Raw genomic sequence first — 72,089 nt, 5'->3', positions numbered from 1 at the left:
AAATTTAAAAATTTTCAACTTTCAAATTTGAAAATTCAAATTTCAATTTTCAAAATTCAAAATTCAAATTTCAAATTTCAAATTTCAAAATTTAATTTTCAAATTCAAAAATTTAAATTTCAATAACCTTTTAGTTTAAATTATTTTTATTTTTGTTTTTAATTTTTATTTGCTACTATGAACTCTCACCCCTTTGGCTATGAGTCTGGTTACAATTATATTGTAGGAAGAGGAAATTACAATAAGAACAGGCTCAAGGTTGGAACAATCAAAGATGGGAGGAGTCACAAGGATTTGATCAACCCTCATGGCAACAACCACCTCCAATGGACTATCAACAACCACCACCATATGCCTATAAATCCTCTCCTCAACATGACTTTGGACTACCATACTCACAAGCCCCTTTTCACCATTCACCTCCATATGACCGTAACCCGTATCCACGATACCAACCACCTTATAAGCCAAATGAACCCTCCTATCCACCCCAAACCTCCATGGAGAAAGCACTTACTGATCTAAACTCTACTATACAAGCTCTCGTCGCCCAAATCAAACCACCAAATACCTTCAACAATCAACCCTCAAGCTCTAGTGCACTTCCTTTTCAACCACAGAGTGATCTCTCCATCCCATCACCACCATCCATGGAAGAGCACCCACATCCATCAATCCAGGAGCAACATGATCCCAATGATGCTATTGACATGGAACAAGAGAGAAGGGATCATCTTCGTGAATCCATACTTCATAAGGAGCTAGAGGAGGCCCTAAAGGTGAAGGTAGTAAAAACCCTTGAAGTCGAAGGAGTGGTTGAAGAATTAGTAAAGGAAGAATCAAGGGATCATCTCAAGGAAGCAGCGGATCGATTTTATGCAACCCTATATCAACTAAATCAAGCGATAAGTCAATTAGGTTCCTAACGCTCGGACACTCAAGGAACCCCATGGATTAATATGGACAATCTAATGAAGAACGTAGCATGAAGGAGATACTAGAAACTCCAGTGAACAGTACAGAACATGACTTTGTACTGGAACAAGTGGAGGAAGCCGGAATTATTGAAGAAAAAGAAGTGGTTGAAGACTTAGGAAATGCAGAACCTCCATGGGAAAGTCCAGTCATAGAACCCCCTTTCAAGATGTTTGAAATTGATGCTGAAGAGCGTGTACAACCTCCAAGGCATATCACAGTTGAAGACTTGGAAGAGGTTGATCAAGAGATGAAGATTCAAGAAGAAGAAGCACGACCTCCCATGCCCTTGGAAAGCAATGAAGAGGAGATTGAATTGGAAGAAAGCTACCAAGAGGAAGAGGTTGAAATTGAAGAAGCTTGCAAAGAGGTGGTAATTATCAGAGAAGAGCACAAGGGAGTGGAGCTTGCAATTTCATTAAAAATACCTCCCCCTAAGTTGCCATCATCCTTCACAACATTCAAGTGGGTAAAATTCATATCCCTTCTAATTCCACTTGAATATGGGCTACTGGAGACGGATGGTCAACTTGGAGCTCTTTGTAACATTAAGAGTAAGAGGAAGATGGCCGGTGGTAAGAATTATCCTGCAAGGTTCATCATGGTTGGAAGCTTTAAGTTTAAACGCAAAGGTTGGTGTAAAGCTCAACTGAATGGGTCTAGGAAGTTGTTTGGCCGCTCTAGTGAGAATTCAGATTGATTGCTACCCGGATGGAATCATAATGATCAACAAGAAGACGGGTGCAAAAGTAAGATTTGGGACCCCGGAATTCATCCCAGAAATCAACACTCTTTGGGTCTTGTCACTTGCTTTAACTTACTTGAAGGCCTTCTGCGCCTAGTTTGGGACCCCGGAGGATATTGGAAGTACAAACATTGGTGGGGATTCCTGGATCAGTAGAAGCATAAACCACCATAACAGGGAGCTCATCAAATGTCCAACTTAAGGACTTTAACTAAAAGTGCTAGGTGGGAGATAACCCACCATGGTATGATCGTTTCTTTTTCAATTTTATTTCATGTTGTTTGTTTTTATTTTATTTTAATTTTCATTGAACCTGGAAGTTTTCATAGCATTCACATTAAGCATTGCATTCTGTATATTGCATTAAAAAAAAAAGGAAGTACGCACGCGACGCGGCAGCGTCGCTGACGCGTCCGCATCACCAGTGCAATGGGAAGAAAAGAAAACGAACAAAAAGTCACGCGAGAGCGTGGCTGGAGGCGTGCCAATGGCACAAATCGTCCCACGTGACCGCATCGCTGATGCGACCGCGTCATATGGGAATAATGGCCTCCCACGCGACCACGTGCCCCACGCGGCCGCGTGACCAAGATTTCTACGTCAAAGTGGTGCACACCCAAAAGTTGTGCGAGAGTGGTGCTGGATTGGTGCTGAATGCATAATCCTTCCCGCGCGGCCGCGTGACCCACGCGACCGCGTCATATTCCTTTAAAGCCCACTCACGCGATCGCATGCCCCATGCGATCGCGTCACTTAAAATTTGGCACTAATATGATTTTGAACAGAGAATTGTGCGAGCGCGAGGCTGCCCTCGCACCAGTAGCATAAACTGTGTCACGCGACCGCGTGACCGACGCGACCGCGTCAATCCTTATAAGTGCAAGTCACGCGACCGCGTGCCCCACACGTCCGCATCGATTGCGCCGCACAACTTATCCTAATTTTCCAAATATCTTATCTTTTCTTCCCCAATCCTAATTTCTTCCATCTTTTCTTCTTTCTTCTTTCTTTCTTACTTTATCTTTTTAACTTCTCATCTTTTTTCACTTCCATTCTATTTTACCTAATTTATTTACATATTTTCATTCATTGCATTTTACTATTGTGCATATTTTTCTTTTCTTTTCTAAAGTTATTATTTTACCATTGGTGTCACTTGTTCATATTCAACTGTTGTGTCTTTTCTGGTATTATTTGGTGCTTAGTGACTTGTTTTATTCTGGATAGGTAATATTATTTATATCAATGCCAATCTTTTATACCTGTATTAGTTTTACATTGACATGAATTTTTATTATCTATCCTTACCCACACTCTCTTCCCTATTTTTGCAAATTTTTGCTTTCCTGATTTGTCATGTACTTCTACTGTTTTCTCATTTGCATGTTGTAGCTACCATGTAATTGAGACCCTTATTATCAGGCATTAACACCCATATTTTATTTATTTTCTATCTTTATTTTTGGGTTACTTTTTCTTTTCCCTCATCTTTCAGGATGGCCACCACGAAGGGAGCGGAAAAACTTCTTAAGGGGAGACAAGACAAGTTCATCTACACAATCCTCGAAGAAGAGCACCAGTTGGAACAGCCCGTCCACCTGCACATCTTAGCATGCACAGAGGACGGTGCAATCTTTAAGTGTGGGGAGGTCGATACCGATCTCCGTGGGTTAGTACTTTCTTGTCTCAACACCAATGTTTAAATTTTCTTTGTAAATTAGTTGTTGCATTTGCACGTTTCTTTGATTTTTTTGCATATTTTACCACTTGGTTGAAGTAATATTTTCTTTTTCAAGAAACCTTTTTAAGAGCATTTCACTAATAAAATTTTTTTGTTACACTTGTTTGAAGAAATATTATATTGGAACATGGTCTAGAGCTCGAACACACGAAATCCGTGAGATTTTTGAGCCTAATTGATTGGTTACATTTTATCAACTAATAATTTATTTTTGATGTGTGTTTTTTTCTCTCTAAAATTGTGATCTTTGTCTTGCTTAATTCTATATTTCCATTGTTTGATGTATGCATGCACTTACATGATTGAGGCCTTTGTTTCACTGAGCTTACATACCCATATGGCCTTACCTTTCATTATCCCTTGCAAACCAATTTTGAGACTATTTTACCCCTTTGTTCTTTTTATTTAGCGCATCATTAACTCTAAGCGAAAAACAATAATGTCCTTAATTTGAATCCTTGGTTAGCTTAGACTAGTGAGAGTGCTTATGATTTAAGTGTGGGAAAATTGGGTTTGGAACCATTTGGTTTGAGAATTGAGTATGTTAGAATTTTCTGAAAATGTGAAAGAAATGTTTAGGACATGATTCACGCATCCAATAATTTAATCATATGCATTGAGAAAAATAAAGGAAAAAATTATATATATATATATATATATATATATATATATATATATATATAAAGAAAAAAAAAGAGCAATTAAGCAAAAAGGGGACAAAATGCCCCAAAGTAAATGGTGAAAGCAATGCATATGTACTGTACTTGAAATTAGAATGTATGAATATGTGGAAAACATGGTTAATGGATAGTTAGATGTGGTATTATGATTACATGGATTGTCTAAAGTTAGGTGGAAAGTTTAAGTTAATTAAGGATTCAGATTTTAGTCCACTTAACCAAATACAAATCCTACTTTGACCCTAACCCCATTACAACCCTTAAAAGACCTCTTGATATGTGTATCTGTGCATTAAATTTATGTTGATTGTTAGATGAAGAACAAGCTTTAGAAAGCAAGGTTAGTGGAGAATTGAGAGAATCGAACCTAAAACACTTGAGCGATTAGAGTGTATACACTACCAGTGAGGGTTCGATGCTCAATTCCTTGTTCCCTGCTTTCATGAGCTATTTTCTTCTTGCAAGTCTTTTTGTACCTCATTTTCATGATTTGAATTAGTGAAATCTAGTTCATACTTCTTCTTGAAGGATTTGTTTACTTTTAACTAAGTAGGTAGAATCATTTTGCATGTAGTTGCATTCATATAGATAGGTTGCATTCCATACTTTCTTACATTCCTCTTCATCTTTATAGCTTCTCTTGAGCTTAGCATGAGGACATGCTATTGTTTAAGTGTGGGGAGGTTGATAAACCACTATTTTATGGTTTATCTTGTGCTCAATTGAGTGGTTTTTATCAACTCTTTACCCACTTATTCATACTATTTGCATGGTTTTACATTTGCCTTCCTACTTATGTGCCTTGATTGAAAACATGCTTCTTTGGCCTTATATTTGCTAATATTAATCCTCTCTTATCACCATTAGATGCCTTGATATGTGTGTTAAGTGATTTTCAGAGATTATAGGGCAGGAATGGCTCAGAGGATGGAAAGAAAGCATGCAAAAGTGGAAGGAATACAAGAAGCTAAAGGAATTGCAAAGCTGTCAACCTGACCCTTCCGCACTAAAACGGCTATAACTTGAGCTACAGAGGTCCAAATGACATGGTTCTAGTTGCGTTGGAAAGCTAACATCCTGAGCTTCGATTTGATATATAATATGCTATAGTTGCCCTGACGCTAAGTGACGCGATCGCGTCATCCATGCGGCCGCGTCGCAGTGACAAAAAACCAGCATGGCAGATTTCTTCTCCGGCGATTTCTGGGCTATTTTTGACCCAGTCCTCGGCCCAGAAAACACAGATTAGAGGCTATAAAGTGGGGGAATACATCCATTCAAAAATAGAGTGTTAGTAATACATGTGGTTTAGGCAAGCAAAAATTAAGGATACAATAAAGGCACAAGAAGTAAAAACAGAGACAATGTGATTGCATTAATAAGTGGTGTATGCATGGTACTTTGAATGAAAAATAAGTGACAACACCAAACTTAGTGTGTCACCCTCATTTTAGAAAATTGCAAGTACCCAGTGAAGATTCAAACTCAAATTGTTGCATGGCAACACCAAACTTAGAATGTAATCATATGTCAAATTATTGAAAATAAACAAAGCAAATACTGAAAATGTTACCTATGGTTGAGTTGCCTCCCAACAAGCGCTCTTTTAGTGTCATTAGCTTGGCATGTTGTTCTCAACTTTCTTCCTCTTCTTCCAGTTTGTTATGAAGAAGGAACTCAAGGGGAAAGAAGAGTAAGTTGAGGTCCCCTGTGTTGGCCTCTTCCCAACAAGCTCTCTTTTGTTGTTAGCTTGAGTGAACTTGCTTGTTGGGGTAGGGGTGGGATGGCTTTTGGTTGACCTCTTCTTCATGGATATTATCCTTCTTTTCTTGGTCACCATCATCTCTTTGGTGCTTTTGTTGATTGCCTTCACTTCTTTGTTTTCAGAACTTGGGTGTTGTGAGATGGTTGGAGTATCCTCTTTATCAAGAACATCTTGGAATGGTGGCTCACTTGGTACAAGGATCTCTTTTTCTTGCTCTACCAATTCTTTATTTTCACCCTCATTATGCACTTTTCCACTCCTTAGAATGATGGCATGATATTCTTCCCGTGGCCAAGGGAAGACATTGGTTGGTTCATCAACAAAATATTGTGCCAATTGTCTCATTTGTTCTTCTTGATTTCTCCTTGAGATTTCCATATCTTCAATCACCTCTTTTACATTTTGCCTAAAAAACTCACTGAGTTGGAAAATGAAGAGATATCTCTTGGAGAGTTCTTCTATTGTAAATTTTAGAAGATTTTGTGGAGGTGCATAGGTTGGACAATTACGGGATGATAGTCCTTATTGAATGAGGTATGCGGCATTAAAATCCCAGCCAAAACTTCGGAAGTTATCATAACAATATGAACTATTTTGTGGCTCTGGAAGGTATTCTATTTCATTTGATTGCTCATACTCTATCATTCTTTGGTGATATTCCCAGCCACCATTAGAAAAATGACTAGAATCATTTTGTGGTGGTGGGCAATATCCCATATGACATGATTGATCAAAAGATGAGGTAGACTCCATTCTTACTTGCAAAATGCTCTGTCTCAAACAATAATCACCAAAAGAAATTGGAATTCCCATTGTCACAGATGAGGGATTCTTAGTGAGGCAATAACACAAACACCTTACTAGCAAGAGAAAATTAAAAGAAATTAAATGACAAAAATAAAAAATAAAGGAAAAAATGTCCAATCTAGGTAATCAACCAACCGGTAGTTTGTTAATCACAATTAATCCCCGGCGACGGCGCCATAAAACTTGAGGACCGGAATTCACACCCCATTATATAATGAATGATGAATCCGTTCTTTTGGCAAGCGCACCAAAGTATCGTCAAGTAATAACCCACAATGGAGTGGGATCGTATCCACAGAGATTATCGGACTAAGGCAAACAATAGTTGATTAATTAGCCTAGTTAGATGGTTCATATTGAAGTGATAATCAACAAGGAAATGTAAATTGCATAAAAGTAAAGGAAAGCAATAAAGTGCAAGAAAGTAAATGGCAAGGAAAGTAAAGTACAAGAAAGTAAAGTGCTAGAAATGTAAAATGCAGAAAATGTAAATAACCATAAAGTAAATAAAAGAAAGAAAGATAAAATAAGCATTGGGATCAAGAGATATTGCATTCTCCGGATTAATTGATTTCATCTCATCTTCAATCATACAACTCATTGACCTCTTGGCAATCATGATTGATTGAGCCCCAATCCCTTGGTGACTCAATCTCTCAAATCTTGATCAATAGCCAATTCCTTGGTCTAATTGCTCATGAGAAGAGATGAAGCTTGTTCTCTGATTATACCACACACTTTCCTAGGTTCAAGTAGAGGGAGGATTATATGTCACTATATCCAAACACCAAAACCCAAATCCTACTCAAGCGTGAGAAAGAATTTCAAGCATGGTTTTATGTTTCCTCTTCCAAGGTTCCCATAAAATCCAATTACATTCAATCTCTTTTCCAAGATAATTGAATGCTAGAATGAAGAACAAAATTCTTTCTAGTAAATCAAAGAGAGATAAAGAGAAGAAAAAGAATAAAAATAATCAATCCATTGAAAAACAATAAAGCTCTCTTTCCCAATGGAAAGAGTTAGTAATTCATTACTAAATTATTTACAAAGTAAGAAAGAAAAGAGAAGAAATTGATGGTGAATAGAGAGGGTCCGAAGACTTCCCCCAATCCAGCCATGAGTAATTCTATGAAACTAATGCCTTTATATAGGCTTTCCTAAATTACAAACTTAAATGAAATTAAAAGCAAATTACAATGAAATGAAAATAAACCATTCTAGATGCTTCTTGTGGCCTTGATTGATTGATGAGTGTGACTTGAATGAGAGTTGGAGTGGGCTTGATTGAAGGTTGGGGGCTGCAGGGAGAAGTTGGCGTGTGGTTCCAAGTGCAACTCCCACTTGATTTTGCCCTTTGGAGTATGACCCACTTTGCAACGCTGAATTGATGGAGTTGTTTGGGTCTCAAATTGAATTTCCACCATGAAGTATTATATATTGTTGGAAATTCCTAGATGTTAGCTTTCTAACACCTTTAAAATCAACTCATTTGGACCTCTGTAGCTCAAGTTATGACCATTTGAAGGTGGATAGGTCAGTCTGTCAGGTACCCCGGCGTGCCACACCCACTTCTGGCGTGCCACGCCCCATATGTTGTGAAGCTGGCGTGCCACGCCCAAAATTGGAGTGCCATGCCTTAATGATGCGCCAAAATCTCCTCTCTAGCCAATTGAACTGGCGTGCCACGCCCAGAATTCCAAGTGGCACGCCCATTATGAAAACAGAGCTGGCGTGCCACACCTTCGATATCAAGTGGCACGCCCAGGTTTTGCAACGCTAATATAATGGCCTTTTTCACCTCCAGTTTTAATGTCCACTGGTGCACGAATTGTGAATCACACTTTTCACAACGCGTACCACTAACCAGCAAGTGCACTGGGTCGTCCAAGTAATACCTCACGTGAGTAAGGGTCGAATCCCACGGAGATTGTTGGTTTGAAGCAATCTATGGTTATCTTGTAAATCTTAGTCAGGAAGTCAATTATGTTTATCAGTTGAATTGTGAATAACCAAGAGAGCATAAATTAAAGATTACTTGTTGTGCAGTAATGGAGAATATGTTGGGGTTTTGGAGATGCTTTGTCTTCTGAATCTCTGCTTTCTTCTGTCTTCTGATTCACGCACGCACGCCCTCCTATGGCAAGCTGTGTGTTGGTGGATCACCGTTGTCAATGGCTACCTTCCGTCCTCCCAGTGAAAACTACGCTCACGCGCTCTGTCACAGCACGGCTAATCACCGGTTGGTTCTCGATCCGGTTGGAATAGGATTTACTATCCTTTTGCGTCTGTCACTAACGCCCAGCCTTCAAGAGTTTGAAGCCCGTCACAGTCATTCAATCCTTGAATCCTACTCGGAATACCACAGACAAGGTTTAGACTTTCCGGATTCTCATGAATGCTGCCATCAGTTCTAGCTTATACCACGGAGATTCTGATTAAGGAATCTAAGAGATACTCATTCAATCGTATATAGAACGGAGGTGGTTGTCAGGCACACGTTCATGATTTGAGGAAGGTGATGAGTGTCACAGCTCATCACCTCCATCACAGTTAAGCGCAAATGAACATCTTAGATAGGAACAAGCGTGTTTGAATGGAAAACAGAAATACTTGCATTAATTCATCGAGACACAGCAGAGCTCCTCACCCCCAACAATGGGGTTTAGAGACTCATGCCGTTAGAGAATACAAAGTTTAGATCTGAAATTTCATGAGATACAAAATAAGTCTCTAAAAGTTGTTTAAATACTAAACTAGTAGCCTAGGTTTACAAAAATTGGATAAACTATGATGGATGATGCAGAAATTCACTTCTGGGGCCTACTTCTGTGTGCTGGGGCCCACTTGGTGTGTGCTGGGGCTGAGACTTAAGCAGTTCACGTGCAGAGGCCATTTGTGGAGTTGAACGCCAGTTTTTGTGCCAGTTTGGGCGTTCAACTCCAGTTTTTGATCCTTTTCTGGCGCTGGACGCCAGAATTGGGCAGAGGACTGGCGTTGAACGCCAGTTTACGTCGTCTATTCTTGTGCAAAGTATAGACTATTATATATTGCTGGAAAGCCCTGGATGTCTACTTTCCAACGCAATTGGAAGCACGCCATTTTGAGTTCGGTAGCTCCAGAAAATCCACTTTGAGTGCAGGGAGGTCAGATTCCAACAGCATCAGCAGTCCTTTTTCAGCCTGAATCAGATTTTTGCTCAGCTCCTTCAATTTCAGCCAGAAAATTACCTGAAATTACAGAAAAACACACAACTCATAGTAAAGTCCAGAAATATGAATTTTTCCTAAAAACTAATAAAAATAGACTAAAAACTAACTAAAACATACTCAAAACTATATGAAATTATCCCCAAAAAGCGTATAAAATATCCGCTCATCACAACACCAAACTTAAACTGTTGCTTGTCCTCAAGCAACTAGACAAATAAAATAGAAGACTAATAGGTTGAGAAGCAATAATATCTCAGAGTTTTTGATTGAAGCTCAGATCCTAATTAGATGAGCGGGACTAGTAACTTTTTGCTTCTGAACAGTTTTGGCATCTCACTTTATCCATTGAAGCTCAGAGTGATTGGCATCTATAGGAACTCAGAATTCAGATAGTGTTATTGATTCTCTTAGTTCAGTGTGATGATTCTTGAACACAGCTTCTTTATGAGTCTTGGCCGTGGCCCTAAGCACTTTGTTTTCCAGTATTACTACCGGATACATAAATGCCACAGACACATAACTGGGTGAACCTTTTCAGATTGTGACTCAGCTTTGCTAAAGTCCCCAATTAGAGGTGTCCAGAGTTCTTAAGCACACTCTTCTTTTTGCTTTGGACCTTGACTTTAACCGCTCAGTCTCAAATTTTCACTTGACACCTGCACGCCACAAGCACATGGTTAGGGACAGCTTGGTTTAGCCGCTTAGACCAGGATTTTAGTCCTTTAGGCCCTCCTATCCACTGATGCTCAAAGCCTTGGGATCCTTTTTATTTGCCCTTGCCTTTTGGTTTTAAGAGCTTCTGGCTTTTTCTGCTTGCTTTTTTTTTTTTTTTTTTTTTTTTGCAAGCTTTGTTCTTTGCTGCTTTTTCTTGCTTCAAGAATCATTTTTATGATTTTCAGATTATCAATAACATGTCTCATGTTCATCATTCTTTCAAGAGCCAACATATTTAACAGTCTTAAACAACAAATTCAAAAGTCATATGCACTGTTCAAGCATTCATTCAGAAGACAGAAAGCATTGCCACCACATTTAACCAATTAGAATTTCTTTTATTAAACTCGAAATTTTATTGCTTCTTATTCAAAAGATCTACTATTTTATTCATGTTTAATGATGATGAGAAAAATAAACTATAGCTTAATTGGAGATAAAATCAAATAGATACTAATAACTATTATATGACTTCTAAGGTAAACTTTTTATAAGGACACTGTCACAGAGTTAAGGCAGAAATTGGAAATTAACAACCTTTATTCTGGGGGTATGGGGGTTCCTCTGATCCTTGGGATGCTTGGTATTACAGAAGACTTTTGGCGCTTCAGTTCCCTTAAGTCACGTCCCTGCTCCTCTTGTTCTTTAAACATATGGGTCAGCATTTGACTGTGTTCCTTCTGTTGTTTTATTATTTGCTCCATAGCTTCCTGTATCTTGGTGACAGACGTCTCAAGTTATTCCTAATATTCCGCTTGAGGAATCTCTGGGAGGAATTCCTGTGCTCTCTTCTTGATAAGATCCTCCTGTGCTTGTTGTCTCTCCATTGATGCTTTGGTGATTGACTTTTCAATTAGGATATATTCAGTTATTCCCATCTTGACTCCAGCGTCCTTGCAGAGCAGAGAAATCACGCTTGGATAAGCCAACCTGGCCTCTTTTGAATTTTTGTTAGCAATCTTATAGAGCTCAGTTGAAATCAGCTGATGAACCTCCACTTCCTTTCCCATCATGATGCAATGAATCATCACTGCTCTTTTAACTGTGACTTCAGAACGGTTGCTAGTGGGCAACAGAGAATGCCCAATGAAGTCCAGCCATCCTCTGGCAACTGGTTTGAGATCCTCCCTCTTGAGTTGATTTGGGACGCCCTTTGTGTTGGTGGTCCACTTGGCTCCAGGGATACATATGTCCTCTAGAATCTTATCCAGGCCAATGTCTGCTCTCATCATCCTCCTGTTGAAGGAGTCTGGATCATCCTTTAGCTGAGGTAGCTTTAATATCTCTCTGATCTTGTCAGGGGTGGTATGAACAATCTTTTCCCTGACCATGGTCCGAAATTCATAGCAGGCAGTTCCAGATAGTCTTTGCTTGTCAGTCTGCCACATATTAGCATAGAACTCCTGGACCATGTTCCTTCCTATTTTTGTTTCAGGATTAGCTAGGACTTCCCAGTTCCTGATTCGAATTTGCTCCTGGATCTCCGGATATTCGTCTTCTTTCAAATCGAATCTAACTTCCGGGATCACTGATCTCAGACCCATTACTTTAAGATAATGGTCTGAATGTTCTTTAGATAAGAACTTCCCTTGATTCCAAAGTGGTTTTGGAACGCTCTCTTTCTTGCCTCTTGGAGTGGATTGTTTTCCTTTGGGAGCCATGATCTTAGTGATCTCGGAAAAACACACCAAACTTAGAGGTTTGCTTGTCCCCAAGCAAAAGAAAAGAAAGGATTTTTAGAAATTAAGGATTTTAGAAATCAGGGTTCTTGATATGTTTATGTAAGAATCATGCATTGAAGCATAAAATTTGAAATTAGAATGGAAATACGTGTGGGATAAATGGATTTGGCTCCTCCCTGTCTTCCTGGCGTTTGAACGCCCAAACACTGCTTGTTTTGGGCGTTCAGCGCCCAAATGCTGATCTCCTGGGCGTTCAGCGCCCAGTTGCTGCCATTACTGGCGTTCAACGCCCAGTGGGTGGCCATTTCTGGCGTTGAACGCCCATATTGCTACCATTACTGGCGTTCAGCTCCCAGTGGATGCCCATTTTGGGCGCTGAACGCCCAAAATGCCCCTTTATTGGCGTTTTCTTGCCATTGAGCTCTTTTACTCTGTTTTGTGTGCTGATTCCTTCTGTAACCCTGTAAACTTATACAAATGATTCTGTACCTTAGTGTCAGTGAACTTTATATAAACAAATAAAAATAAAAATAGGGCAAAAATGCTTAGAGGATTGATGCCCCATGGCTGGGTTGCCTCCCAGCAAGCGCTTCTTTATTGTCTTTAGCTGGACCTTGCTGAGCTTTTAATCTAGCTTCAGCCTTGAGCATTCTTGCTCAATGTTGCCTTCAAGATAATGCTTGATTCTCTGTCCATTGACAATGAACTTCTTATCAGAATCAATATCTTGAAGCTCCACATAACCATATGGTGACACACTTGTAATCACGTATGGTCCCCTCCACCGGGATTTCAGTTTCCCGGGGAATAGCCTGAGTCTAGAGTTAAACAACAGGACCTTCTGTCCTGGTTCAAAGATTCTAGATGACAGCTTTCTGTCATGCCATTTTTTTGATTTTTCTTTATAAAGCTTGGCATTTTCGAAAGCTGTGAATCTGAATTCCTCTAGCTCATTTAGCTGGAGCAATCGTTTTTCTCCTGCTAATTTGGCATCAAAGTTTAGGAATCTGGTTGCCCAGTAGGCCTTATGTTCCAGTTCCACGGGCAAGTGGCATGCCTTACCATACACGAGTTGGTATGGAGAGGTCCCTATAGGGGTCTTGAATGCTGTTCTGTAAGCCCACAGAGCATCATCCAAGCTCCTTGCCCAATCCTTTCTACGGGTATTTACTGTCCGTTCCAGGATTCTCTTTAATTCTCTGTTAGAGACTTCAGCTTGCCCATTGGTTTGTGGATGATATGGTGTGGCCACTTTGTGGCGAATTCCATACCGAACCATGGCAGAGTAAAGCTGTTTATTGCAGAAGTGAGTGCCCCCATCACTGATTAACACTCTAGGGACACCAAACCTGCTAAAGATATGTTTCTGGAGGAACTTCAGCACTGCTTTAGTATCATTGGTGGGTGTGGCAATAGCCTCAACCCATTTTGATACATAGTCAACTGCCACCAGAATATAAGTGTTTGAATATGATGGTGGAAAAGGTCCCATGAAGTCAATTCCCCATACGTCAAACAACTCAATTTCCAAGATTTCTTGTTGAGGCATGGCGTAACCATGAGGCAGATTACCAGCTCTTTGGCAACTGTCACAATTACGTACAAACTCTCGGGAATCTTTATAGAGTGTGGGCCAATAGAAGCCACATTGGAGGACCTTGGTGGCTGTTCGCTCACCTCCGAAATGGCCTCCATATTGAGATCCGTGGCAATGCCATAGGATTCTCTGTGCTTCCTCTCTGGGGACACACCTACGGATAATTCCGTCTGCACATCTCTTAAAGAGATAGGGTTCATCCCACAAGTAGTACTTTGCATCAGTAACTAATTTCTTCTTTTGTATTCTATTGTACTCCTTGGGTATGAACCTTGCAGCTTTATAGTTTGCAATATCGGCAAACCATGGTGTTTCCTGAATGGCAAATAGATGCTCATCAGGGAACGTCTCAGAGATCTCAAGAAAGGGGAGGGACGTCCCTTCCACTGGCTCTATCCGGGACAGATGATCAGCCACTTGGTTCTCTGTCCCTTTTCTTTCTCTTATTTCTATATCAAACTCTTGCAGAAGCAATACCCATCTGATGAGCCTGGGTTTTGAATCCTGCTTTGTGAGTAGATATTTAAGAGCAGCATGGTCAGTATACACAATCACTTTTGATCCTACTAAGTATGATCTGAACTTGTCAATGGCGTAAACCACTGCAAGTAGTTCTTTTTCTGTGGTTGTGTAATTTTTCTGGGCATCATTTAGAACGCGACTGGCATAATAAATGACATGCAGAAGCTTGTCATGCCTCTGTCCCAATACTGCACCAATGGCATGATCACTGGCATCACACATTAACTCAAATGGCAATGTCCAGTCTGGTGCAGAAATGACTGGTGCTGTGACCAGCTTAGCTTTCAGCGTTTCAAACGCCTGCAGGCATGCTGTGTCAAACACAAATGGTGTGTCAGCAGCTAGCAGATTGCTTAGAGGTTTTGCGATTTTTGAAAAATCCTTTATAAACCTCCTATAGAATCCTGCATGCCCCAGAAAGCTTCTGATTACCTTAACATTGGCAGGTGGTGGTAATTTTTCAATTACCTCTATTTTTGCTTGATCCACCTCTATTCCCTTGTTTGAGATTTTATGCCCAAGAACAATTCCTTCAGTCACCATAAAGTGACACTTTTCCCAGTTTAAAACTAGGTTGGTCTCTTGGCATCTTTTCAGAACAAGTTTCAGGTGATCAAGACAGGAGCTGAATGAGTCTCCATATACTGAGAAGTCATCCATGAAGACTTCCAGAAATTTTTCCACCATGTCAGAGAAAATAGAGAGCATGCATCTCTGGAAGGTTGCAGGCGCATTACATAGCCCAAATGGCATCCTTCTATAAGCAAACACTCCAGAAGGACATGTGAATGCTGTTTTCTCTTGATCCTGGGGATCCACTGCAATCTGGTTATAGCCTGAATAGCCATCCAAAAAGCAGTAATAATCATGACCTGCTAGTCTCTCTAGCATCTGGTCTATGAATGGTAAAGGAAAATGATCCTTTCTGGTGGCTGTATTGAGCCTTCTGTAGTCAATACATATGCGCCACCCTGTAACTGTTCTTGTAGGAACCAGTTCATTTTTTTCATTATGAATCACTGTCATGCCTTCCTTTTTTGGGACGACTTGAACAGGGCTCACCCAGGGGCTATCAGAAATGGGATAAATAATCCCAGCCTCTAGTGATTTGGTGACCTCTTTCTGCACCACTTCCTTCATGGCTGGATTTAGCCGCCTCTGTGGTTGAACCACTGGTTTGGCATTATCCTCCAATAGGATTTTGTGCATGCATCTAGCTGGGCTTATGCCCTTAAGGTCACCTATAGACCACCCAAGAGCTGTCTTGTGTGTTCTTAGCACTTGAATAAGTGCTTCCTCTTCCTGTGAACTTAAAGCAGAGCTTATGATCACTGGAAAAGTGTCACCTTCTCCCAGAAATGCATATTTCAAGGATGGTGGTAGTGGCTTGAGCTCGGGTTTAGGAGGTTTTTCCTCTTTCAGAAGAAAGTTCAGAGGCTCTTTCATGTCCTTTGAATCCTCCAAATCAGGCTGAACATCTTTAAAGATGTCTTCCAACTCTGATTCGAGACTCTCAGCCATGTTGATCTCTTCTACCAAAGAGTCAATGAGATCAACTTTCATGCAGTTTGTTGATGTGTCTGGATGCTGCATGGCTTTGACAGCGTTCAACTTAAACTCATCATCATTGACTCTCAGGGTTATTTCCCCCTATTGGACGTCAATGAGGGATCGTCCAGTTGCTAGGAAGGGTCTTCCTAGAATGAAAGTAGCACTCTTGTGCTCCTCCATTTCCAGCACAACAAAGTCAGTGGGAAAGGCGAATGGCCCAACTCTGACAATCATGTCCTCAATCACGCCTGACGGGTATTTAGTGGAACCATCAGCAAGTTGGAGACATATCCGGGTTGGTTTAACTTCTTCAGTTAAGCCAAGCTTCCTGATAGTGGATGCAGGTATCAGGTTGATGCTTGCCCCAAGATCGCATAAAGCTGTCTTGGTGCAATCACCTTCTAATATGCATGGTATCAGAAAACTCCCAGGGTCTTTAAGCTTTTCAGGAAAGCTTTTCAGAATGACTGCACTGCATTCTTCAGTGAGGAGAACTCTTTCTGTTTCTCTCCACTCCTTTTTATGACTCAAGATCTCTTTCATGAACTTGGCATAAGAAGGTATTTGCTCAAGTGCCTCTGCAAATGGAATCTTTATTTCAAGAGTCCTTAGATAATCTGCAAAGCGAGCAAATTGCTTATCCTGCTCCTCTTTCCGGAGTTTTTGAGGATAAGGTATCTTGGCTTTATATTCCTCAACCTTAGTGGTTAAAGAAGCCTTTTTAGAGGGGTTGCTATCAGCACTTGTGTGTGTCTGATCTTTCACTGGCAATTGAGTGCCAGAGTCAGAAGCTGGAGTGACGTTAGACGCCAACTCACTGTCTGTTCCTGGTGCCTGAACGCCAGAAATGTGCCCATGTTGGGCATTCAACGCTGGATTCTGCCCCATTTGGGCGTTCAATGCCAGATTCTTGCCCATTTCTGGCGTTGAACGCCAATCCTGCCTTGTTTCTGGCGCTAAACGCCAGTTTTGGGCATGGTCTGGGCGTTCAGCGCCAGCCTTCCACCCATTTTCTGGCGTTTTAGTGCCAGAATTATTTTTCCCTGGGCTCTTACTGTCCTCAGGTGAATCTTTGGTGGGTCGCTCATTTCTTGAATTTTTGATTCCTTGAGGTGGGGTATTTAATGTTTTCCCACTTCTTAATTGAACTGCTTGGCATTCTTCTGCTATTTGCCTTGATAGCTGCTGCTTTGTTTGCTTAAACTGTTCGTCCATATGTATATTAGTTATCCTTGTCTCCTGTAGCCTGTCTTTGAATTCAGCTAGCTGCTTTGTTAGAAAACCCAATTGCTGATTGAATTCAGCAGCTTGTTTTACAGTACTGAATTTAGCAGTTACTGTTTTAACCTCTTCATTCATGGAAGGGTTGCTGTTTAGATACAGATGCTGATTCCTGGCAACTGTATCAATGAGCTCTTGAGCCTCTTCAATTGTCTTTCTCATATGGATAGATCCACCAACTGAGTAATCTAGAGACATCTGAGCTCCTTCTGCAAGCCCATAGTAGAAGATGTCTAACTGAACCCACTCTGAAAACATTTTAGAGGGGCATTTTCGTAGCATCTCTCTGTATCTCTCCCAGGCATCATAAAGAGATTCATTATCTCCTTGTTTAAAGCCTTGGATGTCCAGCCTTAGCTGTGTCATCTTTTTTGGAGGAAAATACTGATTCAGGAATTTTTCTGTCAGCTGTTTCCATGTTCTTATGCTGGCCTTAGGTTGGTTATTTAACCACCTCTTAGCTTGATCTTTTACAGCAAATGGAAACAGTAATAGTCTGTAGACATCCTGATCTATTTCCTTATCATGTACTGTGTCAGTAATTTGTAGAAATTGTGCCAGAAACTCCATAGGTTCTTCCTGTGGAAGACCGGAATACTGGCAACTTTGCTGCACCATGATAATGAGCTGAGGATTCAACTCAAAGCTACTAACTCCAATGGAGGGTATGCATATGCTACTCCCATATGAAGCAGTAGAGGGGTTAGAATATGACCCCAGAGTCCTCCTGGACTGTTCATTTCCACTTATGTCCATGATGGATATATGGATATAACTTGGACTGATTTACCTTTTTATTTATTTTATTTTATAAGAAGTAAATACTTAAATAAAATAAAATAACTAAAAAGAATTCGAATTTTGAAATTAAATATTTTTTTTATAAAAAAAAATAAAAATAATTAGTTAAATAAAAACGAAATTTTGGAAAAAGAGGGAAGATATTTTCGAAAATTAGAGAGAGAGAGAGTTAGTTAGGTAGTTTTGAAAAAGTTAAGAAACAAACAAAAAGTTAGTTAGTTAGTTGAAACAAATTTTGAAAAGATAAGAAGTTAGGAAGTTAGAAAAGATATTTTGAAAAGATATTTTTGAATTTAGTCAGGAGAGAGAAAAACAATAAGATAGTACAAGATTTAAAATTTTTAGATCTAATGCTCCTTGTTTTTGAAAATTTTGGAGGGAAAACACCAAGGAACACCAAACTTAAAAATTTTAAGATCAAGACACAAGGAAAACTCAAGAACACTTTGAAGACTTACAAGAACACAGGAACATGAAGAAAGAACACCAAACTTAAAATTTTTAGAAAACCAAACCAAAATTTTCGAAAACCAAAGGAAAATCAACAAGAAAACACCAAACTTAAGGTTTGGCACAGGATTTAATAGAAAAATTATTTTTGAAAAAGGTTTAAAAAATATGATAGCCAATTACCATGAACATAAACACCACGTTCTAACTAACTGAGTTATAAATTTAATGTGTTTTAACAAGGGATAAATAATAAAAGACTCTAAACCAAAAAAAGAGAAATTTTTCCTAATCTAAGCAACAAAATAAACCGTTAGTTGTCCAAACACGAACAATCCCTGGCAACGGCGCCAAAAACTTGGTGCACGAATTGTGAATCACACTTTTCACAACGCGTACCACTAACCAGCAAGTGCACTGGGTCGTCCAAGTAATACCTCACGTGAGTAAGGGTCGAATCCCACGGAGATTGTTGGTTTGAAGCAATCTATGGTTATCTTGTAAATCTTAGTCAGGAAGTCAATTATGTTTATCAGTTGAATTGTGAATAACCAAGAGAGCATAAATTAAAGATTACTTGTTGTGCAGTAATGGAGAATATGTTGGGGTTTTGGAGATGCTTTGTCTTCTGAATCTCTGCTTTCCTCTGTCTTCTGATTCACGCACGCACGCCCTCCTATGGCAAGCTGTGTGTTGGTGGATCACCGTTGTCAATGGCTACCTTCCGTCCTCCCAGTGAAAACTACGCTCATGCGCTCTGTCACAGCACGGCTAATCACCGGTTGGTTCTCGATCCGGTTGGAATAGGATTTACTATCCTTTTGCGTCTGTCACTAACGCCCAGCCTTCAAGAGTTTGAAGCCTGTCACAGTCATTCAATCCTTGAATCCTACTCGGAATACCACAGACAAAGTTTAGACTTTCCGGATTCTCATGAATGCTGCCATCAGTTCTAGCTTATACCACGGAGATTCTGATTAAGGAATCTAAGAGATACTCATTCAATCGTATATAGAACGGAGGTGGTTGTCAGGCACACGTTCATGATTTGAGGAAGGTGATGAGTGTCACAGCTCATCACCTCCATCACAGTTAAGCGCGAATGAACATCTTAGATAGGAACAAGCGTGTTTGAATGGAAAACAGAAATACTTGCATTAATTCATCGAGACACAGCAGAGCTCCTCACCCCCAACAATGGGGTTTAGAGACTCATGCCGTTAGAGAATACAAAGTTTAGATCTGAAATGTCATGAGATACAAAATAAGTCTCTAAAAGTTGTTTAAATACTAAACTAGTAGCCTAGGTTTACAAAAATTGGATAAACTATGATGGATGATGCAGAAATTCACTTCTGGGGCCCACTTCTGTGTGCTGGGGCCCACTTGGTGTGTGCTGGGGCTGAGACTTAAGCAGTTCACGTGCAGAGGCTATTTGTGGAGTTGAACGCCAGTTTTTGTGCCAGTTTGGGCGTTCAACTCCAGTTTTTGATCCTTTTCTGGCGCTGGACGCCAGAATTGGGCAGAGGACTGGCGTTGAACGCCAGTTTACGTCGTCTATTCTTGTGCAAAGTATGAACTATTATATATTTCTGGAAAGCCCTGGATGTCTACTTTCCAACGCAATTGGAAGCACGCCATTTCGAGTTCTGTAGCTCCAGAAAATCCACTTTGAGTGCAGGGAGGTCAGATTCCAACAGCATCAGCAGTCCTTTTTCAGCCTGAATCAGATTTTTGCTCAGCTCCTTCAATTTCAGCCAGAAAATTACCTGAAATTACAGAAAAACACACAACTTATAGTAAAGTCCAGAAATATGAATTTTTCCTAAAAACTAATAAAAATAGACTAAAAACTAACTAAAACATACTCAAAACTATATGAAATTATCCCCAAAAAGCGTATAAAATATCCGCTCATCATCCACCCTAGAGTGTTAAATATCGTTGGAAAGCTCTTGATGCCAGTTTTCCAACGCCACCAAGATCACATCATTTGGACCTCTACAACTCAAGTTATGTTCCTTTGAAGATGAAGAGGTCAGGCTGGTAACTCTGCAGTGACATATTTTTCTCCATGTGTTTTCGGGGTCAATACCTTCCTCCATTCCAGTGTCAATTATAAAGTGTTATATATGGTTGGAAAGCCCTGGATGTCTACGTTATAATGGAACTAGAATCATCTCATATGGAGTTGTGTAGCTCAAGATATCTTCATTTGAATGAGAGGAGGTCAGGCTGGCATATGCCCCGGTGTGCCACGCCCAATGCTTGGCGTGCCACGCCCATAGTGGGGCTCAAAATCACTCCTTTGGAACTTAAGCCTGGCGTGCCACGCCTAAAATACTAAGTGGCACGCCCTCTTTAACATCTTGGCTTCACAAACTTGGCGTGCCACGCCTATAGCACCAAGTGGCATGCCCATGTAAAATTCTTCAACCTTCTTTGCTGGAATGTTGGCTTGGCATGCCACGCCCATAGCTTCAAGTGGCACGCCCATTGTTGAAAGTTGGTTCAAAAGCTTGGCGTGCCACGCCCAGAGCTTCAAGTGGCACGCCCAGCTTCACACGCCCATCCTTATTTGTTGTTTTTCTTCCCCTTTTGTTGCTCTTATCACCTGAAATTCAGCACAACCTATTTCAAAGCACTGTACCATAATATATATCATTTGGTTCATGAAATTGCATTGATAAATGAGATTATGCTCTTTTTATGGTTCTTTTAGATAAGAAAAAGGGTACATGATGCGCAGTTATCACACCTCAACTCTCAGCCTATTGATTCTTTGTGGAGGGTAAAATCTTGCAAGGAATCTGTTCACGACCTCCTCCCATGTAGTTAAGCTATCCTTGGGGATTGATTCCAACCACTTTGCTCCCTTATCTCTGAGTGAGAAAGGGAACAAGAGTAGTTTATAGATGTCAGGGTGTACCCCGTTGGACTTTACAGTATCACATATCCTCAAGAATGTGCTGAGATGTTGATTAGGGTCTTCTTGGGCACTTCCTCCATATGAGCAATTATTCTGAACAAGTGTGATGAGCTGAGGCTTCAGCTCAAAATTATTGGCATGAATTGTTGGCTTCAGGATGCTGCTACCATAATTTCCTAGGTTTGGGTTGATGTAGGAGCCTAAGACTCTCCTTTCTTGCCCATCATGATTTACTGGGCCTTCTCTGGCATGGTTGTGAGCTTCTTCTTCATGGTGGTTCTCCATATTCTCCTCCATGTCTGTTTCAAAATACTCTTCCTCTTCCTCAGCACCAATGACTCCCTTCCCTCTTGCTTCCCTCCTTAATCTAAGGAAGGTCCTCTCAGGTTCAGAATCAAAGAAAGTTGAAGCCCTGCTTCTCCTACCTGTCATACAACCAATAAGGCAAAAAGCAAGAAAGAAAATGAATGAAGAAATTACTCTTGTTAGAGTGGTTCTTAGTGTGAGTGGTGCAATTAATCAAACAGTTAAAAGAGTGGAAACACGGATGACGATTAAAAGTAATTAAAGAAGAAATAAATAGAACTCAAAATAAAAATTAAAATAATAAAAATAAAAGGTGCTAAATAGAAGAAACTAAAATAACAAGAAATTTAAATTGCTTAATCTAGCTCTCCAATCAATTTAATCACTGTCAAATTTAAGCTAATCCCTGGCAACGGCGCCATAAAACTTGATGAATCCAATTCACACCCCCATTCAAAATTGGTGAATTAGTTCTTTTGGCAAGCGCACCAAAATTATCGTCAAGTAATAACCCACAATAGAGTGGGATCGTATCCACAGAGATTGGAAAATTCGGGTAGTTTTAATTAATTGATGAATTAGTCAAGTGGATCAATAGGATTGTGAAGTGCAGAATTGTAAATGACATAAATGTAAATGACTAGAATATAAAGAAAAGCAATAAAGTGCAGAAATATAAATGGCAGAATGTAAAGTACAGAATCATAAATGACTTGAATGTAAATGGGAATGGGGAATTACTGAATGTAAAATTAAGCTGTAAAGAAATGGATAGATAAGAATGGGAAAATTCATTGAGATTGGGAGATATTGTCTCTTTGGATCAAATCTAGCTTATATCCTCTTCAATCATGCAACTCATTGACCTCTTGGCAATCATGATTGATTGAGCCCCAATCCCTTAGTGATTCAATCTCTCAGATCTTGATCAATAGCCAATTCCTTGGTCTAATTGCTCATGAAGAGAGATAGGCTTGGTCCCTGATTATACAACACACCATTATCGGTCCAAGTAGAGGGAGGATTGATGCCAGGGCATCTTGGCCAGTTTCACTGACTTTTTCTTTACTGTTTTTATGTTAGTTTCATGCATTCTCTTAGGAAATAAGCTAGTTTTGGATAGATATTTACTTACACCTTGATTCAAGCATACATTGTGCATTTTACATTATTTCATGAGGATTTTGCATGAGTTTAGTGACAAATTGTATGTTGCATTGCCCATGACTTGGACTAGAACTTTGATGCGCTCTATTGCTTGATTTCAAGACCAAAGGAAGCAAGGAATGGGAGGTAACTTGCAAAGTTAATGAGAAAAGTGATTGCCAATAATGCTCTCGAAGCCATCATTGACCACGTTAAGAGTCACGTTAACTAAGTTAACGTGAACTCTAACGTGGAGAGGGGAAGTTGAGCCAACGTTAGTGACACTTAACATTGTCACTAACGTTGGCAAATGCTCATAAGTGGCCAAGTTAGAATCCACGTTAACTTAGTTAACGTGGCCTCTAACGTTAAAAGGGGGAAGAAACGCCAACGTTAGTGACATTCAACATTGTCACTAACGTCGGCCTAAGGAGAAACATACCACGTTAACTCCCACGTTAACTTGGTTAACGTGGGAGCTAACGTAAGAAGCAAGAGTGGTCGACAACATTAGTGACACCCAACATTGTCACTAACGTTGGAAGCAACCACACAACCCCTCAGGGAGCCACGTTAACTCCCACGTTAACTTAGTTAACGTGGAAGCTAACGTTGATGAGTGAAAGAATGGCCAACGTTAGTGACACTCAACATTGTCACTAACGTTGGGGATGGCTAAGCATGGCCACGTTAGAAGCCACGTTAACCTAGTTAACGTGGACTCTAACGTGAGGCATAGGGGCACCTTGGAACGTTACTGACAATGTTGAGTGTCACTAACGTTCTCGAAGGATGGCAAGCCCACGTTAAAGAGCCACGTTAACTAAGTTAACGTGGGCTCTAACGTGGGAAGAAAGGGGGCTTTTCAAAGTTATTGGGAATGTTAAGTCTCAATAACGTGTGCGAAGGACTTAGAGGCAACGTTAGTGGCAACGTTTATGCCACTAACATTGAAGTTAACGTGGCTTTTACTTAGTAACGTTAGTGAGAAAGTTGATTGTCACTAACGTTCTTGAACTTATATTTTCACTAAACGTTAACACCCCTAACGTCCTGAGCTAAAGTCTCTGCCCACTTCACATTTTCTCTCTGCAAGTAAAGCCAAGCCCAAATGAAGAAGAGAACTGCTTCAAACTCAAGATCCAAAGGCCCAAGGCTTGAAGAGCCAACTAGAAGCTGAGAGAAGTAGTATATATAGGAGTAGCTTTGAATTGTTGAAGGAGTTCTGGAAGTTGGAAAAGAGAACTACTCTCTGTATTTTACCTTCTCTGCAATTTCTAGTTTTATGATGTATTCTCCATCTTTGTTTTCATTTTCTAGAGCTATGAACAACTAAACCCCTTTCATTGGGTTAGGGAGCTCTGTTGTAATTTGATGGATCAATACTAGTTTTCATTATTTTTCTTCTATCTTTTCTGTTGATTTTACTTGAAAGCTTTCGATCTTCATCCAATTGGGTAGTTATCTTGGAAAAGAAGCTATTCAAACTTGGATCTCTTCTGAACCTTGAAAGAGGAATGAAGAGATCAAGCTAGAAATGCTTTCTCATGCTGGACCAAATTGGGTTTGGATGGGTATGTGACTATAACCCTCTCAATACTTGATTTGGGAAATGCATGTGGTATAATCAGTGACCATACTTCATCTCTTCTGATGAGCAATTGACCAAGGAATTGGCTATTGATCAAGATTTGAGAGATTGAATTGCAAGAAATTGTAATTCAATCAATTAAGATTGCCAAGGAGATCAATGAGTGCATTGATTGAGGAAGAGATGAAAATGAACTTGATCCGGAGAATTGCAACATCTCCTAAGCCCAATGAACTCCCCATCTCTGATCTTACCCATTCTCTTTAATTTCTGCCATTTACTTTTATGAGCAAATTCCCCGTTCCCATTTACAATTCTGTAATTTACTTTCAGTCATTTACTTCCAGTCCTTTAATTCTAGAATTTACTTTTCTGTTATTTACATTCCCGCCATTTTATTTTCTGCAACTCTCAACCCAAATTCTGGGTTCGCTCAACTAGAACATTCTTCTAATTAAAGTTGCTTGATGCGGGTGGAAGCTGTCTCTCAACAAATTTCCTTCGGCAAGTGTACCGAATTAGTCGTCAAGTAAAAACTCACAATAGAGTGAGGTCGAATCCCACAGGGATTGATTGATCAAGCAACTTTAATTAGAAGAATGTTCTAGTTGAGCGAATCCATCAATCCTTGTGGGATTCGACCTCACTCTATTGTGAGTTTTTACTTGACGACTAATTCGGTACACTTGCCGAAGGAAATTTGTTGAGAGACAGTTTTCACCCGCATCAAGTTTATGGTGCCGTTGCCGGGGATTGATTGTGCATCAACAATGATTAAATTGGAAGATCACTAGATTGAGCATTTTTCTTTTGTGAATTTCATTTTCTGTTTGAGTGATTTACTTTCTGTTTTAGTTAAACTTCTTCCCTTCCCCCTCTACTCTTTTTTTTTTTGTTATTTTCAATTCTGTTTGCTAACCCACTAACTGTTTGATATATTGCATCACCCACAACTAACAGTAATTCTGACAAAAATACTTTCTGCACCTATCTTTTCTTGCTTGCACTTGATGGTTGTATGATAGGGAGAAGAAGCGGGGCTTCAACTTCCTTCGATTCTGAACCTGAGAGGACCTTCCTTAGATTAAGGAGGGAGGCAAGAGGAAAGAAAGTGGTTGGTGCTGAGGAAGAAGAGGAATTCTTTGAACCAAACATGGAAGACAACATGGAAAACCATCATGAAGAAGAGGATCACAACCATGGGGAGGAGGTAGAGCAAATCATGTTGGGGAGGTGATGACAAGTCATCTTAGCCTATTTTAACTAGTCTTTTTCTTTTGTTTTCATTAGAATTATGCACTTTCTTGAGCCATAAGCAAGCTAATTGGGTAGATTTTCATGTTTCCTTTGATTTAATCAACCATGTATGAATTCATGCTATTTCATGAGGTTTTATACTATAATTGTCACATATTATGAAAGAATGAATATCTCATGATTTTAAGCATAGCTTTGATGTGTTTGGTTGATTAATGATAAGTGAAGAAAGCTTGGAGAAAGGTTGAAGCAAGAAGGAATAGCTAGGAATAAAGAGAGGACAATGGAATAAGTGAAATTGAACCAGGAAGCAAAAAGCTGGACCTAAAGTTAGCCTCAAACTTTTGCACAAACTTTTGGGTGAAAAGTTAGCCCCAACGTTAGCCCCTAACTTGGTGGCTAACGTTGGCATAAGAAAAACCCCCTTGGCCACCAAAAGTTTGCGCCAACGTTAGCCCCTAACTTTTGGGCTAACGTTGGCGCCATAAGTGCACCAAGGAAGGCCAACGTTGGAGCAAAAGTTAGACCCCTAACTTTTGCCCCAACGTGGATAGCAGCAAGTTATGGTGGCTGATATGAAAAGTTGGAGCAAAAGTTAGCCCCTAACTTTTGCTCAAACTTTTACCCCAACTTTTGCAAAACTCCAACCCGGTTCATTTGGTTCACTTTGGTTCTTCTCCAAACTCCAAGAGCAATCAACCAAGGCCTCTTTCAACCCAATTCCACCAAGAGCAAAAGCCCAACTCAAGGCTTGAAGATCATTTGAAGAAAGTGTATAAATAGGATAGAATTCAAGTTCTTCGGGGAGCTTTCCTTTTGAGTTTTCATAATAGTTTTCGGAGAGCTTTGGGATATTGAGTGATCTTTAATTTCTTAGTTTCGGGGAAGGAGACTTCCATTCTCTTCCTCTGATTTTTATTGCCTTCAATTTCAATTACAATTGTCTTGGATCTTGGGTTGGAGAATTGAAGAAATTCTGTTTCAATCTCATCCTTGGATCTCTCTGTTTATTTATTGCTTAATTGAATTTCAGTTTCGGTTAATTGTTCTTCATCTACTTTCTTTGCAATTTACATTTCCCTTGCAATTGTTCTTGTTAGATCAAGGAAGGTAGTGAGATCTAGACCTGGTTTTCTAGTCTCTGGGTCCTGAGATCTGAACTTTCAATTTCTAATTCTCTGTTTACTATTTTCATGTTCATTTACTTTTCTGCTTCAAGATCCGATTTAACCCAAACCCTCTTCTACTTCTCTGCTTGATGCAAATTTACTTTTCCTTGTTTAATTTCTGCAAATCCAAGTCCTAATCCCCTTTACAATTCAAGTCATTTACATTTCTTGCACTTTAAGATTCCGCAATTTACATTTCTTGCATTCTAAGTTTCTGCCATTTAATTTCTTGTTCTTTAAGATTCAGCAATTTATTTCCTGTTCTCTTTAATTCCATGCAATTTAATTTCTGAAAATCACAAAACACTCAACCAAATCTTGATTCGCTTGACTAAATTAACCACTAAGCTAAAATTGCTCAATCCTTCAATCCCTGTGGGATCGACCTCACTCCCGTGAGTTTTTATTACTTGATGCGACCCGGTACACTTGCCGGTTAGATTTGTGTGTTTTGGGAGAAATTCATTTTTCCACCAAAATACTCATCAAGTTTTTGGCGCCGTTGCCGGGGATTGATTAGATTGACAATGATTAAGTGAGGTGGTGATCTAGATCAAGCATTTTTTCTTTAATTTTTGACTAACCCACTAACTGTTTGAAGTTTTGTCTCAACTGCCTACACTCAATTTTCAAGAGTATCACTGTGTGTTCCGTTGTTGATTTTTATGTCGCAGGAAAAAAGAGCAGCCAGAGGGAAGGATATCATTGAAAATGAAGTTTCTGAGAAAGAAGAACATGCCAACATGAAGCCGCAAATCATTACACTAATAGAGAACAATTGTTCCTATGGTGGAAATCCATTGGAGGATCCTGAACAGCATCTATCTATTTTTCTGAGGATCTGTGATGTTGTCAATAATGATGTCTATAAGCTCTTGCTATTCCCTTTCTCACTAAAGGATGAGGCAGCACAATGGCTTGAAACTCTTCCCCAAGGAAGTATCACTAGTTGGGATGGTTTGGTTGCCAAATTTCTAGCCAAATTCTCTACATCCCAACAGAACATCAAGATGAAATAGGGAACACATCCATTCATGCAAGGAGAGGAAGAACCATTTCTCAAAGCATGGGAAAGATACAAGAAAGCAAATGACAAAGTGGCTTTCCAAGCATTCTACGAAGGATTAACCCCAGAAACGAGAAGAGCGGTGGATCACTTCTCAGATGACTTACTCGAAGCAACAGCAACTGGTCAAGGAACTGCAAGGTTCAATGACAAGAGAACCAACAACCAACACTCCTTTGAGACACCACAGAATGCAACTTCAGAGAAAGATACGATGAATCTTGAAGGAATGAAGGCAGTCATGAATCAAAGCAAACAGCTACATCAGCAAACTCAGCAACAATTGGAGTCAATGGCTAGACAACTTGATTTTCTCCATTCCACTACAGTGAATGCACAGTTCCCACCATGGAAGCCACATTCTTATCTAAGAATGAGGGAACCTCAACATCAGAAACTAAGGAACTTCAACTACAACAACCACTTCCCAAACCTGCAACAACATCACCACACAATCTCACAGAATTCTCAAAGGATCACCAATCTAGAGAGCGTAGTAGAGAGAATGATGACACATCAAGTGATGATGAACAAACACCATGAGAACTTATTCGGGGGAATTGGGAAGCAAATGGAACAATTAGCCAAAAACCTCACAGAAACGAGTGAGAAGAAAGCAAAGCCTCACTTAGAAGGACAATAGGACAAGGAGAAGGAAGCTCAGAATTTGAGCTGAGCAAGCACAGAGGATGTCAAGCTAGTGACAATAAAAGAGCGCTTGTTGGGAGGCAACCCAACCGGAGGTAACTATCTTTTCATATCTATTTCAATAAAAAGGTTAAGTAGTTTTATCTATAATGCAAGAAGCTAAGTTTGGTGTTGCACACCAAAACAATCTAAAGGAGAATGCAGGATTCTAAGTTTGGTGTTTCACCAAAGTCCCATTATAAAACACATTCTCACTCTCTGCATAATGATGGCTTCAAGCATGTTGGATGAACTAGTTAACTATTCTGTTGTTTCCTAGTTTTCAGTTTTATTGCTTTTGAAAAAGAAGAAGAAAAGAAAAAAAATTATTACACATGGTTAATTTGATGCATGAAACCCATTGGCAAGGTACTAAGTTTGGTGTTCCCACACCAAAGTAAGTTCAAAAGCCCATAAATAAATCAGCCAGACTAACCATTGTTTCCAAGTGCTTGGGGAACAAGCAACTTTCAATATTATTGCAGAGGTCCATACAAGCTTTTGGAATGATTAAGAATCATCAATCAAAGAAACAAAGGATGAACCTAAAGGCCAGCAATGATGATGATGAGAAGAAGGAAAGCAAGCGAACTCCAAAAGGTTGTATTGTTAAGTGATTATCTTACATCAAACACTGCTATGATTGAGAGTGGTTTAGTTTCCCTGATTATCTGTCTGCATAGCATAGTTTTTCTGTAATTCAGTAAGCAAGATGCTTGATTATTCACAACATTTTTCTCTTCAAAACTTGTTTGTACTCAATGATTCAAGAATTGCATCACATGAAAGTTCTTTGAAAAGAAGGATTGAGGAATTAAACAATTTTGAGGCAAGCAAAAGATTAGGAGAAGTGGTGGTTCTAGTTGTATGATTATGTATTGAGGTTGCATGCTTGTGAAAACTTGCATGGAAGCTCATAGGCAGGACATGAAGTTCAAAGAAGTATTGTGGAGATTCTCAAAAATTTATTGATCCAAGAAGCAGCAAACAAAACAAAAGAAAGAAAAGAAAATACAAAGACAAAAAGAACATGGCCCAAGGCTCTGAGCATCAATTACTAGGCAGAAAAGAAAGAAGAAACAATGACTCAAAGAGTTGTTAGCTTAGTAAAATGCTTGTGGTTGAGTTGTGTCAAAGAAAGAGGCTTGAACAAGTAAATCCTTAGGGGTGCTTTAACACCTAATACCTTAAAACCAACTAGTTTAGGAGTATTGATTGAAAGCTTATCTAAAGAGCCGCTTTGAGACATGACACTTAGAGTCAAGGCCAAAGCAAAGAAACTATAAGCTGCTTCAAGGTGACTACATATAAAGAGATCTCCATGATACCATTTGGATGAAAATCCTAAGACCTAAGATTCCCAATATGTGAAGACTAGTGAGCACTGAAGCCCTTGCATGAGCATATGATTTAGAGTTCACCCCACTGACACTTGATCACTTCACTCACAAGACCTTATAATTTATTCTTCAATCCTTCTTAAGTGAAAGAACATATGAGCAAAATTCATTTCTTGCTTGGGGACAAGCAAGCTTTAAGTTTGGTGTTGTGATGACAAGTCATCTTAGCCTATTTTAACTAGTCTTTTTCTTTTGTTTTCATTAGAATTATGCACTTTCTTGAGCCATAAGCAAGCTAATTGGGTAGATTTTCATGTTTCCTTTGATTTAATCAACCATGTATGAATTCATGCTATTTCATGAGGTTTTATACTATAATTGTCACATATTATGAAAGAATGAATATCTCATGATTTTAAGCATAGCTTTTATGTGTTTGGTTGATTAATGATAGGTGAAGAAAGCTTGGAGAAAGGTTGAAGCAAGAAGGAATAGCTAGGAGTAAAGAGAGGACAATGGAATAAGTGAAATTGAACCAGGAAGCAAAAAGCTGGACCTAAAGATAGCCTCAAACTTTTGCACAAACTTTTGGGTGAAAAGTTAGCCCCAACGTTAGCCCCTAACTTTTGGGCTAACGTTGGCAGATGAAAATCACCCCTGGGCACCCAAAAGTTTGCGCCAACGTTAGCCCCTAACTTGGTGGCTAACGTTGGCATAAGAAAAACCCCCTTGGCCACCAAAAGTTTGCGCCAACGTTAGCCCCTAACTTTTGGGCTAACGTTGGCACATGAAAAATACAAGGGAAGGAGCAAAAGTTTGCGCCAACGTTAGCCCCTAACTTTTGGGCTAACGTTGGCGCCATAAGTGCACCAAGGAAGGCCAACGTTGGAGCAAAAGTTAGACCCCTAACTTTTGCCCCAACGTGGATAGCAGCAAGTTATGGTGGCTGATATGAAAAGTTGGAGCAAAAGTTAGCCCCTAACTTTTGCTCAAACTTTTACTCCAACTTTTGCAAAACTCCAACCCGGTTCATTTGGTTCACTTTGGTTCTTCTCCAAACTCCAAGAGCAATCAACCAAGGCCTCTTTCAACCCAATTCCACCAAGAGCAAAGGCTCAACTCAAGGCTTGAAGATCATTTGAAGAAAGTGTATAAATAGGATAGAATTCAAGTTCTTCGGGGAGCTTTCCTTTTGAGTTTTCATAATAGTTTTCGGAGAGCTTTGGGATATTGAGTGATCTTTAATTTCTTAGTTTCGGGGAAGGAGAATTGCATTCTCTTCCTCTGATTTTTATTGCCTTCAATTTCAATTACAATTGTCTTGGATCTTGGGTTGGAGAATTGAAGAAATTCTGTTTCAATCTCATCCTTGGATCTCTCTGTTTATTTACTGCTTAATTGAATTTCAGTTTTGGTTAATTGTTCTTCATCTACTTTCTTTGCAATTTACATTTCCCTTGCAATTGTTCTTGTTAGATCAAGGAAGGTAGTGAGATCTAGACCTGGTTCTCTAGTCTCTGGGTCCTGAGATCTGAACTTTCAATTTCTAATTCTCTGTTTACTGTTTTCATGTTCATTTACTTTTCTGCTTCAAGATCCGATTTAACCCAAACCCTCTTCTACTTCTCTGCTTGATGCAAATTTACTTTTCCTTGTTTAATTTCTGCAAATCCAAGTCCCAATCCCCTTTACAATTCAAGTCATTTACATTTCTTGCACTTTAAGATTCCGCAATTTACATTTCCTGCATTCTAAGTTTCTGCCATTTAATTTCTTGTTCTTTAAGATTCAGCAATTTATTTCCTGCTCTCTTTAATTCCATGCAATTTAATTTCTGAAAATCACAAAACACTCAACCAAATCTTGATTCGCTTGACTAAATTAACCACTAAGCTAAAATTGCTCAATCCTTCAATCCCTGTGGGATCGACCTCACTCCCGTGAGTTTTTATTACTTGATGCGACCCGGTACACTTGCCGGTTAGATTTGTGTGTTTCGGGAGAAATTCATTTTTCCACCAAAATACTCATCAGGAGGATAGAAGAGTTTTGGGCTCTTACATCAATCCAAACCCAGGAAATTGTGGAAGTAGCATCCAAAAGCCAACAATCCATGCCAACAACTTTGAACTTAAACCACAGCTCATCACCCTTGTTCAGAACAACTGTTCGTTTGAAGGAGGTGTTCAAGACCCCAATCAACATTTAACCACCTTCCTGAGAATATGTGACACAGTGAAGTCTAATGGTGTTCATCCTGACGCCTATAGACTGCTCTTATTTCCATTCTCACTCAGGGACAAGGCAGCTAAGTGGCTGGAATCTTTTCCAAGGGAAAGCTTGACAACTTAGGAAGACGTGGTGAATAAATTCTTATTAAGATTTTACCCTCCTCAACGAATCAATAGGCTGAGAGCTGAGGTCCAAACTTTTAGGCAACAAGATGGTGAGACTCTATATGAAGCATGGGAGAGGTTTAAAGACCTAACAAGGAGGTGCCCACCAGATATGTTCAACGAATGGGTGCAGCTGCACATTTTCTATGAAGGGCTCCCTTACGAGTCAAAGAAGGCCGTAGACCATTCATCCGGAGGATCTTTGAACAAGAAGAAGACTATTGAGGAAGCCATAGATGTTATTGAAATAGTAGCAGAGAACGACTACTTCTATGATTCCGAAAGACGGAATACAAGAGGAGTAATGGAGCTAAACAATGTATATGCTCTGTTGGCCCAAAACAAGCTCATTACCCAACAGCTGGCTGACCTCACCAAGAAGATGGAGAGGAACCAAGTAGCAGCAATCTCAACTTCATCAACAACCCAAGAAGGAGTGAATGAAGAAGCAGAGGGTAGTCAGGAGCAAGCCAACTACATTGGGAATTCACCAAGGAAAAACTATGATCCATACTCCAAGACCTACAACCCTGGATGGAGAAACCACCCAAACTTTGGGTGGGGAAGTGAGCAAGATCAAAATCAAGACCAGAGATGTTACAACTCCAACAACAATGCAGCTCACCAGCAATTCACACAGAGGACATCTCAACACCCCCACAACAACACTTCTCCACACGCTTATCAAAACCAAAACAGCACATCTACTCTGAATCACCCATCAATTGATGACAAGCTCTCTAAGATTGAAACCTTACTTGAAGGAGTATGCAAGGACATTCGAAACAGTAAAGCATTCCGAGAGGAAGTGCAGTCAAACATGCAGAATCAAAATGCTGCCATCAAGAAACTGGAGACACAAATCAGGTATCTATTTAAGCAGCTTCCTAACCACAACCTTTGCAATGATGCCAATTCAAGCAAAAGGGAGGAGTGTCAAGCTATCACACTTAGGAGTGGGAAGGAACTGAAGGAACTGCCCCAAAAACCACAAGAAGAAGGCTCAAATGAAAAGGGAGAAGAGCAAGATGGAGTTCAACCTCCCACGCCAAGTCCGCAGAAAGAAAAAGGGATGCCACAACTGAACATCTCAAGAGCTCCATACCCCCAGCTATTGAAGAAAAAGGAAGATGACAACCAGTTCTTGAGATTTTTGGAAATCTTCAAGAAACTACAAATCAACATACCCTTTGCTGAAGACATAGAACAAATGCCACTCTATGCCAAGTTTTTGAAGGAACTAATGACTAAGAAGAGAAGCTGGAAGAACAATGAGACTATGATACTAACCGAAGAGTGTAGTGCTATCATTCAGCACAAACAACCCCAGAAACTGAAGGATCCTGGGAGTTTTCAGATCCCTTGTATTATAGGGGAAATCACAGTAGAGAAGGCTCTTTGTGACTTAGGGGCCAGCATCAATTTGATGTCAGTAGCTATGATGAGGAAGATGAAAATTGAGGAGGCTAAACCAACAAAAATGGTCCTACAACTGGCAGACCGATCATTCAAATTCCCTCATGGGGTAGTAGAGGATTTGCTAGTAAAAGTGGGAGATTTCATATTTCCAGCAGATTTTGTGGTGCTGGACATGCAGGAGGACACCAAGACCTCCATCATCCTGGGAAGGCCATTCTTGGCCACTGCTGGGGCTGTCATTAATGTTCAGAAGGGTGACCTCACCCTGAGATTACACAATGAAAAGATGACATTCAATGTGTTCAAGGCCATGAGTTACCCACCAGAACAATTGGGGGAATGCATGAGGTTAGATGCACTTGAGGATAAAGTGCAGGAGAATTTTGAAGAAGAAGAACATGAAGAGGACGAGAGATTGGTGGAGGAAGAATCTGAATCAAGTGAAGAGGTGGCCACAGCAGAAATTCATATACCAGATGCACCAAAGGAAGGGAACGAAAAGTCAGAAGCACCCAAACTTGAACTCAAAGCACTGCCACCCACTCTCAAATATGCATACCTAGGAGAAAATAAAAACTACCCAGTGATCATAAATTCATCCCTCAGTCAAGATCAAGAGGACGAGCTACTCAAAGTGTTGAGGGAGCATAAGGATGCCATTGGATGGACCCTTGCTGACTTGAAAGGAATCAGTTCAGCCATATGCATGCATAAAATACTGTTGAAAGATGATGCTAAGCCATCCATTCAATCCCAAAGAAGGCTGAACCCAATCATGAAGAAAGTGGTATAGAAAGAGGTTATGAAGCTTTGGCAAGGAGGGGTAATATACCCAATTTCGGACAGCCCTTGGGTTAGCCCCGTACATGTTGTGCCCAAGAAAAGAGGAATCACTGTGGTTCCTAATGAGAAGAACGAACTCATACCTACAAGGACCGTCACAGGATGGCGGATGTGCATAGACTACAGAAAACTCAATGAGGCTACACGAAAAGATCATTTTCCCCTTTCATTCATGGATCAGATGTTGGAAAGACTTGCAAGGCACACATATTATTGTTTTCTCGATGGTTATTCAGGTTATAACCAAATAGTGGTTGATCCCATAGACCAACAAAAAATCTCATTTACTTGCCCGTATGGAGTGTTTGCCTATAGGCGCATGCCATTTGGGCTATGTAATGCACCTGCAACTTTCCAACGCTGCATGCTTTCTATTTTTTCAGATATGATAGAAAAATTCATTGAAGTTTTTATGGATGATTTCTCGGTATTCGGAGATTCCTTTCCTAATTGCCTACATCACCTCGCCTTGGTATTGAAAAGATGCCAAGAGACCAATTTGGTCTTGAACTGGGAAAAATGTCACTTTATGGTGACAGGAGAAATAGTCCTTGGTCACAAGGTCTCCCACTAAGGCATTGAGGTTGATAGAGCTAAAGTAGAACTTATTGAAAAACTACCCCCACCCAGTGATGTCAAGGCAATTAGGAGTTTTTTAGGGCATGCTGGTTTTTACAGAAGGTTCATTAAAGATTTTTCAAAGATAGTCAAGCCCTTAAGCAATCTCCTTGTATCTGATACACCATTTATCTTTGATGAAACATGCATGCTAGCATTTGCACATTTGAAAATGAGGTTGTCCTCTGCTCCTATCATTTCCCCACCTGATTGGAACCTACCATTTGAATTGATGTGCGATGCATCTGATTTTGCAGTTGGGGCAGTATTAGGACAAAGGAAAGATAACTTAGTTCATGTGATATACTATGCTAGCAAAGTCCTTAATGAAACTCAAAGAAATTATAACACTACTGAAAAGGAGTTGCTAGCAATAGTTTTTGCATTTGACAAATTTAGATCATACCTCATTGGTGCTAAAGTGATTGTCTTTACAAATCACACAGCACTTAAATATTAGTTTGCCAAGCAAGAATCAAAGCCAAGACTAATAAGGTGGATCTTACTGTTGCAGGAATTCAATATTGAAATCAAAGACAAAAAAGGAGTGGAGAACAAGGTGGCAGATCACCTATCCAGAATCCCTCATGATCAAGGTGGAGGAAATGATACAAATGTGAATGAGCTCTTCCCTGATGAGCTGTTGATGATAGTTCACAAAGCACCATGGTTTGCAGATATTGCAAATTTCAAGGCAACTGGGGCATTACCTCCAGGGATCAATAAACATCAAAAAAGGAAGCTCATGAATGATGCAAAATACTTTGTCTGGGACGAGCCATATCTCTTCAAAAAGTGTTCAGATGGAATCCTTAGAAGATGTGTTTCGGAAGAAGAAGGAAGAGAAGTCTTGTGGAATTGCCACGGTTCATGTTATGGAGGCCACTTTGGAGGGGACAGAACTGCAGCAAAGGTGTTACAAAGCGGATTCTTTTGGCCCACCCTTTTCAAGGATGCCAAGGAACTAGTAAAAAGCTGCAATGAATGCCAAAGATCTGGAAACTTGCCCAAAAGAAACGCCATGCCACAAAATTTCATCTTAGAACTGGAACTGTTTGATGTGTGGGGAATAGATTTCATGGGACCATTCCCAACCTCATATGCAAACAAGTACATCTTGGTAGCAGTGGATTATGTTTCCAAGTGGGTAGAGGCTATTGCAACCCCAACTAATGATAACAAGGTAGTCATGAACTTCCTCAGGAAGAATATCTTTAGCCGGTTTGAAGTCCCAAGAGCCCTCATCAGTGATGGAGGGAGCCACTTTTGTAACAAACCATTAGAAGCTCTCCTCCTACGATATGGGGTAAAACACAAAGTAGCCACACCTTACCATCCTCAAACAAGTGGGCAAACTGAGATATCCAATAGAGAGCTGAAGAGGATCCTGGAAAAGACTGTGGTTGCATCTAGAAAGGATTGGTCGAAGAAGCTGGATGATGTTCTTTGGGCATACAGAACAGCATTCAAAACTCCACTTAGAATGTCTCCATATCAACTGGTCTATGGGAAGGCTTGTCATTTACCACTGGAGCTGGAACACAAATCTCTCTGGGCTATCAAGATACTAAATTTTGATAGCATTGCTGCTGGTGCAAAAAGGATGTTGCAGCTGCAAGAGATGGAGGAATTCAGGTCACAAGCCTATGAAAACACTAAGATGTATAAAGAAAAGGCAAAGAGAAAACATGACATGCATCTTGCGCCAAGGAGTTTCGAAAAGGGGCAGCGAGTACTCCTTTACAATTCTAAATTAAGGCTGTTCCCAGGAAAACTCAAGTTAAGGTGGTCCGGGCCTTTCATGGTTACAAAAGTATCACCATATGGCCACATCGAAATCACGGATGAAGGTTCAGAGAGGACTTTTACAGTGAATGGACAAAGACTCAAGCATTATCTGGGCAACATGGGGGAAAACCCCAGAGTAAAGTACCATCTTAAGTAATTAAGGACTCGTTGAGCTAGCGACGATAAAAGAGCGCTCTGTTGGGAGGCAACCCAACCTCAGGTAGTTTCACTTTCATCTTTATTTCAATAAAAATCACAAGTTGTTTCCCCTGCATTGTAAGGAGCTAAGTTTGGTGTTCCACACCAGAACAATCCAAGAGTGATAGTGTAATTCTAAGTTTGGTGTTCCACCAAAGGACATTGGTTAGAATTACACTCCACTCCAAAAGAACATTGCTAGCTCCATCCAATCAAGAGAAACCACTTAGATGTAGTTAGACTATAGGTGATCATTGCTTTGTTGATAACAAGATATGAGGTTCTCTGCATATATACAATGTTTTATACTGGGCAAGGAACTAAGTTTGGTGTTCACACACCAAATTGAGTTCAAGAGGCACAAGCATACATGCAAGCTAACTATGTCTGAAGTGCTTTGGGAACAAGCAACTTCCAGTAACCTTGCAGGAATCTTATGAGGAAATGGTGCACCTTCACCCAAAGAAGCGAGGCAGCAAAAACTAGGATGATGACAAAGAGAGAGGGCAACCAGAAATCATCACCCGAAGGTTGTATTGTTACTTAATTCCATTATACTCAGAATTGTTGAAAGTTGGAAGTCCGAATGCACTTTTGATTTGTAGTTACGCGTAGTTGAAACCTTTTTCAATTCTGTCTTTTAAGTCTTTGGTATTGAAGAAGGTCTCTGTGTGCTAGTCTTTATGTCACTGCATCCTTACTTTACTTACTTGTATGCTTGTCCCTTTAAATCAAATGAAAAGAGAATGTTTATGTTTCAAAAGACCAGAGTAGAGTTCATACTATGGAGTACATTCATGAGTTTGTGGTATGATCATAAGTTAGCTAAGTTGGTTCAACCATAAGGTGGAATGACAACTATCTGGCCTGAATACTTTGCTTTGAATATACTCATGAGACTAAGTATATGACAAGATCCTAATAAGAGAAAGAGAAAAGAATAATGAAAGTGGAAAAACAAAAGAAAAAAGAGTAAGCAATAAGGCTAGGCACCAATGGTTTTGATCTTAAGATATGTGTCTGTAGTGTTCCTGTGTGAGGGATCTACTTAGATGAATAAGCTCTTAGGGGTGCTTTATCACTTGGTAACTTAGGTTAACTAACCCGGGATTATCAGCTGAAAGTCCATTATCAAGAGTAACCCTCACCACAGAGCATTTAGTAACCCAAAGAGGTGCTGGACACCAAGGTCTCAAGAAGGAAAATAAATGAACTATATGCCTGTGGTGTGTATGTATGGGGGAGAGACTTGAGGGAGTAAGTCCTTAGGGGTGCTTCAACACCTAGCACCTTGAACCAACTAGTTCGGGAGTGTTGGCTGAAAGCTTATCTTAAAAAGTTGCCCCCTCACAGAGCACTTAGCCTAAGAACACCAATAAGCTCTGAAATGACAATAAAGGGATCAATGAATAAAAGTCTCATGGGATGTAAGCAAGGTGAGTGTTTTAGGACATGATAAAGGTTTGAAAGCTAGTAAAGGAATGAACCTAAGTTGCTATGCATGAAACCACCATAAAATCAGTGATATGACTTCCACAAGAATGACTCATTGCTCTTAGCATTCCATTCATCATTCTCTTGTTCCAATACTTGCTTAGGGACAAGCAAGCTTTAAGTTTGGTGTTGTGATGCCAGGGCATCTTGGCCAGTTTCACTGACCTTTTCTTTACTGTTTTTAGGTTAGTTTCATGGATTCTCTTAGGAAATAAGCTAGTTTTGGGTAGATATTCACTTACACCTTGATTCAAGCATACATTGTGCATTTTACATTATTTCATGAGGATTTTGCATGAGTTTAGTGACAAATTGTATGTTGCATTGCCCATGACTTGGACTAGAACTTTGATGCGCTCTATTGCTTGATTTCAGGACCAAAGGAAGCAAGGAATGGGAGGTAACTTGCAAAGTTAATGAGAAAAGTGATTGTCAATAACGCTCTCGAAGCCATCATTGACCACGTTAAGAGTCACGTTAACTAAGTTAACGTGAACTCTAATGTGGAGAGGGGAAGTTGAGCCAACGTTAGTGACACTTAACATTGTCACTAACGTTGGCAAATGCTCATAAGTGGCCACGTTAGAGTCCACGTTAACTTAGTTAACTTGGCCTCTAACATTAAAAGGGGGAAGAAACGCCAACGTTAGTGACATTCAACATTGTCACTAACGTTGGCCTAAGGAGAAACATACCACGTTAACTCCCACGTTAACTTGGTTAACGTGGGAGCTAACGTAAGAAGCAAGAGTGGTCGACAACGTTAGTGACACCCAACATTGTCACTAACGTTGGAAGCAACCACACAACCCCCAGGGAGCCACGTTTACTCCCACGTTAACTTAGTTAACGTGGAAGCTAACGTTGATGAGTAAAAGAATGGCCAACGTTAGTGACACTCAACATTGTCACTAACGTTGGGGATGGCTAAGCATGGCCACGTTAGAAGCCACGTTAACCTAGTTAACGTGGACTCTAACGTGAGGCATAGGGGCACCTTGGAACGTTACTGAGAATGTTGAGTGTCACTAACGTTCTCGAAGGATGGCAAGCCCACGTTAAAGAGCCACGTTAACTAAGTTAACGTGGGCTCTAACGTGGGAAGAAAGGGGGCTTTTCAAAGTTATTGGGAATGTTAAGTCTCAATAACGTGTGCGAAGGACTTAGAGGCAACGTTAGTGGCAACGTTTATGCCACTAACGTTGAAGTTAACGTGGCTTTTACTTAGTAACGTTAGTGAGAAAGTTGATTGTCACTAACGTTCTCGAACTTATATTTTCACTAAACGTTAACACCCCTAACGTCCTGAGCTAAAGTCTCTGCCCACTTCACATTTTCTCTCTGCAAGTAAAGCCAAGCCCAAATGAAGAAGAGAACTGCTTCAAACTCAAGATCCAAAGGCCCAAGACTTGAAGAGCCAATTAGAAGCTGAGAGAAGTAGTATATATAGGAGTAGCTTTGAATTGTTGAAGGAGTTCTGGAAGTTGGAAAAGAGAACTACTCTCTGTATTTTACCTTCTCTGCAATTTCTAGTTTTATGATGTATTCTCCATCTTTGTTTTCATTTTCTAGAGCTATGAACAACTAAACCCCTTTCATTGGGTTAGGGAGCTCTGTTGTAATTTGATGGATCAATACTAGTTTTCATTATTTTTCTTCTATCTTTTCTCTTGATTTTACTTGAAAGCTTTCGATCTTCATCCAATTGGGTAGTTATCTTGGAAAAGAAGCTATTCAAACTTGGATCTCTTCTGAACCTTGAAAGAGGAATGAAGAGATCAAGCTAGAAATGCTTTCTCATGCTGGACCAAATTGGGTTTGGATGGGTATGTGACTATAACCCTCTCAATACTTGATTTTGGAAATGCATGTGGTATAATCAGTGACCATACTTCATCTCTTCTCATGAGCAATTGACCAAGGAATTGGCTATTGATCAAGATTTGAGAGATTGAATTGCAAGAAATTGAAATTCAATCAATTAAGATTGCCAAGGAGATCAATGAGTGCATTGATTGAGGAAGAGATGAAAATGAACTTGATCCGGAGAATTGCAACATCTCCTAAGCCCATTGAACTCCCCATCTCTGATCTTAGCCATTCTCTTTATTTTCTGCCATTTACTTTTATGAGCAAATCCCCCATTCCCATTTACAATTCTGCAATTTACTTTCAGTCATTTACTTCTAGTCCTTTAATTCTAGCATTTACTTTTCTGTTATTTACATTCCCGCCATTTTATTTTTTGTAACTCTCAACCCAAATTCTGGATTCGTTCAACTAGAACATTCTTCTAATTAAAGTTGGTTGATCAATTAATCCCTGTGGGATTCGACCTCACTCTATTGTGAGTTTTTACTTGACGACAAATTCGGTACACTTGCCAAAGGAAATTTGTTGACAGACAGTTTCCACCCACATCAAGGATTATATGTCACATATCCAAACACCAAAACCCAGATTCTACTCAAGTGTGAGAAGGGATTTCAAGCATGGTTTCATGTTTCCTTTCCCAAGGTTCCCATGAAACCCAATTGCATTCAATCTCTTTCCCAAGATAATTTAATGCTAAGCATTAAGAACGAAATTCCCTCTAGCAAATCAAACAGAAATGAAGAGAAGAAGAATTTCACTATTATCAATCCATCAAGTACAATAGAGCTTTCTCTCTCAATGAGAAGGAAGTTAGCTACTCATAGCTCAAAAAGTACTCAAAAGTGAAGTGTAAAAGTGGATCTGAAGCCAGGGGATTTTGGCCAGTTTCACTGACATTTTCTTTATGGTTTTAAGGTAGTTTCATGCATTTTCTTAGGAAATAAGCAAGTTTTGGGTAAATAATCACTTACATATGGATTCAAGCAAATATTGTGAATTTTACATGATTTGATGAGAATTATGCATGAATTAAAGGACAAATTGAATGATGCATGTCTCATAACTTGGATCAGATCTTTGATGCACTTTATTACTTGATTTCAGGATAAAGGAAGCAAGGAAGAACCACGTTAGCAGCCACGTTAGTCTAGCTAACGTAACCACTAACGTGGAATGAAGGCTAGATTGCAACGTTATTGAGAAAAGTGATTGCCAATAACGCCTTCGTGAGCCATCATAGCCCACGTTAGTTGCCACGTTAACATAGTTAACGTGGAAGCTAACGTGGAAGAGAAGTAGAACTCCAACGTTAGTGGTAAAAGTAAGTGCCACTAACATTCCAAAAGGGGCAATTGGCCGTGTTAAGAGCCACGTTAACTTAGTTAACGTGAGCTCTAACGTGGAAGAAGAAGATGATGCCAACGTTAGTGACACTCACCTTTGTCACTAACGTTGGACTAAGCCCATATTGGCTATGTTAAAAGCCACGTTAACCTAGTTAACGTGGACTCTAACGTGGAGGGAGCAAGAATCACCAACGTTAGTGACACTCACCTTTGTCACTAACGTTGGATTAAGCCACGTTAGTTGCCACGTTAATTGCATTAACGTGGAAGTTAACGTAGAGAAGAGGGATGATTAGCCAACGTTAGTGACACTCACCTTTGTCACTAACGTTAGAGATGGGTATCAATACCACGTTAGAAGTCACGTTAACCTAGTTAACGTGAACTCTAACGTGGGAAGAAGGGGTATTCTGAAGCGTTAGTGACAAAGGTAAGTGTCACTAACGCTCTCGAAGATTTGGCAAGCCTATGTTAAAGGCCACGTTAACTATTCTAACGTGGACTCTAACGTAGGGAGAAAGGGGTACTCTTAATGTTATTGAAAAAGGTAAACCCCAGTAACGTTTGCGAAGGGCCAAGGGTCAACGTTAGTGGTCACGTTAGTGCCACTAATGTTGAAGTTAACGTGGACCACTTTGGGTTAGGAACGTTAGTGAAAAAGGTGATTGTCACTAACGTTCTCAACCCTACATTTTCACTTAACGTTAACACCACTTACGCCCTAAGCTAAAGTCCCTGCCTACTTCACACTTTCTCTGCAAGTAAAGCTGAGCCCACTAAAGAAGATAACTGCTTCAACTCAAGATCCAAAGGCCCATATCCAAGACTTGAAGAATCAACTAGAAGATCAGAAGAGTAGTATAAATAGGGAGAGCTTTGAACTAGAAAAAGGGGCTTTTGGGCATTATTAGAATTACTCTCTGTATTTTACTTTCTCTGCACTTCTAGTTTAACTTTCAGAATGTACTCTCCATCTTTGCTTTCATTTCCCAGAGCTATGAACAACTAAACCCCTTTCATTGGGTTAGGGAGCTCTGTTGTAATTTGATGGATCAATAATAGTTTTCATTACTCTTCTTCTATCTTTTCTCTTGATTTTACTATGAAATTTTAAATCCTCATCCAATTGAGTAGTTATCTTGGAAAAGAAGCTATTCATACTTGGATCTCTTCTGAACCTTGGAAAAGGGATGAAGAGATCATGCTAGAAATGTTTTCTCATGTTGGACCAAATTGGGGTTTGGGCGGATATGGTGACATATAATTCTCCCAATACTTTGATTTGGAAGAACATGTGGTATAATCAGTGACCACACTTCATCTCTTCTCATGAGTAATTAGACCAAGGAATTGGCTATTGATCTAATTTGAGAGATTGAATTACCAAGGAATTGGAATTCAATCACTTATGATTGCCAAGGAGATCAATGAATGCATTGATTGAGGAAGAGATGAAAATGAACTTGATCCGGAGAATGCAACATCTCCTAAGCCCAATGAATTTCCCATTTCTGATCTTACCCATTCTCTTTACTTTATGCCATTTACTTTCATGCTAAACTTCCCTTCCCCATTTAAGATTTTGCAATTTACTTCCCGTCATTTATTTTCTGCTATTTACTTTCCCGCCATTTAATTTCCTGCAATTCTCAACTCACTTTCTGCTTAACTCAGCTAGAACATTCTTCCAATTAAAGTTGTTTGACCAATCAATCCCTGTGGAATTCGACCTCACTCTACTGTGAGTTTTTACTTGACGACAATTCGGTATACTTGCCAAAGGATATTTGTTGAGAGACAAGTTTCCGTGTATCAAGTTTATGGCGCCATTGCCGGGGATTGATTTTGTATCAACAATGATTAAATTGGTAGATAACTAGATTGAGCATTTGTTTTTATTTTGTTTGATTTGAGTTCATTTGAGTAATTTACTTTCTGTTTAGCTATTTTCTTCCCTTTCCTCTACCCATTTTCTTAGTTGTTTACAATTCAGTCACTAACCCACTAACTGTTTGATATATTGCATCACTCACACTAACAGCATTTCTGTAGAAATTACTGTCTGCATCTATCTCTCTTGCTTTTGCTTTGTTGGTTGTATGACAGGTAGAAGAAGCGGGGCTTCAACTTCTTTTGATTTTGAACCTGAGAGGACCTTCCTTAGATTAAGAAGGGAAGCAAGAGGAAAGAGAGTAGTTGGTGCTGAGGAAGAGGAAGAGTATTTTGAACCAGACATGGAGGAGAATATGGAGAACCATCATGAAGAAGAGGCTCACAACCATGGCAGAGAAGGTCCAGCGCATCAGGCTGGACAAGAGAGAAGAGTTCTGGGTTCTTACATCAACCCAAACACAGGAAACTGTGGAAGTAGCATCCAAAGGCCAACCATACATGCCAACAACTTTGAACTAAAGCCACAGCTCATCACCCTTGTTCAGAACAATTGTTCATTCGGAGGAAGTGTCCAAGAAGACCCCAATCAACATCTAACCACCTTTCTGAGGATATGCGATACTATAAAGTCTAATGGTGTTCATCCTGACACCTATAGACTACTTCTGTTTCCCTTCTCACTCATGGACAAAGCATCTAAATGGCTGGAATCCTTTCCAAAGGAGAGTTTAGCAACCTGGGAAGATGTGGTAAACAAGTTCTTGGCAAGATTCTATCCTCCTCAATGGATCAACAGGTTGAGAGCTGAGGTACAGACATTCAGGCAGCAGGATGGTGAGACTCTATATAAAGCATGGGAGAGGTTTAAAGACTTGACAAGAAGATGCCCGCCAGATATGTTCAATGAATGGGTGCAGTTGCACATTTTCTATGAAGGCCTTTCGGATGAATCAAAGAAGGCAGTAGACCACTCATCCGGGGGATCTCTGAACAAGAAGAAGACCATTGAAGAAGCCATAGATGTCATTGAGACTGTAGCAGAGAATGACTACTTCTATGCTTCTGAAAGAGGCAATACTAGAGGAGTGATAGAGCTGAACAATGTGGATGCACTGCTAGCTCAAAACAAGATGATTACCAAGCAATTAGCTGACCTCTCCAAGAAGATGGAGAGGAATCAAGTAGCAGCAATCACCACTTCAGCAGCAACCCAAGAAGGGGTGAATGAAGAAGCAGAGGTTGATCAGGAACAAGCCAACTACATTGGGAATTCACCTAGGAAGAATCATGACCCATACTCCAAAATGTATAATCTGGGTTGGAGGAAACACCCAAACTTTGGGTGGGGAAATCAACAAGACCAAGGCCAAGATCAGAGATGCCATAACGCCAACAACAATGCAACTCACCAACACTCAACACAGAGGTCATACCAACACCCATCCAACAACACTTCTCAACGTCCATACCAAAGTCAAAATGGCCCTTCTCATCCTTCCAATCTCAACCCTCCATCATCGGAAGAGAGACTATCAAGGATTGAGACTCTACTTGAAGGCATATGCAAGGAGATTCAAGATAACAAGGTGTTCAAAGAGGAGGTGCGAGCCAATATCAAGAATCAGGGAGACACCATCAAGAGGCTAGAATTTCAAGTGGGATACCTATCTGAGAAGATTCCCAAACCTACTGATAGCTTCCCAAGTGACACAGAGAAAAATCCAAGAGGTGAAGCAAAGAAAGTCGATGGGAAGATTGTAAGATGGTTACTATAAGTGATAAGGAGAATGAGGAAGAGCCGAACAAACCATCAGAACAACCTGAAGATACATCGGCAGGAAAGCAGGAAGAGAATCATCAAGAAACCATAATTACACAGAAGGAGCTGCTGAGACTCTATAAACCCTTTCCCCAATTACTAGATGGTGGTGTAGAGAAGAGAATATACTCAAGGTTTCTTGACATATTTGCATCTCTCCATGTAAACATACCATTTATCAAGGCCCTCCAACAAATGCCCTCATACATTAAATACATGAAGGAGCTGCTGACCAGAAAAAGCTCACTCAAGGGAGGACAAACCATAGTGATGAATAAGGAGTACAATGCTCTCATTCAACCAGAGCTGCCTACAAAAAGGAAGGACCCAGGGAGTTTTCACATCCCCTGTGCCATAGGAGAAACAATGTTTGATAAAGGACTCTGTGATCTGGGAGCCAGCATCAACTTAATGCCTTTATCCCTTATGAAGAGGCTGCAAATCAATGAGCTGATGCCCACAGACGTAGTCATCAGGCTGGCAGACAAAACTCAAAAACAAGCAATAGGAGTGGTTGAAAACGTGCTGGTGAAGGTTGGGAACTACTTCCTTCCCACAGACTTTGTCATACTGGAAATGGAAGAAAGTTATCTTCACCAATCATATTGGGAAGACCATTCTTAGCTACAGCCAGAGCGCTCATAGATATGGAGCGAGGAGAGCTAATACTGAGGGTACATGATGAACAACTCACCTTCAATGTCTTCAAACCCTCACAGGAAGCAAGTCAAGAAGGCAAAGAACTAAGGACAGAGCATGACAGAGCAATGGTGGGAGAAACAAGCATTGAGGCACAAGCTGTACACTCATGAATTCCTTTGGGTGATGAACAAAATAATCAGCAGCTGTCACAGCTAAAGGAAACTCAAGTGGAGCCAAAACCACCAGAATCATATGGGACTAGCAACAAAATCCCCCTAGGAAAAGAGACCACAAAGAGCAGGATAACAGCAAAAGAAAGAAAGAAGAAGATACCAAGGAGATGGAGGAACAAAAGGATCCCTACAGAAGATTTCTCTCCAGGGGATAAAGTGATCTCAGCTTACTTCCTAGATATCCCACCTCATCTCCCCACCATCCCATCTCAGTTACCTAAGGTTTTCACCATCAGCAAAGTTCTCTCCCTAGAACATGTAGAGATCATTGATGAAGTCAATGGATGTAGGTTTACTGCAAGAAGGAAAGATCTGAAGCATTACCAACCACCATGACAAAGGAAGAACGTCAAGCTAGTGACGCTAAAGAAGCGCTTCATGGGAGGCAACCCATGTTTTACATGCTTTTAAAGTAGTTAATAAAGCAGGGTTCATGGATCACAAATCAACTTTGACATATCCTTGAATAAATCCTTTTATGCAACATATAGTGAAGAACAAGTTTGGTGTTCAAGGCACACTAAGAGGACATGAATGCAACTCATAGCATGTCACTTTTAGCACCTTGAACAAATCATCTTACACCACATTGCCACAAACTAAGTTTGGTGTCACCAAGGTTGCATATATGGAAATTTAATTAGTCAGTTGGTTTGCATTTGTGAATAGCTTTTAGTAGTTAACAACAAAAATTTTAAAAAGTAGTTACTCTTTCTTTTTTTTTTATTTTAAAACTTTGCCGCCACTTCCCACAATTTAATTTTTTCTTTTATTTTGTAGGAGGATTAATGGGACAATTGAAGGGTTCGGCTACCACAAAAGGAGAGGACTGTACACGTGTCTCTAAGGGGATTTCATTGGGAATTGTTGCCATGCAATATTGGAAGAAAAACAAGCTTGGAAACTGAACCAACACCATCATAAAGTTGATGATCCTTGTGCTCATCCCATGCTAAACCCCATCCGTCCATCACACAACCACCCCATCAATCCACACCTTTTATTCACTCATCACTTTCCTATATAAGTGATTCCTAGTCCGTACTTCCCTTCACATTCCAACAACCATTTCTTCAAACTTCTCACTCTCAAAGTACAACTCTCCAAGCTACACCCTATCCAAACCCAACCGAATTCCACCACTCATCACTCACCACAACACCTTTACTTTTCAAAAATCATTCATGGCATCATCAAGCTCCAAGAGGCAAAAGAGAAAGGAACCGGTTAAGAGCAGCCCTTTTGATGAAGGAAAGTTTAAAACTGCATTCCATGAACGTAAATTTGAACGGATAAAGCTCAAGAAGATATTTCCTGAGTTAACATTCCAATTCAACGAAGATGAATGCCCATAGATTCGAGAGAAGATCGAACAAAGGGGTTAGCAAAGGCTCACGAACCCAGAAGCAAAGATAAATACAAACCTCATCAAATAATTCTATACAAATGTGGTCAGAGAAGACAAAACCAAGGCCCCCACCTTCAAAATTTACGTGAGAGGAACAAAGGTGGACTTCAGCCCCAATGCCATAACAAGGGTTCTTCAGCTGAAATCACCACATTTTGATGAGCCCAGTTATCACATGAGAATAATAATGGCCACGACAATGATGAACTTGAAGAAATTGTGAATGATATATGTGTTATAGGATCTGACTGGGAAAGGTATTCAGATGGAAGACCTCGGTTCATCAGGAGAGGAGACCTCATCCCGGAAGCCAAGGGATGGTTTGAACTTGTGAGGAGATCTATCCTCCCAGCTGCAAACAATTCTGAGGTCAACATTACTCGAGCTACTATGGTACACTGCTTAGTAAAGGGTGGAAGCATCAATGTGAACGAAATTATAGCTGAGGGGATTCAAGAATCAACCGAGAAGAATGATACAGGTGCTAGACTTTGGTTCCCCAGCACCATCCTTAGGCTGTGTACGAAAGCCAAGGTAGTCTTCGAGGACAGCAACCCAACTTGGGTAAACCCTGGAAGGATGGTTACACTCTAGCGTATAACGTATGTGACACCCGCCCAACAACAAAGAAGGCCTCAAATAGGGAGAAGAACACCACAAGAAGAACCTCACCAAGAAGAACCTCAACAGGAAGAATATCAGCAAGAAGAGTACTATGATCCAACCAACATCAACTTGAATCACATTCACGGAGCCATTGAGGAGCTAGCGAGGAGTTATATGGAGGGACAAGAACAACAACTGCACGTTCAAGCCCAAAGGATGGATCGTCAAGAAGAACTCCTTTCTAATTGGATGAATCAACAAGGGGAGTGGCAGAAACAGCAAATGGAACATTATTCCCAGCTCACTCAAGCCATCAATCAAGTGACTGAAAGGCAAGAGCGTCAAGATAAACACCTTCAAGAACTCAACCAACGCCAGCTAGCTCAAACGAAGGCATTCAATGAGTTTAGCATACTGAATGAAGGACGGCAACTACATAGGGAGGAGTTCAACTTAAACACTCAAGCCAAGTTGAACTATATGTCTAGTCATATGCATAATCTACACTCTGCAATCCCTAGGTATGATGAGATCTAAAAAGATCTCACATAACAAGAGGAAAGGAAGGTGAAACAACAGAAGGAAACATTGAAAAAGAAGATGAAAGATGCTGGCTTCTGGAAGAAGTTGATTGGAAAAAGCAAGGGAAGTGGGAGTGCAAGCACTCAAGAAAAATACAAGGAGGACAAACAGGAAGGAGAGCATGAGCACCCCCAAGAGTAAAAGGTGGTGGAGTTCCCTTATTGTTCCATCTTTCTTTTTCAAGTTTTTTTTAAGGAAAATCATGTATGAAATAGAACATGCTTCCATAGTAGCTTAGGAATTTTCAATTCTATCTTTAAGTTTGCTTTTGCCTAGGTCTATGCTTGCTAGTCAAATTGCCTGCCTTCATTTTCATCTTGCTTATTGTATGCTTGTCCTTTTATGTCCAATAAAAAGAGATGTTATGAAAGACCAGAGTGATGTTCAAGTTGTGGAGTAGGTCCTTAAATTTGTGGTATAGTAATCACTTAGCTAAGTTGGTTCACCAACAAGGTGGGAAGGCAACTATCTGTCCTGAATCATATACTTGAAACACACCCCATAAGACTAGCTAAATAATAAGATCCTAATAAGAAAAAGGAAAAGAACAATAAGAGTTAAAAAAGAAAGAAAAGTTAATAAAGAATAAGGCTAGGCACCAAGGGCTTGAATCTTGAGGGATGTGTCTGTGGTGCTCTTGTACCAAGGATCTGCTTGGATGAATAAGTTCTTAGGAGTGCTTCATCACTTGGTAACTTAGGTTAACTAACTGATGAGCTATTTTGGTGGAAAAATGAATTTCTCCCAAAACACACAAATCTAACCGGCAAGTGTACTGGGTCGCATCAAGTAATAAAAACTCACGGGAGTGAGGTCGATCCCACAAGGATTGAAGGATTGAGCAATTTTAGCTTAGTGGTTAATTTAGTCAAGCGAATCAAGATTTGGTTGAGTGTTTTGTGATTTGCAGAAATTAAATTGCATGGAATTAAAGAGAACAGGAAATAAATTGCTGAATCTTAAAGAACAAGAAATTAAATGGCAGAAACTTAGAATGCAAGAAATGTAAATTGTGGAATCTTAAAGTGCAAGAAATGTAAATGACTTGAATTGTAAAGGGGATTGGGACTTGGATTTGCAGAAATTAAACAAGGAAAAGTAAATTTGCATCAAGCAGAGAAGTAGAAGAGGGTTTGGGTTAAATCGGATCTTGAAGCAGAAAAGTAAATGAACATGAAAACAGTAAACAGAGAATTAGAAATTGAAAGTTCAGATCTCAGGACCCAGAGACTAGAGAACCGAGTCTAGATCTCAATGCCTTCCTATATCCAACAAGAACAATTTCAAGGGAATTATAAATTGCAAGGAAAGTAGATGAAGAGCAATTAACAGAAATTAAATTCAATCAAGCAGTAAATAAAGCAGAGAGATCCAAGGATGAGATTGAAACAGAATTTCTTCAATTCTCCAACCCAAGATCCAAGACAATTGTAATTGAAATTGAAAGCAATAAAACTAAGAGGAAGAGAAGTGAATTCTCCTTCCCTAAGACTAAGAAATTAAAGATCACTCAATATCCAAAGTTCTCCGAAAACTATTATGAAAACTCAAAAGGAAAGCTCTCCCAAAAACTTGAATTCTATCCTATTTATACACTTTCTTCAAATGATCTTCAAGCCTTGAGTTGGGCCTTTGCTCTTGGTGGAATTGGGTTGAAAGAGGCCTTGGTTGATTGCTCTTGGAGTTTGGAGAAGAACCAAAGTGAACCAAATGAACCGGGTTGGAGTTTTGCAAAAGTTGGAGTAAAAGTTGGAGCAAAAGTTAGGGTCTAACTTTTGGTCCAACTTTTCATATCAGCCTCCATATTTTGCTGATACCCACGTTGGTGCAAAAGTTAGGGGTCTAACTTTTGCTCCAACGTTGGCCTTCCTTGGTGCACTTATGGCGCCAACGTTAGCCCAAAAGTTAGGGGCTAACGTTGGCGCAAACTTTTGCTCCTTCCCTTGTATTTTTCATGTGCCAACGTTAGCCCAAAAGTTAGGGGCTAACGTTGGCGCAAACTTTTGGTAGCCAAGGGGGTTTTTCTTATGCCAACGTTAGCCACCAAGTTAGGGGCTAACGTTGGCGCAAACTTTTAGGTGCCCAGGGGTGATTTTCATGTGCCAACATTAGCCCAAAAGTTAGGGGCTAACGTTGGCACAAACTTTTGGTACCCAGGGAGTGATTTTCAAGTTCCAACGTTAGCCCAAAAGTTAGGGGCTAACGTTGGGGCTAACTTTTCACCCAAAAGTTTGTTCAAAAGTTTGAGGCTAACTTTAGGTCCAGCTTTTTGCTTCCTGGTTCAATTTCACTTATTCCATTGTCCTCTCTTTACTCCTAGCTATTCCTTCTTGCTTCAACCTTTCTCCAAGCTTTCTTCACCTATCGTTAATCAACCAAACACATAAAAGCTATGCTTAAAATCATGAGATATTCATTCTTTCATAATATGTGACAATTATAGTATAAAACCTCATGAAATAGCATGAATTCATACATGGTTGATTAAATCAAAGGAAACATGAAAATCTACCCAATTAGCTTGCTTATGGCTCAAGAAAGTGCATAATTCTAATGAAAACAAAAGAAAAAGACTAGTTAAAATAGGTTAAGATGACTTGTCATCACAACACCAAACTTAAAGCTTGCTTGTCCCCAAGCAAGAAATGAATTATGCTCATATGTTCTTTCACTTAAGAAGGATTGAAGAATAAATTGTAAGGTCCTGTGAGTGAAGTGATCAAGTGTCAGTGGGGTGAACTCCAAAATTATATGCTCATGCAAGGGCTTCAGTGCTCACTAGTCTTCACATATTGGGAGTCTTAGGTCTTAGGATTTTCATCCAAATGGTATCATGGAGATCTCTTTATATGTAGTCACCTTGAAGCAGCTTATAGTTTCTTTGCTTTGGCCTTGACTCTAAGTGTCATGTCTCAAAGCGGCTCTTTAGATAAGCTTTCAATCAATACTCCTAAACCAGTTGGTTTTAAGGTATTAGGTGTTAAAGCACCCCTAAGGATTTACTTGCTCAAGCCTCTTTCTTTGACACAACTCAACCACAAGCATTTTACTAAGCTAACAACTCTTTGAGTCATTGTTTCTTCTTTCTTTTCTACCTAGTAATTGATGCTCAGAGCCTTGGGCCATGTTCTTTTTGTCTTTGTATTTTCTTTTCTTTCTTTTGTTTTATTTGCTGCTTCTTGGATCAATAAATTTTTGAGAATCTCCACAATACTTCTTTGAACTTCATGTCCTGCCTATGAGCTCCCATGCAAGTTTTCACAAGCATGCAACCTCAATACAAAATCATACAACTAGAACCACCACTTCTCCTAATCTTTTGCTTGCCTCAAAATTGTTTGATTCCTCAATCCTTCTTTTCAAAGAACTTTCATGTGATGCATTTCTTGAAAATTGAGTGCAAACAAGTTTTGAAGATAAGAATGTTGTGAATGATCAAGCATCTTGCTTCTTGAATCACAGAAAGACTATGCTATGCAGGGAGGCAGGGGTAAAAAAAAACTATACTATGCAGACAAGCAGGGCAGATAAGGATACAATCCAACCTTCAATTACAGCAATATTTGATGTAAAACAATCACTTAACAATACAACCTGTTGAAGTTTACTTGCTTTCCTTCTTCTCATCATCATCATTGCTGGCCTTCATGTTCATCTTTCACCTCTTTGATTGATGATGCTAAACATCTCCAAAAGCTTGTATGATACTCTGCAGTGATATTGAAAGTTGCTTGCTCCCCAAGCACTTGGAAACAATGGTTAATTTTCATGATTTATTTACGGGCTTTTTGAACTTACTTTGGTGTGGGAACACCAAACTTAGTACCTTGCCAATGGTTAACCATGTGTGATAATTTCTTTTTTCTTTTTCAAAAGCAATAAAACTGAAAACTAGGAAACAGCAGAATAGTTAGCTAGTTCATCCAACATACTTGAAGCCAGCATTATGCAGAGTGAGAATGTGTTTTATAATGGGATTTTGGTGAAACACCAAACTTAGAATCCTGCATTCTGCTTTAGATTGTTTTGGTGTGCAACACCAAACTTAGCTTCTTGCAATATAGATAAAACTAATTAACCTTTTTATTGAAATAGATATGAAAAGATGGTTACCTCCGATTGGGTTGCCTCCCAACAAGCGCTCTTTTATTGTCACTAGCTTGACATCTTGCTCTTTGATTATGGAGGCTGGAAATCATAATGCCTCAGTTTTTCTCCTCTTACTGTAGGATTCCTTTCCTCCATGACCTGCACAATCACAAACAAACCAAATGAAAATTGGATATTCTCATGCGAGAATATAGTCAGAGGATTAGTTGACACCATGTGTCAAACAGTTGGTAAACTTGAGAGATTAATGAACGAAAATCACTTCTCTCGTTTATTTATCAAGCTATGAGAATCATATTCAGCAACATAAACCAAGAAAACTTCACTCTATTACTAAAGTGAGGTTTCAATTAGCTCAGGCAAAAATTCAAACAGTTAGTGTGTCCGTCAAAAATTAGATAAATAGAAAAGAAAAAGTGCTTGATCTAGATCTCCACTTCACTTAATTATTGTCAATCTATTCAATCCCCGGCAACGGCGCCAAAAACTTGATGAGCTATTTTGGTGGAAAAATGAATTTCTCCCAAAACACACAAATCTAACCGGCAAGTGTACCGGGTCGCATCAAGTAATAAAAACTCACGGGAGTGAGGTCGATCCCACACGGATTGAAGGATTGAGCAATTTTAGCTTAGTGGTTAATTTAGTCAAGCGAATCAAGATTTGGTTGAGTGTTTTGTGATTTGCAGAAATTAAATTGCATGGAATTAAAGAGAACAGGAAATAAATTGTTGAATCTTAAAGAACAAGAAATTAAATGGCAGAAACTTAGAATGCAAGAAATGTAAATTGCGGAATCTTAAAGTGCAAGAAATGTAAATGACTTGAATTGTAAAGGGAATTGGGACTTGGATTTGCAGAAATTAAACAAGGAAAAGTAAATTTGCATCAAGCAGAGAAGTAGAAGAGGGTTTGGGTTAAATCGGATCTTGAAGCAGAAAAGTAAATGAAAATGAAAACAGTAAACAGAGAATTAGAAATTGAAAGTTCAGATCTCAGGACCCAGAGACTAGAGAACCGAGTCTAGATCTCAATGCCTTCCTAGATCCAACAAGAACAATTGCAAGGGAATTGTAAATTGCAAGGAAAGTAGATGAAGAGCAATTAACAGAAATTAAATTCAATCAAGCAGTAAATAAAGCAGAGAGATCCAAGGATGAGATTGAAACAGAATTTCTTCAATTCTCCAACCCAAGATCCAAGACAATTGTAATTGAAATTGAAAGCAATAAAACTAAGAGGAAGAGAAGTGAATTCTCCTTCCCTAAGACTAAGAAATTAAAGATCACTCAATATCCAAAGTTCTCCGAAAACTATTATGAAAACTCAAAAGGAAAGCTCTCCCAAAAACTTGAATTCTATCCTATTTATACACTTTCTTCAAATGATCTTCAAGCCTTGAGTTGGGCCTTTGCTCTTGGTGGAATTGGGTTGAAAGAGGCCTTGGTTGATTGCTCTTGGAGTTTGGAGAAGAACCAAAGTGAACCAAATGAACCGGGTTGGAGTTTTGCAAAAGTTGGAGTAAAAGTTGGAGCAAAAGTTAGGGTCTAACTTTTGGTCCAACTTTTCATATCAGCCTCCATATTTTGCTGATACCCACGTTGGTGCAAAAGTTAGGGGTCTAACTTTTGCTCCAACGTTGGCCTTCCTTGGTGCACTTATGGCGCCAACGTTAGCCCAAAAGTTAGGGGCTAATGTTGGCGCAAACTTTTGCTCCTTCCCTTGTATTTTTCATGTGCCAACGTTAGCCCAAAAGTTAGGGGCTAACGTTGGCGCAAACTTTTGGTAGCCAAGGGGGTTTTTCTTATGCCAACGTTAGCCACCAAGTTAGGGGCTAACGTTGGCGCAAACTTTTGGGTGCCCAGGGGTGATTTTCATGTGCCAACGTTAGCCCAAAAGTTAGGGGCTAACGTTGGGGCTAACTTTTCACCCAAAAGTTTGTTCAAAAGTTTGAGGCTAACTTTAGGTCCAGTTTTTTGCTTCCTGGTTCAATTTCACTTATTCCATTGTCCTCTCTTTACTCCTAGCTATTCCTTCTTGCTTCAACCTTTCTCCAAGCTTTCTTCACCTATCGTTAATCAACCAAACACATAAAAGCTATGCTTAAAATCATGAGATATTCATTCTTTCATAATATGTGACAATTATAGTATAAAACCTCATGAAATAGCATGAATTCATACATGGTTGATTAAATCAAAGGAAACATGAAAATCTACCCAATTAGCTTGCTTATGGCTCAAGAAAGTGCATAATTCTAATGAAAACAAAAGAAAAAGACTAGTTAAAATAGGCTAAGATGACTTGTCATCACAACACCAAACTTAAAGCTTGCTTGTCCCCAAGCAAGAAATGAATTATGCTCATATGTTCTTTCACTTAAGAAGGATTGAAGAATAAATTGTAAGGTCCTGTGAGTGAAGTGATCAAGTGTCAGTGGGGTGAACTCCAAAATTATATGCTCATGCAAGGGCTTCAGTGCTCACTAGTCTTCACATATTGGGAGTCTTAGGTCTTAGGATTTTCATCCAAATGGTATCATGGAGATCTCTTTATATGTAGTCACCTTGAAGCAGCTTATAGTTTCTTTGCTTTGGCCTTGACTCTAAGTGTCATGTCTCAAAGCGGCTCTTTAGATAAGCTTTCAATCAATACTCCTAAACCAGTTGGTTTTAAGGTATTAGGTGTTAAAGCACCCCTAAGGATTTACTTGCTCAAGCCTCTTTCTTTGACACAACTCAACCACAAGCATTTTACTAAGCTAACAACTCTTTGAGTCATTGTTTCTTCTTTCTTTTCTACCTAGTAATTGATGCTCAGAGCCTTGGGCCATGTTCTTTTTGTCTTTGTATTTTCTTTTCTTTCTTTTGTTTTGTTTGCTGCTTCTTGGATCAATAAATTTTTGAGAATCTCCACAATACTTCTTTGAACTTCATGTCCTGCCTATGAGCTCCCATGCAAGTTTTCACAAGCATGCAACCTCAATACAAAATCATACAACTAGAACCACCACTTCTCCTAATCTTTTGCTTGCCTCAAAATTGTTTGATTCCTCAATCCTTCTTTTCAAAGAACTTTCATGTGATGCATTTCTTGAAAATTGAGTGCAAACAAGTTTTGAAGATAAGAATGTTGTGAATGATCAAGCATCTTGCTTCTTGAATCACAGAAAGACTATGCTATGCAGGGAGGCAGGGGTAAAAAAAAACTATACTATGCAGACAAGCAGGGCAGATAAGGATACAATCCAACCTTCAATTACAGCAATATTTGATGTAAAACAATCACTTAACAATACAACCTGTTGAAGTTTACTTGCTTTCCTTCTTCTCATCATCATCATTGCTGGCCTTCATGTTCATCTTTCACCTCTTTGATTGATGATGCTAAACATCTCCAAAAGCTTGTATGATACTCTGCAGTGATATTGAAAGTTGCTTGCTCCCCAAGCACTTGGAAACAATGGTTAATTTTCATGATTTATTTACGGGCTTTTTGAACTTACTTTGGTGTGGGAACACCAAACTTAGTACCTTGCCAATGGTTAACCATGTGTGATAATTTCTTTTTTCTTTTTCAAAAGCAATAAAACTGAAAACTAGGAAACAGCAGAATAGTTAGCTAGTTCATCCAACATACTTGAAGCCAGCATTATGCAGAGAGTGAGAATGTGTTTTATAATGGGATTTTGGTGAAACACCAAACTTAGAATCCTGCATTCTACTTTAGATTGTTTTGGTGTGCAACACCAAACTTAGCTTCTTGCAATATAGATAAAACTAATTAACCTTTTTATTGAAATAGATATGAAAAGATGGTTACCTCCGATTGGGTTGCCTCCCAACAAGCGCTCTTTTATTGTCACTAGCTTGACATCTTGCTCTTTGATTAGGGAGGCTGGAAATCATAATGCCTCAGTTTTTCTCCTCTTACTGTAGGATTCCTTTCCTCCATGACCTGCACAATCACAAACAAACCAAATGAAAATTGGATATTCTCATGCGAGAATATAGTCAGAGGATTAGTTGACACCATGTGTCAAACAGTTGGTAAACTTGAGAGATTAATGAACGAAAATCACTTCTCTCATTTATTTATCAAGCTATGAGAATCATATTCAGCAACATAAACCAAGAAAACTTCACTCTATTGCTAAAGTGAGGTTTCAATTAGCTCAGGCAAAAATTCAAACAGTTAGTGTGTCCGTCAAAAATTAGAGAAATAGAAAAGAAAAAGTGCTTGATCTAGATCTCCACTTCACTTAATTATTGTCAATCTATTCAATCCCCGGCAACGGCGCCAAAAACTTGATGAGCTATTTTGGTGGAAAAATGAATTTCTCCCAAAACACACAAATCTAACCGGCAAGTGTACCGGGTCGCATCAAGTAATAAAAACTCACGGGAGTGAGGTCGATCCCACACGGATTGAAGGATTGAGCAATTTTAGCTTAGTGGTTAATTTAGTCAAGCGAATCAAGATTTGGTTGAGTGTTTTGTGATTTGCAGAAATTAAATTGCATGGAATTAAAGAGAACAGGAAATAAATTGTTGAATCTTAAAGAACAAGAAATTAAATGGCAGAAACTTAGAATGCAAGAAATGTAAATTGCGGAATCTTAAAGTGCAAGAAATGTAAATGACTTGAATTGTAAAGGGGATTGGGACTTGGATTTGCAGAAATTAAACAAGGAAAAGTAAATTTGCATCAAGCAGAGAAGTATAAGAGGGTTTGGGTTAAATCGGATCTTGAAGCAGAAAAGTAAATGAAAATGAAAACAGTAAACAGAGAATTAGAAATTGAAAGTTCAGATCTCAGGACCCAGAGACTAGAGAACCGAGTCTAGATCTCAATGCCTTCCTAGATCCAACAAGAACAATTGCAAGGGAATTGTAAATTGCAAGGAAAGTAGATGAAGAGCAATTAACAGAAATTAAATTCAATCAAGCAGTAAATAAAGCAGAGAGATCCAAGGATGAGATTGAAACAGAATTTCTTCAATTCTCCAACCCAAGATCCAAGACAATTGTAATTGAAATTGAAAGCAATAAAACTAAGAGGAAGAGAAGTGAATTCTCCTTCCCTAAGACTAAGAAATTAAAGATCACTCAATATCCAAAGCTCTCCGAAAACTATTATGAAAACTCAAAAGGAAAGCTCTCCCAAAAACTTGAATTCTATCCTATTTATACACTTTCTTCAAATGATCTTCAAGCTTTGAGTTGGGCCTTTGCTCTTGGTGGAATTGGGTTGAAAGAGGCCTTGGTTGATTGCTCTTGGAGTTTGGAGAAGAACCAAAGTGAACCAAATGAACCGGGTTGGAGTTTTGCAAAAGTTGGAGTAAAAGTTGGAGCAAAAGTTAGGGTCTAACTTTTGGTCCAACTTTTCATATCAGCCTCCATATTTTGCTGATACCCACGTTGGTGCAAAAGTTAGGGGTCTAACTTTTGCTCCAACGTTGGCCTTCCTTGGTGCACTTATGGCGCCAACGTTAGCCCAAAAGTTAGGGGCTAACGTTGGCGCAAACTTTTGCTCCTTCCCTTGTATTTTTCATGTGCCAACGTTAGCCCAAAAGTTAGGGGCTAACGTTGGCGCAAACTTTTGGTGGCCAAGGGGGTTTTTCTTATGCCAACGTTAGCCACCAAGTTAGGGGCTAACGTTGGCGCAAACTTTTGGGTGCCCAGGGGTGATTTTCATGTGCCAACGTTAGCCCAAAAGTTAGGGGCTAACGTTGGCGCAAACTTTTGGTACCCAGGGAGTGATTTTCAAGTTCCAACGTTAGCCCAAAAGTTAGGGGCTAACGTTGGGGCTAACTTTTCACCCAAAAGTTTGTGCAAAAGTTTGAGGCTAACTTTAGGTCCAGCTTTTTGCTTCCTGGTTCAATTTCACTTATTCCATTGTCCTCTCTTTACTCCTAGCTATTCCTTCTTTCTTCAACCTTTCTCCAAGCTTTCTTCACCTATCATTAATCAACCAAACACATCAAAGCTATGCTTAAAATCATGAGATATTCATTCTTTCATAATATGTGACAATTATAGTATAAAACCTCATGAAATAGCATGAATTCATACATGGTTGATTAAATCAAAGGAAACATGAAAATCTACCCAATTAGCTTGCTTATGGCTCAAGAAAGTGCATAATTCTAATGAAAACAAAAGAAAAAGACTAGTTAAAATAGGCTAAGATGACTTGTCATCACTAACCCGGGATTATCAACTGAAAATCCACTATCAAGAGCAATCTTGCTACAGAACATTTAGTAACCCAAAGAGGTGCTGGACACCAAGACCTCAAGGAAAGAAAATAACAAACCATGTGCCTGTGGTGTGCATGTATGGGGGAGAGAGACTTGAGGGAGTAAGTCCTTAGGGGTGTTTCAACACCTAGCACCTTGAACCAACTGGTTCGGGAGTGTTAGTTGAAAGCTTATCTTAAAGAGTCGCCCCCTCACAGAACACTTAGCCTAAGGAAGAAATAAATCTTGGAAAGACAAAGGGATCAATAAATAAAAGTATCAAAGGGTGCAATCAAGTGAGTATTCCAAGGCATGATAAAGGTCTGAAAGCCAGTAAAGGAATGAGCCTAAGTTGCTAAGCATGAAACCCATAAAACCAAGAACATGACTTCCACAATAATGATTCATTCCTCTTGTCATTTCATTCATCATTCTCTTGTTCCAGTACTTGCTTAGGGACAAGCAAGCTTTAAGTTTAGTGTTGTGATGCCAGGGCATTTTGGCCAGTTTCACTGACCTTTTCTTTATGGTTTTAAGGTAGTTTCATGTATTTTCTTAGGAAATAAGCAAGTTTTGGGTAAATAATCACTTACATCTGGATTCAAGCAAACATTGTGAATTTTACATGATTTCATGAGAATTATGCATAAATTAAAGGACAAATTGAATGATGCATGTCTCATAACTTGGATCAGAGCTTTGATGCACTTTATTGCTTGATTTCAGGATAAAGGAAGCATGGAAGAACCACGTTAGCAGCCACGTTAGTCTAGCTAACGTAACCACTAACGTGGAATGAAGGCTAGCATGCAACATTAATGAGAAAAGTGATTGCCAATAACGCCTTCGTGAGCCATCATAGCCCACGTTAGTTGCCATGTTAACTATGTTAACGTGGAAGCTAACGTGGAAGAGAAGTAGAACTCCAACGTTAGTGGTAAAAGTAAGTGCCACTAACGTTCCAAAAGGGGCAATTGGCCACGTTAAGAGCCACGTTAACTTAGTTAACGTGAGCTCTAACGTGGAAGAAGAAGATGATGCCAACGTTAGTGACACTCACCTTTGTCACTAACGTTGGACTAAGCCCATATTGGCTACGTTAAAAGCCACGTTAACCTAGTTAAAGTGGACTCTAACGTGGAGGGAGCAAGAATCACCAACGTTAGTGACACTCACCTTTGTCACTAACGTTGGATTGAGCCACGTTAGTTGCCACGTTAATTGCATTAACGTGGAAGCTAACGTGGAGAAAAAGGGATGATGAGCCAACATTAGTGACACTCACCTTTGTCACTAACGTTAGGGATGGCTATCAATACCACGTTAGAAGTCATGTTAACCTAGTTAACATGAACTCTAACGTGGGAAGAAGGGGCGTTCTGAAGCGTTAGTGACAAAGGTAAGTGTCACTAACGCTCTCGAAGATTTGGCAAGCCTACGTTAAAGGCCACGTTAACTATTCTAATGTGAACTCTAACGTAGGGAGAAAGGGATACTCTTAACGTTATTGAAAAAGGTAAACCCCAGTAACGTTTGCGAAGGGCCAAGGGTCAACGTTAGTGGTCACGTTAGTGCCACAAACATTGAAGTTAACGTGGACCACTTTGGGTTAGGAACGTTAGTGAAAAAGGTGATTGTCACTAACGTTCTCAACCCCACATTTTCACTTAACGTTAACACCACTAACGCCCTAAGCTAAAGTCCCTGCCTACTTCACACTTTCTCTGCAAGTAAGGCTGAGCCCACTAAAGAAGATAACTGCTTCAACTCAAGATCCAAAGGCCCATATCCAAGACTTGAAGAATCAACTAGAAGATCAGAAGAGTAGTATAAATAGGGAGAGCTTTGAACTAGAAAAGGGAGCTTTTGGGCATTATTAGAATTACTCTCTGTATTTTACTTTCTCTGCACTTCTAGTTTAACCTTCAAAATGTACTCTCCATCTTTGCTTTCATTTCCCAGAGCTATGAACAACTAAACCCCTTTCATTGGGTTAGGGATCTCTGTTGTAATTTGATGGATCAATAATAGTTTTCATTACTCTTCTTCTATCTTTTCTCTTGATTTTACTAGAAAGCTTTCAATCGTCATCCAATTGAGTAGTTATCTTGGAAAAGAAGCTATTCATACTTGGATCTCTTCTGAACCTTGGAAAAGGGATGAAGAGATCATGCTAGAAATGTTTTCTCATGTTGGACCAAATTGGGGTTTGGGCGGATATGGTGACATATAATTCTCCCAATACTTTGATTTGGAAATACATGTGGTATAATCAGTGACCACACTTTATCTCTTCTCATGAGCAATTAGACCAAGGAATTGGCTATTGATCTGATTTGAGAGTTTGAATTACCAAGGAATTGGAATTCAATCACTTAAGATTGCCAAGGAGATCAATGAATGCATTGATTGAGGAAGAGATGAAAATGAACTTGATCCAGAGAATGCAACATCTCCTAAGCCCAATGAATTTCCCATTTCTGATCTTACCATTCTCTTTACTTTATGCCATTTACTTTCATGCTAAACTTCCCTTCCCCATTTAAGATTCTGTAATTTACTTCCCGTCATTTATTTTCTGCTATTTACTTTCCTGCCATTTAATTTCCTACAATTCTCAACTCACTTTCTGCTTAGCTCAACTAGAACATTCTTCCAATTAAAGTTGCTTGACCAATCAATCCCTGTGGGATTCGACCTCACTCTACTGTGAGTTTTTACTTGACGACAATTCGGTATACTTGCCGAAGAAAATTTGTTAAGAGACAAGTTTCTGTGCATCAGGATCTAACACTGACTGCTTAACCCCCTCTTCAGTACTCATTGGGGGTATTTATACTATTCCTAGTAAAAATAAAAGAATTACAAAAGTGAAAAGGAAAAATTACATTTTGGAGGAAAAAAAACACTCAATAAGCGTGAATTCCCAGCTGGCATATGGTTGGCGCTTTACTGGCGTGTCACATGCCCTTCATTTCTAGCTTGGCGTGCCACGCTCAATACTTCAAGTGGCACGCTTATCTCTCTATCAACCTTGGCGTGCCATGCCTTCGAACTCAAGTGGCACACTTAACACACGGATCACGGCATCAAGTGGTATAAAGGAGAGTTAAAATGTACTAATTTAAGGTTTCTAGGAAGCAAGTTTTCAACCATAACAATACTAGGAAGGAATTATAAAATTCATGCAATCTATATGAATAAGTAGTTAAAGACTTGATAAAACCACTCAATTAAACACAATATAAATCATAAAATAATGGTTTATCAGACATCCTTCTGATTCAAAGGAGAGTGAGATGCCAAAACTATTCAGGATTGTAGTTGTAAATCCCACTATAAGAAGAGACATGAGCTTAATCGAACTCTCATTCTCATGAAAATTCACATCCTAAGCTTATATTAGTTCTGGTTGCTTGAGGACAAACAACAGTTCAAGTTTGGTGTTGTGATGCGTGAGCATCTTTCCTATCTTTTCCTAGTGAATTTGCATCTAAATTGTTGAGTTTAATAAAGAATTAATTATTTTTTAGCCAATATGGATGCTATTTTGAGTCTTGTGCAATTTTGTTTATTTTAGGTAGCTTTCGGCTGGATTTGATGGAGTTTCTGCAGTACAAGAATCAAAGGAGATGGCAGCGTGGAGCGACACGTACGCGTGACTGACGCGTACGCGTGAATAGGAGCTTTCCATGGTGACGCGTGTGCGTGATTGACCCGGTTTCCAGCCCAGAAAACACAGATTAGAAGCTGCAGAATGGACAAAACAAGTGGTCTCCACCCATCAACTGAAGACTTGTTAATTAATTCTAATTTAAATTCAAACATTATTTTCAAGAAAAGATATCTTTTTTTAGTTTTAGATATGAGATTTTAAATTATTAGGATTAGATATAAAAGGAAGAAACTTTTCTTCCCAGAGGGACTTCCAATTCTATACAAATTTACATTCCGTAATCCTAGTTTTCTACTCTGAACCATGAGCAACTAAACTTCCATTGTTAAGGTTAGGAGCTCCGTCTATTTCTATGGATTTATTTTATTGCTTTTTCTATTTTAATTCATGTATGGATTTATAATTTAAGAATTATTTTCGCTCTTTATCTTATGAATTTGGGTGGAACAGAAGTATGACTTTCTTTCTATTTGAGTTCTTGTATAACTTGGAAAAGCTCTTTACTTGAACAACAACTTGAAAACATATTCTCCTAAATTTTAATTATCTGGATTTAACGGGATACATGACATATAATCTTTTTATTTTTGGGTAATTAGAGTTTTTGTGGCATATAAACTGGAATTTGATCATCACCCTCTACTTGGAATTAACTGACCAAGGAATTGACAGTTGATGAATTTTAGAGGAGACTAGAAAGGTCTAAGGAATTAGGGTCTAGTCACATATAGTTTGCCATAAATTAAATCCTACATGATTAAAATAGTTAGTAAGAAAAGTTAATCCGGAAAAATAGATAACTCTGAAACCTTAACTGTCTTCTCCATATTTTCTTCCTAATTTATTTACTTTCCTTCCTTCAATATTCTTTATATTGTTTAATGTCTTTTATATTGCCCAAACGTTACTTTCTGTTTGCTTGACTAAGTCTATCACTCAATTATTGTTGCTTGATCCATCAATCCTCGTGGGATCGACCCTCACTTACCTGAGGTATTACTTGGTACGACCCAGTGCACTTGCCGGTTAGTTTGTGGGCTATAAATTTCGCACCAGCAGCCCCTGGGCGTTCAAGCGCCAATACAGAGAAGCAGGGAATCTGGGTTCCCTAGCCTCTCAGGACCACTGGATCCCACATCATCTTTTACCTACCCCACTCATTCCTACCCACTTTCACACTTTTCCATACACACTTTCCTCTAAACCCTAGCCCAATCACATCCATACCACTTTTCTATACCCATCATAACTCCCACCAATTCCCACCTAATTTAAAATCAAAATTCCCACCCAAAACCCAACCCATGGCCGAACATACCCATTTCCCACTCCTATAAATACCCCTCTTCATACCCTTCATACACACACTTCTCATACACTCATAAAACCCACAAGGCCGAGCCCTGTCTCTTTCTATATCCTTCTATTTTCTTCTTCTTCTATCCCATTCTTTTCTTTTCTTTGTTTTTGCTCAAGGATGAGCAAAGTTTTAAGTTTGGTGTTGGAAAAGCATAGCTTTTTTTATTTCCATTACCATTTATGGCACCCAAGGTTGGAGACTCCTCTAGAAAGAGCAAAGGAAAGGCAGTAGCCACCTCTTCTGAATCTTGGGAGATGGAGAGATTCATCACTAAAGCCCATCAAGGCCACTTTTATGAAGTAGTGGCAGAAAAGAAAGTGATCTCTGGGGTTCCTTTTAAGCTCAAGAAGAATGAGTATCCAAAAATCCGAAGAGAGATCCGGAGAAGAGGTTGGGAAGTCCTAACCAATCCCATTCAAGATGTTGAGATTCTAATGGGGCAAGAGTTCTATGCTAATGCATGGGTTACAAAAAACCAGGACACTAGTGTGAACCCAAATCCAAGGAATTGGAGCACCATGGTCCGAGGGAGAATCTTAGATTTCAGCCCAGAAAGTGTGAGATTGGCATTCAACTTGCTTTTAATGCAAGGAAACCCACATCCTTACACTAGAAGAGTCAGCTTTGATCAAATATTGGATCAAGTGCTCTCCGATATCTGTGTGGAAGGAGCACAGTGGAAAAGGGATTCCCAATGTAAGCCCATTCAACTAAGAAGGCATGACCTAATGCCCATAGCTAGAGGATGGTTGGAATTCATCCAACGTTCCATCATCCCTACTAACAATCGGTCAGAAGTGACTATTGACAAAGCCATCATGATCCATTAGGGAAGATAAGCCCATCTCCAAGAAAAGGATGGAGCAAACTAGAGAGCATGCACAAGAGCCTGTGCATTTGCCTCAATATGAGACCCAGACATTCCTCAAGGGATGTATTTTCCTTCTCAAAGCTATTGGGATCAATGGCAAACTTCTCTTGGAGAATTAAGCACTAATATAGAGCAATTGAGGGTGGAGCATCAAGAGCACTTAATTGCAAAAATTGTTGTGGGTAAGGAATTTCACAAAATATTTACGTTGCAAGTATAGCTCCAAACCAACAAACAACTCTCGCATCAAATTAAATTTAGGTTGTCACATGTACAAACCCCAAATAAGAATTAACCGGAGTATTTGGACTCCGGGTCGTCTCACGAGGAATTACAATGAAGTGAATGATTACTGGCTATGAAGGAACAAGGGGGTATGATTGATAAAGGGACAAGGAATTAAATGGATATGAATTTAAATGACAAGAAGAGTAAATCAAGCAAGTAACTAAAGAAAGCAATTAATAAAGAGATACATTCATGACAAGAATTGAGATCATAGGCTTTCTATCCTAGTCATACATTGATTAATTCATCTTATTTAGTCAACTCCAACAAATGGAAGAAGGTATCATGTCATCTTCACATAGGGAGAATGTCAAACAAGATTAATTAATCATGTCACAAATATAAACAAGAATTTATCCTATTACGTCATCTCCATCATTGGAAAAAGGTGTAAGTTATCTTCCATGAGAGAAAGTCAAACAAAACTAGTTAATCTCAAATCAAAAGTCCTAATCAACTCACTAATTGAATTAGCAAAATATTAGCGTCATTGAAAATGATACTAACTAACAACTCTAGATCTCCAACATAAGTTGGGTTTTCATGATCAAGATTACCTAATTACTCTTTCCAAGCCAAGAATGCTCAAAATCTACTCTAACATCCAACCAAACATTTTATCAAACAATTGGAAGGCATAAAAGGAAAGCATAATAAATGACAAGAAATAGTAAAATCTATCAACTACCAATTACAAGAAAAGTAAATCAACAATTCAAATCATCAATTAAAAGAACATTAACATTAAATTTCACTAAATATAAATAAGATCCAACATGAATATTCATAAACATAAAGAGACATAAAAGTAAAATTTCCAAGAGAACTCAAAAGAATAAAGTAGAAGAAACAAGACATCGGAAAAGAAACAAGATGAAATCAAAAAATCATGCCTAGATCTAACATGGATTATCCTAACCTAATTCTAGAGAGAAGAGGGAGCTTCCTCTCTAGAAACTAACCTACATAATGCTATACTACCAAACAATTGCTCCCCCTTTGCCCAAGCTTGAATTCTGCATGAAATAGCATTAGAAATGAGTTGGGTTGGGCCCAAAGTGCTTCAAAAATTGCTGGGGGCGATTTTACTTTAGTGGGCCACGAGCAGCATCGGCGTGCACGTGTACATGGCGCGTGCACGCCCCTGAACGCGAAATAACATATGGCAAATTTTATATCACTTCGAAGCCCCAGATGTTAGCTTTTCAACACAACTAGAACCGCCTCATTTGGACCTCTGTAGCTTAAGTTATGGTCGATTGAGTGCGAAGAGGTCGGACTTGACAGTTTTACGGTTCCTTCATTTCTTCATGAGTTCTCCCACTTTGCATGCTTTTCTCCTCACTTCTTCCATCCAATACTTGCCCTATGAACCTAAAATCACTCAAAAAATACATCAAGGTATCGAATGGAACTAAAGTGAATTGAATTTAGCTATTTTAAGGCCTAAAAAGCATGTTTTCACATTTAAGCACAAATCAAGGGAGAATTGTAAAACCATGCTATTTCAGTGAATAAATGTGCGAAAAGGTGATAAAATTCCCAAAATTAAGCACAAGATAAACCACAAAATTGGGGTTTATCAAATCTCCCCACACTTAAACTAAGCATGTCCTCATGCTAAAATCAAGAAAGAAGCAAAGGGACATCAATATTTATTCAATGCAAACTAACTACATGCAACCTATCTATATGCAATCTATCTACATGAATGCATCCACTTAGTCAAAATAAATCAATTTCTAAGAATACATATACAAACACAAGGACTAAGGTAATAACAATCACTCAACCCACAATTGAATTGAATTATTAAGAAGATTTTACAAACTTGCAAGAAAATAGATGATCATCGGTGAAAACATGTAATTGAGCAATCAAACCCTCACCAGATGTGTATCCGCTCTAGTCACTCAAGTGTATGGGGTTGATTCACTCAATTCTCCCCTAATCATGCTTTCCAATATTTGTTTTTCATCTAACAATCAACAATTACTTTATGTATGCATACAAATATCATGAGGGCTTTCCCATAAGTTTTAATGGGGCTAGGGTCAAGGTAGGATGCATATGGTCAAGTGAGCTTGAACTTCCCACCTAACCTATAACAACCTATACAATTCTAAACAAACCTAACTACCCATTCTTCACTTTTTCACACACTCAAGCATTCTCTTTTTGATCACCACCCATATGCATTGACTTTTATTGAGCCTTGCTTTGGGGCATTTTGTCCCCTTTTTATTGCAATTTTTTTCTTTCTTTTTCTATTTCTATTATTTATTTTAATTGTTTTTCTTCTTTTTTTCAAAACTGAAATATATATACAAGAACATCAATGCATATGGTTTACACATGATTAATACATGAGTATGTACCCAATTCCCAAGATTCTCAACATAAATACAAAAGCACACTTTTATCTCTACCCAATGTTCCCAACTCACCCAAAATCAAATGATAAACACTCTCACTAGCCTAAGCTAATAAAAGATCCAAATAAAGGGATATTTATTGTTTTTCACTTAGGCTTGTAATCTGCTACAATTAAGAACAAATGGGTTAAGCATAGGCTCAAATTGGTTATCAATGGAAGATAAAAGGTAGGCTTATTTGGGTAAGTGAGCTATTTGAACAATGGCCTTAATCATATAAAAGCATGTATACACAAAATAATGGACATAAAGAATAAAACAAATCAAGGATTACAATCATAGGAAGAGAATAATGCACACAAGAATTAAAATAAGTGGTTATGTATGATGAAACCACACAATTAGGCTCAAATCTCACATGCTTGTATTCTTAGCTCAAAAATCATGTTCCACAAAGTATATAATTCAAGCAAGTTCTAAATTTTTTTTTTTTAAATTGGGGTGCCCTATAGATAAAATCCTTGGAAAATATCACGATTTTGACTAAGCTTAATATATACATATGCAATGCAACCAAAAATCATAAAAGACCTAAAAATGAAATGCAAAAGTGTTGGGATTAGAAACTTGTCACCCAAAAATGCCGAGCGGTCAGACGACCTACCCACACTTAAATGTTTGCACCGTCCTCGGTGCATCCAAAGATGAACAAGGGGGTTCGGCGACATTCCTAGTTGCTACCTTCAGTTGGTAAGTCAACCGATGCTGCGTGTTCTTCTCCCACTACCATTTTTGCTTATGATGATTCATCCTGAACATAGAAAATAGGAGATAATAAGACAAGTAAATGCACAAGCAAGGAAGCATGGATTGTTGGAATGAGGTAAATCACTAGAATTGAGTAAGTGAATTAGTGTGACAATAATGAAAAATAAGTGTGTGGTTCCTAACTTGCATCCAGTTTAGAACTCACACCCTAGTATTTAAAAATCATGTCACAATTATACAAAATAAAACATGCACTTCACTCATTCTAGTGTGCTTGAGATACTTTAAAAGACTTGTAGGCTAAAACAACCCAACGAGTAGTGAAGAAGTATAAAAGCATTCAAGCAAAAATCAAGCAATTGTGAAATTGGATAATGCATGGACATTGATTGATGTGTAAGTAAATTTGATGAACAAAATGGTATAGAGAGCTCACACATCAAACAATGACACATATTGAAGTTGTTGCAACACCTAAGTGACATAGAGGTGAAATACATGGATGCTATGGAACTTAGGAAAAAGGATATAGAAGTAAAAAATCAATCACATAGCAAGCATGGTCCACAAAGCTTGAAAAGCTCTAAAATATGTCACTAGGTAAGATTTCGATCCAATTTCACAATTCCACAATCTCAATGCATAAAATAGGTGATGGCCACTTAGAACAAGCATCCTAAAAAAATGCATTAATAATATACAATTGCCTAATAATGGATGATGAATGCATGGTGGCCGAAATATGCAATTCAAAGAGGTAAGATGCATGAAGGCAATGTAACAAGTACTTGGTATTCAAAAGTGTTAAACATGAAAAATTCCAAACCAATTAACCAAATACAACCTCAACAAAGAAATCCAACAATGACAATAATGACAATGATGTTAAACTAACATCCCATTAGTAATAAGCAGCAGTAAATGGTAAACAAGATTAGTAATCCAACACTCATAATGGGAAACAAAAGTTAAACTAACTAAAAAATGGTGTTACATGATGCTTGGTAGTGTTGGATGATGATTGAAAGGTGGAAAGAGAAGAGAAGAAGGAAAGAAATGGAAAGAAGAGAAGAAAAGAAGGTGGTTGAAACAGGGCAATCCACGCGTGCGCGTCATGTGCGCGTAAGCGTGGATTGATGAAATGGAAGCAACGCGTACGCGTGCAGTGCACGTACCTGTGCATGGCAAGGCAGAGAGTCGACACGGATGCGCAAGGTACGCGTTCACGTGCCCTGGGGCACAAATTTGGCACACTTCACGCACAACTCTTGGGTGAATGTATGGGAGGTGGAAAAATTCAATCCACGCGTACGTGTACAAGGCGCGTCCGCGTGGATGGCCGAATTTGATTGATTCATGCGTACGCGTGGAGTGCGCGTGTGCGTGGGTGGTGCTCTGTTTTTAAAAATTTTTCTATGTTTTTGTACCAAACCAAGCTTTTCAAACCTCCAAATAACTACCAAAACATCATAAAACCTTATTTAACCTACTAGACTCCCAGATAAACTCTAGTAAGCAATCAAAACATGAAATTAAACCTAAATTACCAACATTTACAAAGAGGAAAAGGGAAAGATGTTACCATGGTGGGTGTCTCCCACCTAGGACTTTTGTTTATTGTCCTTAAGTTGGACTTATGGGGAGCTCCTCATCAAGGTGGCTTGTGCTTGAATCCATCCTTGAACATGTAACAACCCTGATTTTCGAGTACATGAGATCTTTTCTGAAAGTACGGATTTCTCCGGAAGATCGGTAAAGGGAACACCTCTGATATATCATCAAGCATCTCAATCCTCATTGTCATTATGTCATCCTTAAGCTAGAACCTCTTCTGAGGGTTAGCTCGATAATGCAATCACAAAGAACCTAGTTTTTGAACCGTATCAGTTGGCAGTTTTGATTTTGATTTTCATAAATAGACTCTGTTTGATGAATCGGACTCGATTCATGAGAGGAGAGAGATAATAGTATAATATTATCATTATATTAGTATTAGAAAATGCTTGAATGATATTATAAGGTTACCTGGTCTGTTTTACTTAAAAATAGAAAATCGGTTTTACCGGGTTTACGGTTTACTGGTGCAGCTTAGCACCAGCACTCTCTGATGACTTTAGCAATGCTAAGGCATCATCATACATGTTTTATTCTCACAATAAATATGTTACTAGTGTCATTTATGCTAGTAGGTTAGAAAATAATTTTTAGAGATATTTTTACAAGTGTTTCCGATACATCTAGTTTTAGTAGTTATACACCTCAGATATTTTAATATTATTTTAATCCACCTCCAAGCCAACCAATCACAACTCACCTTACACCCCCAAGACCTCCAAGGCTATCTCATTTCATCATTTTGTCCGAAAATAACAAGAGAGAAAAGATAGAAACTTTCATGAACACTTAATCTTCAAAGCTTGATTTCTTCTGAACTAAAACTCAAATCAAAACTTCGATTTCACCAAAATGATCCTCTCTTATTCCTCTACATAACCATGTAACTTATCAAGGCTGGAAATAAGGTGAGATGGCTGTCTCCCTCCCTCTTCAATTCGGTTTTCAAGGAAACATGCTTAAACAAGTGTTTTCTTGATGTTCTTCCTTAGATCTCTTGCTTAGCTTGACTTGTGGGCCAAAGATCTTTGATTTTCTGCACGTTTATGGTGAGGATAACCTGCCTAAGATGCTGCTAAAGTTCGTTTAGTTGATGGTTTAGAGTTTTAAAGTTGTTCTTAATGTGTTTTAGGAGTAAAAAGTGCTTTAAGAACACTTCAAAGAGTAACCGGATTTGGAGCAGCAAATCAAGGTAGGGTTTGACGAATTTAATCTTGATTGATTATGTTTGAGTTGTGTGATTATGATATGGTTTGGATGTGCTTGAAATTGATTGTTTTTATGAGTAATTCTTGTTGAAATTTTGGTGAAAATTTGATGAAATTTGATGAAATTCATTATGAATTTCGGTAAAAATCGATTGCAGAAAAGACTAAAAAACGGGTAAAAACAGAGAAACAATCTGAAGAATATACGAAGAACATGAAGAACACTTTGAGTGTGATGAAGAATAGTGAAGAACACCTTTTAGATCTTAAAAAAGGCAAGGAATTAAATATTTTGGTGTTTGAGGGGTTATTTTGTAATTTTTGAAAGTTAGGGTGGTTAAAGTAGAAATATTAAATGTTACGGGTGGTAAAAAGTGAATTTATAAAGTAAAAGGTTAAAGGAA

At 39.1% G+C, this 72,089-nt stretch overlaps 2 non-coding genes across 2 annotated transcripts; both read right to left on the bottom strand.

Annotated features, from left to right (window-relative positions):
- Positions 1-32,420: 32,420 nt before the first annotated feature.
- On the bottom strand, positions 32,421-32,527 carry LOC148564279 (small nucleolar RNA R71). Its single transcript, XR_015884523.1, has one exon. It is a non-coding gene; the product is annotated as a small nucleolar RNA R71 (small nucleolar RNA).
- Positions 32,528-44,678: 12,151 nt separating this feature from the next.
- LOC148564278 (small nucleolar RNA R71) lies at positions 44,679-44,785 on the bottom strand. Its single transcript, XR_015885139.1, has one exon. It is a non-coding gene; the product is annotated as a small nucleolar RNA R71 (small nucleolar RNA).
- Positions 44,786-72,089: the final 27,304 nt, after the last annotated feature.

Source organism: Arachis ipaensis, chromosome B5 (assembly GCF_059453495.1).
Source record: "Arachis ipaensis isolate K30076 ecotype BB chromosome B5, ASM5945349v1, whole genome shotgun sequence".
In the NCBI taxonomy this organism is placed as follows: domain Eukaryota; kingdom Viridiplantae; phylum Streptophyta; class Magnoliopsida; order Fabales; family Fabaceae; genus Arachis; species Arachis ipaensis.
Note: the sequence above shows the minus strand (reverse complement) of the source record. Positions and strands in the feature narration are given on the sequence as shown.